Source organism: Carcharhinus amblyrhynchos, chromosome 1, assembly GCF_965287045.1.
Source record: "Carcharhinus amblyrhynchos chromosome 1, sCarAmb.v2.hapA, whole genome shotgun sequence".
Taxonomy (NCBI): domain Eukaryota; kingdom Metazoa; phylum Chordata; class Chondrichthyes; order Carcharhiniformes; family Carcharhinidae; genus Carcharhinus; species Carcharhinus amblyrhynchos.
Genome location: NC_137324.1, coordinates 71,073,621 through 71,145,709, shown reverse-complemented (window position 1 = coordinate 71,145,709; position 72,089 = coordinate 71,073,621). Strand labels below are relative to the sequence as shown.

At 43.2% G+C, this 72,089-nt stretch overlaps 1 protein-coding gene across 1 annotated transcript; it reads left to right on the top strand.

The window, feature by feature from the left end:
- Positions 1–12,174: 12,174 nt before the first annotated feature.
- Positions 12,175–70,493, top strand: mtnr1ab (melatonin receptor 1A b). The gene is made up of 2 exons (XM_080198141.1): positions 12,175–12,368; positions 69,625–70,493. Exons 1-2 carry the CDS (start codon positions 12,185–12,187, stop codon positions 70,491–70,493), a joined length of 1,053 nt encoding a protein of 350 aa, XP_080054267.1. The 5' UTR covers positions 12,175–12,184.
- Positions 70,494–72,089: the final 1,596 nt, after the last annotated feature.

Genomic DNA, 72,089 nt, shown 5'->3' with positions numbered 1-72,089 from the left:
AGTTGCGCTGCTGCTCCTCCAGTTTGCGTTGGGCTTCACTGGAACATTACAGCAGGCTAAGAACGGACATGTGGATATGAGAGCAAGGATGGTCCAAATAAAAGATGCGGCTGTGGATATCCATGTGAGTCCCAGTTATGCCTGTCTCTTTATGGGGTATATGGAGAGTCAGTGCAGACTTGATGAGCCGATTGACCTCCTTCTGCACTATAAGGATTCTATGGAATCTATGGTGCTTTGGATTACCATCTCATCTGAAAGACAGAATCCCTAGATTATGTATTCATGCCTCTCAAGTAGGAATTGAACCTAGAACCTTCTGACTCAGAGGAAAGAGTGAAGCATGCTTGACATTATAGCACAATTCTCTCTTCATTTCCTTGGGGAAATGTGTTCTCTACATGCAAAGTGTCCTTGGACATATATAGGATCAATTTCCTTGGGTGCATAAGCATAGGGAATGGTTAAAGACTGATTTATTCTTGAATGCTACTTTGCATATTTCCTAGGATGCTTTTCTTCATTCTTTGACCAAGTTTTTAATCACCATTCATCATCTCTCAGTCATCAGTTTGGGGTCAATTGTCATCTTATTCTGTTTTCTATGTTTCCTATGCTAAAGACACTTTTAGAAATGCAAAGTATTACTGCTGGGGTTTTTTTTTAGCAAACGTTCTCAGATGGGACAGCAGAGAATGGGTGAAGAGGCATAATTATTTGACCTGACACTCGCAGCCACAACTCAGACATTGTAGAGCAGAGAACAGCATTTGGTGAGTGACTCTGTATGAGTGGGTTGAAACTAAATTGAGGATGAGAGGATGGTTCATTTGCCAGCTTAAAAGAGGCAGAGAAGCAGTCAGGATCCATGTAGAGATCTCAGAGGAGAGCTCAGTGAGGCAGTATATAAGAGGGTGCTGATGGGCATGCACACCAAGATGCTGGGTGCAATATCTGATCTGCCCACTGCTTCCTGTCACTGTCAAGGAGCGTGGAGGAGTCTGGATCCAACCTAGCAGAGGGCATGACAATGAGAGCCTGACTTCTCTGCATCTCTGCTCCCTTTTCCTGTCGAGCTGCAGACCCAGAACCATTGGCACTATTGACGCCATATCTGTTGCAGCTTCGTGTGGACAACTCTTCTGCCATCCCTGTGAGGGTGAACCAACACTCTCAGACAATTGCCTCTCTATGCCGATCACAACAGTGTACTTTTAGATATTTTCAAGAGGAAAACAAAATCCAAAAATGTAACCTACCTGCATTCAGTGAGCCTGATTTTTACACAATATGACTACACAGTCCATCTTGCTGCTCCACACTTCCTTTATCAAGAGTGGACAAGTCAAACATTGTCAGGACAATATTGTCCAAATCTAGAATCCTGGTGTCACACTAGGAGGTTGGGCTGAGAGTTATCAGGATGACAGCAATGTAATATGTCTGGATGTAAAATAGGGGTGCAGCTGCCTGTGTCCATATCGATGGAGAATGCTGCATAGTGTTACAAAATGACAGGATGCTCTTAAAATGAATATATTTTTTGAACAAGTAAAATCAAACTGCCATGTATTTTGTAAACCATGTCTAGGCAGCAACTAAGAAAAAGAAAAGAATAAGGAACACAGTGTTCTTTGCAATTGGTATGATTAATAGTGAGACTGCTATGAGCCAGGAATCAGTTTTAGACACAGATGAGATGTTCAACAAACAGCAGCAAGAAAGAGCGAGAGATGGGGGATGGGGAGGGGGAGTAGACAGTGGGGGGGAGGGGGCAGGTGGTGGGGTGGGGTGCACAATGTGGCAGCCATCCCCAGGAAACAGTTCAATCAGAGATTAGGCGCTGAAGGCGCAGAAGAGTAGGGGAGAGAAATAACCCTCTTCAGGAAACAGCTCAGCTAGAAATGAAATGCTAAAGGCAAGCCAGTTTGTGCAAAAGAATCTTATTCTTCACTAAACAAAGAACATTCCCAAGTCCTAGCCACTTATGCTGTATGGTGGCTAGATTTGACCAGTAGGTTTATGGATGTTGTTTGGGAAACAGGAGTTTCAGCAGAGTTTAGGATTACGGGGGAAACAGATACTTTTGCATTTTCAGTCATTGAGGGACTAAGTGCTTACTGTTAATTTGCCGAAGTATAAACTTGCCCTTTGCAGTGTTTTATTATCTTTCTTCCACTTCAATAAACATTTTTGTTTGTTTGATAATCCAAAGAGAGATCGTAGTTCTCACTATTTCTGCAAACGTTTCTCGCTAATATCCAAAAAGAAATGCATCGTATGAAACCAGTGTTTCGGGTTGGAACGTTGTCAGGTTGCAACACATAACATCAGTGGGGTTTGCTAAGAATAGGTAGCAGCCAGCAGTACAGCCTGTCCCCGAGCAAGCTAGCTAGGCCTTTGTAGCACCACTAGAAGCAGTGCTACGTCATTTGATTTTCACACTCCTAATCTTTATATTTGGTCAATTGCTTTTCACTCTTTCTGTTATCCTTATTCAATGACAAACTGTAGTATTGCACAGGCTTCACACAATGCAGCCCCAAAAACATCTTCAAACTCCTGAGGTCAATGACCCCTTTTAAAAACATATGTGATGTGCATGATTGCATTTCACAGTCTGAGAGCTTGCTGCAGAGTGCGTGACCTGCCAGCTTTTTAACAACAGTATCTCATTTTTCACAAGCTTAATTAACTTGTTCTGCAGCCTCGTTATTTCGTGAGCATCCAAGACCTGTTGATCTAAAAGCAACAGAGAAGTTTAATTACACATTACTGTCAATAGTGTTGGGGCTGATGAATATAATGGGGAATTGATCCCAGTTTAATTCTGTAATAGCTGCTGATGGGATTTACCCTGAGAAAATGCAGAAGATGGGTCTGTGTTGGTGCAAAATCCTCCTGTTTAAAGGGAAGTGCTACTTGGTATCCATATCTGTGACAGTCAGGTAGATTATACTGACCAGTATCAGCTTTTGTTACATAATCGAAATGGAATGAATGATTGAGGAGATTGAACTAGCATGTATGATGATTGACTGAAATGTAGGGAGGTAATTCTCTGTGTATTTGCACCAGATACATTGAACTATGTAAAGGATGGAGGAAACCCAAATGCAAGCATGTTCAGAACATAATTATACCAAGCCCAAACATCTCTTCCTCGTATAAATATATAAAAAGGAAGAGGCTGGCTAGGGTGAACGTTGGACCCTCACAGGATGAGAAGGGGGACTTAGTGGTAGGGGATGGGGAAATGGCTGAGGTCTTGAATAACGTTTTTGTTTCAGTCTTCATGGAGGAAGACGTGAATAATTTGCCAGGTGTTAGCGATGGAAAGGTGGTAGGACTGGAGGGTCTCAATGACATTATTGTTACTAGAGAGGCGGTGCTCGACAGACTGATGGGACTGATTGTGGACAAGTCCCCAGGACCGGATGGAATGCATCCGAGGGTTCTGAAAGAAATGGCGGAGGTGATAGTGGATGCCTTTTTGGTTATTTTCCAAACATCGCTGGATTCCGGGGAAGTGCCGGAAGATTGGAAAGCGGCTAATGTTACGCCGTTGTTTAAGAAGGGTGGCAGGCAAAAGGCAGGGAATTATAGGCCAGTTAGTTTAACGTCTGTTGTAGGTAAAATGTTAGAATCCGTCATCAAGGAGGAAATAGCGAGGCATCTTGAGGGGAATTGCTTGATAGAGCAGATGCAGCACGGTTTCGTTAAGGGGAAGTCGTGTCTGACAAATTTATTGGAGTTCTATGAGGATGTGTCTAGGGCGGTGGATAGAGGAGAGCTGGTGGATATGGTCTTTCTTGATTTTCAGAAGGCGTTTGACAAGGTACCTCACAAGAGGTTATTGCAGAAGGTAAGGGGGCATGGAATTGGGGGTAGGGTGTTAGTGTGGATAGAGGACTGGTTGTCAAATAGGAGGCAGAGAGTGGGGGTTAATGGGTGCTATTCGGATTGGCGGTTGGTGACTAGTGGAGTGCCTCAGGGGTCGGTGCTGGGGCCTCAGCTATTTATCATTTATATAGATGATCTGGAGGAGGGAACCGAGTGCATGGTGTCGAAATTTGCTGATGACACCAAGATTGGTGGAACAGCAAATTGTGTGGAGGGTGTGGAGAGTCTGCAGAAGGATCTAGATAGGCTGGGCGAATGGGCCAGGAAATGGCAAATGGAATTTAATGTTGGCAAGTGCGAGGTGGCCCACTTTGGTAGGAATAATGGTAGGAAGGACTATTACTTACGTGGCGAAAAACTGCAGCAGGCAACGGTGCAGAGGGACCTCGGGGTCCTTGTGCATAAGTCGCAAAAACCCAGCCTGCAGGTGCAGCAGGTGGTCAGGAAGGTGAATGGGATGCTGGCCTTCATAGCGAGGGGGATTGAATATAAAAGTAGGAAGGTCTTGCTGCGGCTGTATAGGGCATTGGTGAGGCCGCAGCTGGAGTACTGTGTGCAGTTTTGGGCGCCGCACTTATGCAAGGATATTTTGGCATTGGAGGGAGTGCAGAGAAGGTTTACTAGGCTGATACCAGAGTTGAGGGGGTTGAGCTATGAGGAGAGGCTGAATAAACTAGGCTTGTACTTGTTAGAGTTTAGGAGAATGAGGGGAGATCTCATTGAGACGTACAAGATGATGAATGGGATGGATAGATAGAGGTGGAGAGACTCTTCCCGCTCAGAAAGGACAGTAGGACTAGGGGGCACAGCCTCAAGATAAAGGGGGGGTGGTTTAGAACGGAGTTGAGGAGGAACTTCTTCACTCAAAGGGTGGTGAATCTCTGGAATTCTCTGCCCGTTGAGGTGGTGGAGGCTGCCTCGCTAAATATTTTTAAGACGCGGGTTGATGGGTTTTTGATAAGAGAGGGGATTAAGGGTTATGGGGAGAGGGCGGGAATGTGGAACTGAGCCACGACAGATCAGCCATGATCTTATTGAATGGCGGGGCAGGCTCGAAGGGCTAGATGGCCTACTCCTGCTCCTATTTCTTATGTTCTTATGTTCTTATGTATGCCTATCTGCACTTAGATGCATCTCATAGCCAGAGTCATACAGTTATACAGTACAGAAAAGGCCCTTTGGCCCATCGAGCCTGCACTGGCAATAACAACCACTAAAGTTGCACTAATCCCATTTTCCAGCACTTGTCCCATATTGCTGAATGTTATGCTGTTTCAAGTGCTCACCCAAATATTTTTTAAAGGTTTCCGGCCTCCACTACCTTCCCAGTCAGTGCATTCCAAATTTCCACCAACCTCTGAGTGAAAAAATGTTTTCTCAAATCCCCTCTGAATCTTCTGCCCCTTACGCTAAAACTATCCCTCCTCACTATTGATTCTGCAACCAAGGGGAACAGCTGCTTCCTAGTCACCCTATCTGTAAATCTCATAATCTTTTACACCTCAACTTTCTCTGTACTAGTGAAAACAGTCCAAGCCTATCCAATCTCTCTCTTTATAGCTCAAATGCTCCATCCTAGGCAACATCCTGGCGAATCTCCTTTGTAACTTCCCTAATCAAATCACATCCTTCCTATAGTGAAGTGACCAGAACTGCACACGGTACTCTAGTTGTGGTCCAACTGTCACTCTGTACAATGCTAACATTATTTCTTTGCTCTTATACTCTATACCATGACTGATAGAAGCAATGGTCCCATATGCTTTCTTAACTATCCTATTCATGTGCTCTGCTTCAGTTCATTATAACAGCTGGAAAATACATATGACTTTTCTGCAATTACACAGGTTTAAAACCCAGGATTATTAGGGCAGGCGTTGTAATCTTTTTTGACTGATATTCTTTTTCTTTGTTTTCTGATACTTTCAATGCACACTTACAACATCAGAGCAAGTGGTATTAAAAATGGAAAAACTTTCACGAATGCATGTTCTTCAACATGTTGGCCTGGAAATATCTCTAAAAGCATAATTGGGAAACTGGACTTGCATAGAAGCCTTTTGGGATGAGGTGGAATTGGGTCAAAGTCTCCATGAAGACAAATTATCGATGATAATGTAAAATTACCCATGAATCAGCACGATCTACCAGCCTAATAGAGTTCACCTAACTTATAGCACCAACTGACCCATGTTCAACTGCTGTTTACATGGAATCCTTTGTACCTTGATCATGTGGAGAACAATCTTTGTTAGGATATTTCTTCTAATTAGTAAACAAATCTTGTTTTAAATTAATCAGCTTGATTATTTATAGATATTGGTTAATCTTTAAAAATGGAAACATTTTTGAAAATTGCAGCAAAGGTTTAAAATTTGTATATAAATATTCTATTTCTCATAGACAGTTGGAACTTAATTATTTTTATAATGAATTCTGTTCAGATTTGAACACATCAGGACCTGAATCTTTGATGTGAAGGGGAACTTGCAAGTGCAAGTGTTCCAATGAATATTTTGCTCTTGCCTTTTTGATGGTAGAGGTCACGGGTTTGGAAGATGCTGTCAATGGAGCCTTGGTGAGTTGCTGCAGTGCATCCTGTAGATGGTACACACTGCTGCCACCATGCATCGACGGTGAAGACTGCTTTGCCCTGGATGGTATATTCTCTCGCATTCCTCTTTGAACAAGGGTTTATTCCCTGGCTTGTTGGGAATAGTAGAGTCAGGGATATGTCAGGCAATGATAACTTTAGTTTATTATTAGTGTCACAAGTAGGCTTATATTACGAAATTACTGTGAAAAATCCCTAGTCACCGCACTCCGGGGCCTGTTTGGGTACACTGAGGGAGAATTTAGCATGGCCATTGAACCTAACCAGCACATCTTTCAGAGAGTGGGAGGAAATCCTATGCAGACACAGGAGAATGTGCAGATTCCGCACAGACAGTCACCCAAGATGGGAATCAAATCCGGGTCCCTGGTGCTATGAGGCAGCAGTTCTAACCAATGTGCCACCATGCTGCTCCGAGGTTACTGATTGTGGTTGTGTGGTCACTCTTATCAATGCAGTCACGGACAGGTGCATCTATGGCAAGTAAATAGGTAGATTGGTGATGATGAGGTCAAGTAGGTTTTTCCATTTTGTTAGTTTCCTCTCTACCTGCTGCAGATTCAGTCTAACAGCCCTGCCCTTCAAGACTTGGCCAGCTCAGTAACATCAAGCCACTCTTGATAGTGAAAACGGAAGTCTCCCACTCAGTGCTTCTTCCAGGTAGTTTTCAATATGGAGGAGTACTGAGTCATCAGCTGGTGGCGGGGGTTGGGGGGGTTGGTAGATAGTAATTAGCAGGATGTTTCTTGCTAACATGTGATCTGATGTCATGAGATTCCATGGATTCTGAAATCAATGTTGAGACTCCCTCAGTTGAGGGAAACTGAGGGAGTTTCCCTCAACTCCCTTCCAAGCGTAGACAACAGTGCTACCACTGGTGGTTTGAACTACGTGTAGGACAGGACAAACCCAGGTGATGGTGGTGTCTGGGACATTTTCAGTAAGGCATGATTTCATGAGTATAACTAGGTCAGGCTGAATCCTGACCGATCTGTCTGACAACTCTATGAATTTTGGCATAAGTCCTCAGATGTTGATAATTAAGATGTTACAGATTCAATAGTGTAGGGTGTGCTGCTGTTGTTTATGGTACCCTGGTGTTTGGTCCGTTTGGTTATATTCCAGTTGCCAAGTTGATGGATGGAGTTGTTGGTTTAACTATAGAGTTTGTGGTGGGGATCAAAGATAACAAGCACAATCTTGTGAATGTAGTACCTATGAAATAGTCGGATCATTTCCAGAAGGAGGGCTCAACTCCCTAATTTATATAAAAGAAAAATATGGCAGATGCTAGAAATCTGAAATAAAAACAGAAAGTGGTGGAAAAGCTCAGCAGGTCTGGCAGCAGCTGTGGAGAGAGAGAGAGAGTTTCTCGTTTCGAGTCCGTATCACTCTTCTTCAGAGCTAGTTTGTGAAAGGGAAATCAAACCTGTTGGAATTTTCAGAGGATATTACGAGTAGATAAGGGAGAACCATTAGATGTGGTGTATTTGGATTTTAAGAAGGCTTTTGAGATGGTCCCCCACAAGAGGTTAGCAAGCAAAATTGGAGCAAGTGGAATGGATTGAGGATCAGTTAACAAACGGAAAGCAGAGCTTAGGGATAAATGAATCATTCTCCCTGCTGGCAGGCTATGACTAGTGGAGTACTGCAAAGGTCAGTGCTTGGCCCTCTCAACTCACAATCTGTCAATGATCCAGATATGGAGACCAAATATAATATTTCCAAGTCTGCTGATTACACAAGGCTTGGTGGGAATGTGAGGAGGATGTAAAGAGACGTCAAGTGGATTTAGACAGAGTAAGTGAGTGGGCAAGAACATGGCAGATGGAATATAATTTGGAAAAATGTGAAGTTATCCACTTTGGTAGGAAAAGTATAAATGCAGAATATTTCTCAAATAGGGAGACACTGATGTCCAAAAGAACCTGTGTGTTCTTGTTCATAAGTCACTGAAAACTAACACATAAGTGCAGCAAGCAATTAGGAAAGTAAGTATTTTAGCCTTTATCACAAAGTGATTTGAATATAGGAGTAAGGAAGTCTTGCTGCAGTTGTATAGAATGTTGATGAGGCCACATCTGGAATATTGCATGTAGTTTTGGTCTCCTTATTGAAGAAAGGATATACTAGCCACAGAGACAATGCAATAAATGTTTACCAGAATAATCTCTGGAAGGGTGAGATTGTCCTATAAGGAAAGAGTGAGAAGGCTTGTCTCTAGAATTTAAAAGAACAACCTAATTGAAGTGTAAAAAATTATTTGAAAAGCTCGACAGGATAGATGCAGGAAAGATGTTGGGGGAGAAGTCTAGAACCAGGAGACATTGTCTCAGATTAAAGGGCAGGCCATTTAGAACCAAAATGAGCAGGAGGTTCTTTAGTCAAGGGGTGGTGAAATCTTGGAATTCTCTACCCCAGAATGCTGTCAAGACTCAGTCAGTGAGTATGTTCGAAGCAGAGGTCAATAGATTTCCAGATAACAATGACATCAAGGGATACGAGGATAGTGCAGGAAGATGGCACTGAGATAGAAAATCAGCCATGATCTAGTTATCTCATTATCAATCTCATTATCAATAGCTGCATTGTGAGCAGCATATACAATATAGTAGAAACAAGAGCATATTATGGTTTAAGTTAAAAGGACTTTCTGGGTCCTCAGAAGGTGGGAGGAGAATAAGTTTTAAAAAAAGCAGATGTTACATTTCTTGTGCTTGCAGGGAAGGTGGTGTGGGGAAGGAAGGGTGTATTGGGGCTGATTGAGGAATGGGTCCAGGAGGAACGGTCCCTTTGGAATGCTAACAGAGGACTGGAAGATGTGCTCCAAAATGGTGGCCTTGTGTCCAGGTGACAAAAATAGTGGAGGATGATTGGTTGAATGCCAAGGCAAGTAGGTGGAAGATGAGGACAAGGGGAACTCTATCTGGATTTTGGAAGTGAGAGAAAGATGTGAGAAAAGAAGTGTGTGAAAGTGAATTGACATGATTGAGGGCCCTATCAACCACAGTTGAGAGGAGTTCTTGGTTGGGAAAAAAAATAGGTAGGTCAAAAGCATTGCTGTGATATTGCAGAACAACTGCAAGGAGGCCAGAGAAATTTGGAGACCGAAATAGATTCCTCATAAAATGTCGGGTGGGTGGGCGTAATATGTGGAGCTGTAGGAGTCAATGGCCTTAGTGTGGATGTTTGCCAACAGCCTATTCCTAGGAATAGAGATGGAGAAGTCAAGGTGGAGAAGTTTCAGAGACAGATCATGTGTAGGTGAGAGAAGGGTGGGAATGGAAGCAAAGTTCATGAAATTTTCCAGTTTATGGCAAGAACGGGAAATGGCATCCATACAGTCATCAACGTACTGGGAAGAGAGGTGAGGGAGGGCATCTGAGTAGGACTCAGGACAAAGGACGTTCCACATATCCCAAGACAGGCGTAAGTTGGACCATTTGGAGTGGCACAATATCTTTTAGCTGGAGGAACTTGTTCAATGTAAGAACAGGAACAGCAAGGCAGAGGAGAGTGGCAGAGAATGGGAATCAGTTAGGCCTCTGAACAAGGAAAAAGCGGAGAGCTGTCAAGGCAAATTGTGCGGAGGGTGTGGAGAGTCTGCAGAAGGATCTAGATAGGCTGGGCGAATGGGCCAGGAAATGGCAAATGGAATTTAATGTTGGCAAGTGTGAGGTGGTCCACTTTGGTAGGAAGAATGGTAGGAAGGACTATTACTTACGTGGCGAAAAACTGCAGCAGGCGACGGTGCAGAGGGACCTCGGGGTCCTTGTGCATGAGTCGCAAAAACCCAGCTTGCAGGTGCAGCAGGTGGTCAGGAAGGCGAATGGGATGCTGGCCTTCATAGCGAGGGGGATTGAATATAAAAGTAGGGAGGTCTTGCTGCAGCTGTATAGGGCATTGGTGAGGCCGCAGCTGGAGTACTGTGTGCAGTTTTGGGCGCCGCACCTGCGCAAGGATATTTTGGCCCTGGAGGGAGTGCAGAGGAGGTTTACTAGGCTGATACCGGAGTTGAGGGGATTGAGCTATGAGGAGAGGCTGAATAAACTAGGCTTGTACTCGTTAGAGTTTAGAAGAATGAGGGGAGATCTCATTGAGACGTATAAGATGATGAATGGGATGGATAGGATAGAGGTGGAGAGACTCTTCCCGCTCAAAAAAGACACTAGGACTAGGGGGCACAGCCTCAAGATAAAGGGGAGGCGGTTTAGAACGGAGTTGAGGAGGAACTTCTTCACTCAAAGGGTGGTGAATCTCTGGAATTCTCTGCCCGTTGAAGTGGTGGAGGCTGCCTCGCTAAATATTTTTAAGAAGCGGGTTGATGGGTTCTTGATAAGAGAGGGGATTAAGGGTTATGGGGAGAGGGCGGGAAAGTGGAACTGAGCCACAACAGATCAGCCATGATCTTATTGAATGGCGGGGCAGGCTCGAAGGGCTAGATGGCCTACTCCTGCTCCTATTTCTTATGTTCTTATGTTCTTATGTAAGTCACTGTGGCAGGTGGCAGGGGATGGAGATGTTGAGAGCTTGGGTATAAGTGTGTGCTGTTTTGTTACCACCCACATTTCCCAAATTTTCTTTTGCGTTTATTGTGTATGGCATGGTGGCACAGTAGTTAGCACTGCTGTCTCACAGCGCCAGGATTCAATTCTGGCCTGTGTGGAATTTGCATGTTCTCCCCATGTCTGCATGGGTTTCCTCCAGGTGCTCCAGTTTCCTCCCATATTCCAATGATGTGCAGATTGGGTGGATTGGCCGTGCTAAATTGTCCCTTAGTGTTCCAATATGTGAGGGATTAGCAGGGTAAATCCATGAGGTTTTGAGGATAAAGCCTGGGTAACGTGCTCTGTCAGTGAATCCAGTACAGAGTCGACGGGCCGAATGGCCTCCTTCTGTACTGTAGTGATTCTATAGGTGAGGCGGAATTTTACCAGCAAGTCAACCAGAGGTTCCTACTGGAGAATGCTGTTCTCCAAGCCTCGCTTACCTCCGGAATTGGGGCGGACAAGCCAGTAAAATTCCGGCCATAGGCAGCGACCCCCAGATATAAAATCTTCACAAAAGATGTAAACCTTAAACGTGGCAAAAAGAACATCTGAATGAATAATCAAATAAAGTAATTAATTATTTAAAAAAAGACAGGGACTAATGGGCAGGGGCGGCTGTGGACTAACCGCGCACGTATGGGTGCGTGCAGATACTATCTGGATGAATGAATGAGTGAGTGAATGAACAGTCGAATGAATTGAAAGGGCGACAGACAGCAAAATCTGGCTGCCTTGGAATTAGGCAATGTGAGAATGAATCAAAGCTCACCACACAGGGGCGGTGTTCTTACACCGCTCAGTGCAAACTCCCGTCACATGATGAAAGAGAGGGCACTAAAAGCTGAATTGCCACAAAACTAGCAATGTGATGGAGAGACCGAGTGATATAAAAGTCCCGCGCCTGATAGATCAGCAGCTTCCGAAAAGTTAGATTGCAATCATTGAATATACATAAATATAGCGTTAACCACGATGGATCCAGGTGGAGATTGCATTGGTCAATTTCATCACTGGTGACCAATTATGAAATTTAGCCGGGCCGGCTTTGGATCGAATGGTTGATTATTTTCCTTCTTTGAATTTACATTTGCTAAACACCAAGTTAGAAGCAACTAAAATGAGTGCGAATATTAGCTGTTTAAACAGTTCTAGTCCGGTACCTCAGCAGTTCATTCTCGACCGCCCACCTTGGGTAGCAAACACCCTGGCGGGACTGCTGATATTTACCATTGTGATCGATATCTTGGGAAATCTACTCGTGATCTTATCAGTTTACAGGAACAAGAAATTGAGGAACGCCGGTAAGTCCAGTACATTGTCTGTGTGATAAGTTAGATCTTTGTGTTTCCTATTTGATGTGTTAGTTTCTGCATTGTGTTTAATCAGGACGATGCTGCTAATTAGTAAGTTTTTTTCTGAAAAAGTTAAGTAAGGTGTTTGCCAGATCCTCCGTGATGTGTATTTTTACATCCAGGCAGCACCGGTCACTGACACAGTGAAATCTTATCGGCGAAACAGATAAAAGATTGAAATCATCACCCTGATTGGCAGATCATCTGCTTAACTGGGGATCAGCTCGGACAGGATGTTGCTGATACAATCGTAGCAAGAGGCCATTCGGCCCATTGCGTCCGTGTCTGGTCTTTGAATGAACTGTCCAATAACTCCCCATTTTCCCCGCCTGCTCCCTGAAATCCTGCAAATTTTACCCTCTCATCAGTTTATGCAACTCCCTTTTGAAGTGACTGTTTAATCGTCTTCTAACTCTGTTCAGACAGCGCCTACCAGATGTTTGCCATTTTTAAAATGGACATTTCTAAACTTGGCACCAGGTGTGAGTTGCAGTATGTGGAGGAGTGACGGGGGTGGGGGGGGGGGGGTGAGTTGAGGTGAGTAGGGTGGTCGGAAAAGGTGAAAAATCACCTCGATTCTTTTTCCATTATTATAATGGTGACAACTACATTCTCTAGTGAAGAGATGATTTGAATAATTGGCCACTATAGACCTGACACCAGCCAGGGTGCAGCACCTCACTTTACGCCGGTGAAATATAAACATTGCATTCGTTTGGGGGGATCTATCTAGCTATCCTCTCTTTATTTACAGCACAGGGGGAGTGTGTGAGAAGCCGCGGTCCACTTGTGTCAGTGTTTTGTTTGGCGCCAATAGCAATGTGCCTGTTGATTTCATCTTGAACAGTGATATTATTCAATTACAGGAGCGAGTGGTCAAGATTACAGTGACTGTGGAAGGAGCAAATAAAATATTTGTTTATATATCAGGTTCAGCAGCGTTAGATTTGTCCCATACTCAACGCATTAATACGTTTTGTACGTGCTGTTGAGCGAGCAAAAAGGGTGTTAAAATGAGATGTTTTCAGTGATACTGAGATGTCTTCCTCCCACCCCCAACGCGATATTTTAAGTTTGGGGTTTAACGGGGCTAACTAATATCTATTGAATCCATCACAAAAGGTAAACTCCAAAGAGAAGTTTTGTTTAACCTCACGTAATAGAACACTTTCTAAAGAAAATTAACACACACACACACATTTAATTGAAATGGAAATATTGATTGTCTTCTATCCGAGTACATCATAGATCGAAATAATGCAGAAAGCGGCCATGCGGCCCATCGTACCTCTACTGAATCTTGGAAAGAGCTCTCCCATTCGTCCCACCCCTGCTCCTTCCCTATAGCCCTGAAATTAGCGCTACTTCCAGCATTTATCCAGATCCACTACCATCTTCAATCTTAATTCATAAATAAATGAATTTTGACTTGGTGCTATTTTTATTTTTACAACACAACAATAAGTATTTCTCTGATAAAATTCTTGCCCCTGGTGATGCTGATCTCTGTTGAAGTTTGTGAGGAATTCATTGTTGCAAAATTTGAACACAGCTTTCCAGCAACATTCCCTCTGGCAAATATTAGATAATACTGTATTGTCCTTTCCATTCCGTCTTAAGTTGAAATTTGTTACAGTTGGTATTTAAGCTTCTTCATTATATTTTGCCATGTACTACACGTAATATATCAATAGATTGACACGTATAATAATTCAGGATTATCTAACCTTTTCCCTTGAATTTCAAATTTTATTGAGTGTATTGAAATGATTTTCTTTGAATTCTCTGAAAATTGTCCCATAAAAAGTTATTACATGAAGGGTATCAAAGAAAATGAGAAAAAAAATCTCTTTTACAGTTACCAGGGATGAATTCAAAGTTGAGGCTGATAATTGTATGACTTTCTGTGGGATATTTCAACAGACATTCACCTCAATAAAACTGTTTTGTGCCCTCCCCCCAACCTCTCAAAGTAGATTTTAAGATAAGTATGAGGATAGAAAATCTACAGCTCAGAGTTTAATGTTTTATGTGATGTATTCAAAGTATGATAGATATCATTTCCTCTCTGCTTCCACATCATTTGCTTTTAAAAATCATTTTTCTGGCACTCAGTCCAACAACTTGCAAGTTTTCATTAAAATATAGGGTCAAAGTGCAAATTTTACAAGCAAGTTGGAAGTAACATAGCAACAAAAGAAGCAACAGAAAAAACAGAAGAAATGTAAGCGTGAGAAAAATCTTTTTCACACTGTGTATGGTTGAGATCAGGAGTGCATTGTTTGAGAGTAATGTGGAGGCCAGGTTTAATTAAGGCATTTACGAGGGAATTGGATTATTATCTGAAAAGGGAGAACGTTTGGATGGAGTCATGGGGAGAAGACCAGAGAGTGGCATTAGGTGAATTGCACCTTTAGACAGGCAATGCAGATGTGATAGGCCAAATGGCATCCTTCTACACTCTAATCATTCTGTGATGCCAAAGGAAGTGACTATGCATTATACGTAGAGCATGAGCAGGCATCTCAGTGAAGCAACACATACTGTCTTGCTTGGAAATGACAGGAACTTTTAATTAGTATTAATATTTAACTTTCTAACATCTCTCTTGATGTTATAACTTATTATTTTGTCACAAACATTCTAATTTGGAAGAACAAGTATTTACAATTTGTTTTAAGGATTCCTTTCCGCATTATTAGCTTTTACTGGCTATTTAAGATTTGCAAAAATATATGTCTCATATTAATGTGAAATGATGAAAATGATTCTCACTGTGTGGTTATTTTCATTTGTCTTCAGGACTGGTTTAAATTTGCTGCCTTGTGAGAGAGAGGGACTTTTATTATTTATTCAGAATATCACTTTTGACATTGGAGCTTAAGCTTCAATAAACATAGAATTATTTTGCTTTACTTGGCAATCAAATGAGTAGATATATTTTAAACAAGCAAGAGTAAAATGCCTCTGATAACTCTTTTCACAGAGCAGGTCCTTATTAAACTATCCTTTCCAAATAATTAAATTACTATAGAAATAAATGCAAACATTTTTGATAATAAAAAGTATTTTTACATTCAGAAGTATTCAAGGCACTCTTGAGAAAACATACCAAGTGCAGCAAGTTACTGCAAACCTGAATTGTGGCACTGTTCTGTGAATCATTAAAATTATAATATTTTCTCCTAAATTTTCTTCCAGTTTTGCTTTTTGGGTTTAGGTATGAAGTAAAGCTATTGCAGGTGTTCGTGCACTAACATTGAAATTATAACACACTGCTGCTGTGAATAGCTGTGGAACATAAAGCCCATCTGGCAAGATCACAGTCAATAATATTTCCAAGAATTGCAGTGCATGCTTGTAAGTAGTCAAAGGGCTCTGTTTTACAGGTGGCTATGTTTTAATGTTAGGAGATCACAGATGGCAGAGTTATTTTCTTCATAAGTTTAGGATACTTAGTAACACATTTAAAAAGTATCTTGGAGATCTAGTAGACCACATGAGCACTCTAAACCTGACATCACGGCATACTTGCATTGACGTGTAGCCAAAATCACTCTTCACCTTCAAGAAGAACTGAAATGTGACAACAACACACAGTGTCGTCTTTGGAGGAGTTCATGAATGAACAAAGAGGGTTATGTGGACATCCAGCTTGGAGAAAATAAAATGTGGTATGATCAAGCTCGTGATCATTTTGCATGAATTGCAGGCATTATTTAGAGAAGCAGTAAATTTTAGTCCAGGAAGTATCTATTCAATGCAAATCCATTTATTTAGTACACTTCCACATTCAGTGTATTTTCTAGTTACAATTATAGAATCCTATTGATGAAAACAAGTGTAATTTAATTTTCATTTCATACATTTATACTGCATTAGTAACCAGAATATTAATAATTATGAATCAGCATTTTGCGAAAGCAAGTTTAACTTGAATGCATCAGAATGCATATTTTCTAGTCTGTTAAACAACATCTAGTGCAAATGTGACAGGTCATATTTTTCCTTTCCACTCTCTTGGGCATATTGTGCTAAAAATAATTTTCACAGAGTATTTCACATGTTTAACTTGTATTTATTTCCACTCTAGTTAAACTGAAAAAAACAAATAATTATTGCCATCAATGTCATATATGGTATATTTTAACATTGGTTACTCTTCTGTCAGAGCTACTGCTTTTGGATAAGCTTCTCAAGTGAATGCAAGAAGATCCGTCTCACCATTTTGAAAAAGAGCAACTGAGTTTTCTCTCTGGTATCCTGACAATATTTATCACTCAAACAGGATTATTACAAATGAATAGAGCGTCTAGTAATTTTCTCCTTGTTACTTGTGGCAATTTGCTGTGTGCAACATTGATTGCCATATTTCCTACATTACAACAATGACTACAATAGTGCCGCTTTGACTGTAAAGCTCTATATGGGGGGGGGGGGGGGGGCAGAGGGGGAGGGGTTCCGGGGGTTAGATGAATTTTGAATATGCATGGTTCATGGAGGTAATGGCACACATTGAAAATTGGAGCTGCCTTCTCTCAGAAGCAATTGTCATCGCCGAAGGTTTTGAAACATGACACAATTTTTTCTGAATTAGAGGAAAAAGTTTAAATCTCCCAGAGGTCTTTGGAGAAATCAGATACTTTTGTATGTGGACATTAATGTTTGTAAAATATGGATATAGCCTTTGGTCAGCCTATAGAGCTGGCAAGTTTTGGAATCATTCAAATTCTTGCTTTTAAATTTTGAAATAAATAGCTTGTTGTGTCTCTCATTTAAAAAGAAATCTGTCTTTGCAATTTCAATTGCTGTTTGTTGATATAAGTCAGAGGATTACCATTATAGTTTAAGTATTCATTGATTGCTTCCACACATGTAACAATATTGCAGTGGGTTTGGGGGCCATAGATTCGCAGTTTGATTGACAGTTGCAAAAAGATATAAAGGGATTGTTATCTTTAATGTGGGGCAATGAATATAAATGTTTGTTCACATAAGGGGTTAAGTACTTGAATGTATTTAACTATATTAAGAACATAAGAAATAGGAGCAGGAGTAGGCCATCTAGCCCTTCGAGCCTGCCCCGCCATTCAAGAAGATCATAGCTGACCTGAAGTGGATCAGTTCCACTTTCCCGCTTTCTCCCCATCACCCTTAATTCCCTTGTCTGTCAGAAACCTAACTACCCGTGACTTAAATATATTCAGCGAGGTAGCCTCCACCACTTCAACGTGCAGAGAATTCCAGAGATTCACCACCCTTTGAGTGAAGAAGTTCCACCTCAACTCCGATCTAAACTGCTCCCCCCCCCTTATTTTGAGGCTGTGCCCTCTAGTCCTGCTATCCTTTCTAAGCGGGAAGAATCTCTCTACCCCTACCCTATCTATCCCCTTCATTATCTTATATGTCTCTATAAGATCCCCCCTCAGCTTTCTAAACTTCAACGAGTACAGACCCAGTCTATTCAATCTCTCCTCATAGGCTAACCCCTTCATCTCCGGTATCAGCCTAGTGAACCTTCTCTGCACTCCTTCCAAGGCCACTATATCCTTCCGCAAGTGCGGCGACCAAAACTGCACACAGTACTCCAGTTGCGGCCTCACCAGTACCCTGTACAGTTTCAGCAAGACTTCCTTGCTTTTATATTCTATCCCCCTCGCTATAAAGGCCAACATTCCATTCACCTTCTTGATCACCTGCTGCACCTGCAGACTGGGTTTTTGTGATTCGTGCACAAGGACCCCCAGGTCCCTCTGCACCGTAGCATGCTGCAGCTTTTCGCCTTTTAAATAATAATAATCCCTCCTACTGTTATTTCTACCAAAGTGGATAACCTCACACTTGCTAACATTATACTCCATCTGTCAGGTCCTTGCCCACTCACTCAGCCTGTTCAGAACTCTCTGCAGACTTTCCATACCATCCACGCAATTTGCTTTTCCACTCATCTTTGTGTCATCAGCAAATTTCGTCACCCTACACTCAGCCCCCTCCTCCAGATCATCTATATCAATGGTAAACAGTTGAGGCCCCAGCAACGATCCCTACGGCACTCCACTAGTCACCAACTGCCAACCAGAATAGCACCCATTGATTCCAACTCTCTGCTTCCTATTAGACAGCCAATCCTCTATCCATGCTAACACCTTACCCCCAACTCCGTGCACCCTAACCTTTTGCAGCAAACTTTTGTGAGGCACCTTATCAAACACCTTTTGGAAATCTAAAAACACCACATCCACCGGTTCCCCTCTGTCTACTGCACTAGTCACATCCTCATAGAAATCCAATAAATTCGTTAAACACGACTTCCTCTGAGTGAGTGGGCGAGGACCTGACAGATGGAGTATAATGTTAGCAAGTGTGAGGTTATCCACTTTGGTAGAAATAACAGTAGGAGGGATTATTATTATTTAAAAGGCGAAAAGCTGCAGTATGCCATGGTGCAGAGGGACCTGGGAGTCCTTGTGCACGAATCACAAAAACCCAGTCTGCAGGTGCAGCAGGTGATCAAGAAGGCGAATGGAATGTTGGCCTTTATAGCGAGGAGGATAGAATATAAAAGCAGGGAGGTCTTGCTGCAACTGTACAGGGTACTGGTGAGGCCGCAGCTGGAGTACTGTGTGCAGTTTTGGTCGCCGCACTTGCGGAAGGATATATTGGCCTTGGAGGGAGTGCAGAGAAGGTTCACTAGGCTGATACCGGAGATGAGGGGGTTAGCCTATGAGGAGAGATTGAATAGACTGGGTCTGTACTCATTGAAGTTTAGAAAGCTGAGGGGGGATCTTATAGAGACATATAAGATAATGAAGGGGATAGATAGGGTAGAGGTAGAGAGATTCTTCCTGCTTAGAAAGGATAGCAGGACTAGAGGGCACAGCCTCAAAATAAGGGAGGGGGGGCAGTTTAGATCGGAGTTGAGGAGGAACTTCTTCACTCAAAGGGTGGTGAATCTCTGGAATTCTCTGCACGTTGAAGTGGTGGAGGCTACCTCGCTGAATATATTTAAGTCACGGGTAGTTAGGTTTCTGACAGACAAGGGAATTAAGGGTGATGGGGAGAAAGCGGGAAGGTGGAACTGATCCACTTCAGGTCAGCTATGATCTTCTTGAATGGCGGGGCAGGCTCGAAGGGCTAGATGGCCTACTCCTGCTCCTATTTCTTATGTTCTTAATATAGTTAAATACATTCAAGTAGTTACCCCTTATGTGAACAAACATTTATATTCATTGCCCCACATTAAAGATAACAATCCCTTTATATCTTTATGCAACTGTCAATCAAACTGCGAATCTATGGCCCCCAAACCCACTGCAATATTGTTACATGTGTGGAAGCAATCAATGAATACTTAAACTTTAATGGTAATCCTCTGACTTATATCAAAAAACAGCAATTGAAATTGCAAAGACAGATTTCTTTTTAAATGAGAGACACAACAAGCTATTTATTTCAAAATTTAATCCATGCTGTGTCTGCTTGATCAAACCATTCTTTTCTAGGTGCCTCACTATTTCTTCTTTGATGACGGATTCTAGCATTTTTCCAACTACAGACGTTAAAATAACTGGCCTATAATTCCCTGCCTTTTGTCTGCTACCTTTTTTAAACAACGGCGTAACATTAGCCGTTTTCCAATCTTCCGGCACTTCCCTGGAGTCCAGCGAGTTTTGATAACTAATTACTAAGGCATCCGCTATCACCTCTGCCATTTCTTTCAGAACCCTGGGATGCATTCCATCCAGTCCCGGGGACTTGTCTGAGTGGACTTTCATCAATGAGAGTGCACTTTTAGTTCAGAAAGGATTAAAGGTAATTTATTATTTTGAATTGAGGATTAGCTAACCAAGAGAAAGCAGAGTCGGGATAAATGGGTCTTTTTCGGATTGCCACAGGATTTGGTCCTCAGGCCCCAATTATTTACAATTTATGTTAATGACTTGGATGCACAGCCAAATTTGCAGATGACACTAAAATAAATGGGATAGTAAGTTGCGAAAATTAAATTATAAAATTTACAAATGGATATGGGTAGTGTTAAGTGGTTGGGGCAAAATTTGGTAGATAGAATTTAACGTGCATAAGTTTGAGGCTTTCCATTTTGGTAGGAAAAATCCAAAGGCAAACTATTATCTAAATGGAGAGAAACTTTGGAGTTCTTTGGTGCAAAGAGATCTGGATATCCCTGTGCATGAATCAGAGGCAACTAGTGTGCAGGTGCAGCAGGTATTAAGGATGGCAAATGTAACCTTGGCATTTATTGCTCAAGGAATAAAATATAACAGTAGTGAAGTGTTGTTGCTATTGTACAAAGTATTATTGAGACCATACTTAGAATATTATGTTCAGTTTTGCTTCCTTTACTTGAGGAGGGATGTAATTGCATTAGATGGGGTGCACCAGATTGATTCCAAAGATTAAGGTTTTTTTTACAAAGAGAAGTTGGACAGTTTAGGCTTATACTCCCTGGAATTCAGAAGAATGAGAGAGGATCAAATTGAGGTGTACAAGATGCCAAAAGGGGACTGGCAAAGTGGATATGGAGAGGATGTTTCCTCTTGTAAGGCAATCTAGAGCAAGAGGATAGAGTTTTAGGATAAGGGGTAGCAGATTTAAAACAGAGATAAGGACCCTTTCCTTCAAAGGGTCATGAGTCTGTGGAATTCATACCAGAACGTGGTGGATGCCAAGACTTTCAGTAAATTCATGGATAAGAGAAGTGGACAGATTTTTAATTAATAAAAGTTTGAAGGGCAATGGTGAAAGGAAAGTTGAACTGAGGCGGAGATGAGATAAACCATGATTGCATTGAATGGCGGAGCAGGCTCAAGGAGCTAAATGCCTACTCCTGTTCTTAGTTCTTATGTTCTTATGATTCTTATGAAGTCTGTAATAAACACATCAAACTTTATTTTATTTCACTTTGGCCCCCTAAGGCCTGCCCATGGTGGACACTGGGATTAATTGACAAGGAGGGTACAAGAGCAAAGAATGTGATTTTTAAGGGGCATCTGGACTCATGACACTTTGAAAGAAAGGGTCCTTGGTTGGCACAAATTGGCACCAAGGTGGCATAGGAGCTATAGGGAGTGGATAAAGGGCAATAGATAGGCATGGAGGATAAGAGATGCATAAGTGTGTGTGGAGAGAGCACGAGGTGGCATGATTTGGGGCATAGGGAATGTGTGGGTTTGTGAGTAGTGAGGGCTAGAGAACCTTACTGTTTGTTAGAACAAAGAAAATTACAGCACAGGAACAGGCTCTTTGGCTCTCCAAGCCTTCACCAACCATGCTTCCTGGCTGAATTAAAACCCTGTACCCTTCTGGGGACCATATCTCTCTATTCCGATTCAGTTCATATATTTGTCCAGATGCCCCTTAAAAATCACAATCATATTTGCTTCCACTACCGCTCCTGGCAGTGAATTCCAGGCATCCACCACCCTCTGTGTAAAAAAACTTGCCTTGTACATCTCCTTTAAACCTTACCTGTCATACTTTAAACCTATGCCCCCTAGTAATTGACTCTTCCATCCTAGGAAAAAGCTTCTGACTATCCGTTCTATCCATGCCTGTCATAATCTTGTAGACTTCTATCAGGTCACCCCTCAACCTCCATTGTTCCAGTGAGAACAAACCTTCTGCACTAATCTGCCATGAGGGACCTTGTCAAAGACCTTACTGAAGTCCATGTAGACAACATCCACTGCCCTACCCTCATCAATCATCTTCGTCATTTCCTCGAAAAACTCGATCGAGTTAATGAGACATAACCTACCCTTCGCAAAACCTATGCCTTTCGCTAATGTGTCCACTTATTTCCAAGTGGGAATAAAGCCTGTTTCGAAGAATTCTCTCCAATAATTTCCCTACCACTGATGTAAGGCTCACCAGCCTACAATTACCTGGATTATCCTTGCGACCCTTCTTAAACAAAGGGAAAATATGGGCTACTCTACAATCCTCTAGGACCAGCCCTGTAGCCAGTGAGGATACAAAGATTTCTCTGAAGGCCCCAGCAATTTCCTCCCTTCCTCCCTAGATTGCAACATCTATTTCACACTCCCCATGACAATGTCTCTTGGCTAACACTCAACAATAAAGTCACCAACTAAAACCTTTGTAAAACTTTGTGTGTCTGGAACAAGCTGCCAGAGGCAGTAGTAGAGGTGGGTACAATTTTGTCTTTTAAAAAGCGTTTAGACAATTACATGAGTAAGATGGGTATACAGGGATATGGGCCAAATGCGGGCAATTGGGAATAGTTTAGGGGTTTAAAAAAAAGGGTGGCATGGACAAGTTGGGCCGAAGGACCCATTTTCATGCTGTAAACCTCTATGACTCTATGAAATGTTTTTAGACAGCAACATTTGCAATTATGCAAACAACAAGGAACCATTCACCCTTATGCATTCTCTTAGTGACTGACTTGCAGCTGCCCTACCTGGTGCTCCTATGCAGTGCTACCCGAATGGTTGCAGCATGACTAATGGAATGAGCCCCAGACATTCACTGGGGGAGACTGCAGATGACCTTGGAGGACATTCTGAAGCAGCTCTAGGTCTTGAGGAACAAGCTTTGGCAGCATTCAGTTGAAAGCCAAGTGCAAGAGCACTGTCAAAGTAGCAGCAGTGAAAGAACAAATATTGTCAACCTGAGGGAGAACTTAAGTTTGTCCTCCACAGAGCTACTGGCACTTCCCTATGGTGGCACCTCAAGCTTTCTAGTAATCTGCGGCAGACAGATTGTCGAACTGCTATAAGAGTCTGCATGCCCTTCGATTGCTGAAATCTGCAGCTATGGTGACTGCATGGCACCAAGCATCAATCTCATTACCTCAACTTCTTCAGGTCTGAGTTTCCACTGGACAACTGAGATGTTGGGAGAGTTATGCCAGTGGAAGCTGAGACAACAGCCACCATATGCTGATCACAAGTGGGCCGCAAGCACTGTCAACTAGATAACCATCACATCCATGCTAAACGGGATGGGCTCCAAGCTCTGCCTGGTTTCTTGTGCTGTGCCATGTATTCAAGACACAGATCATTTTTTAGATTTTTAGATAGGGGTATGGGGAGAAAGTGGGAATAAAATTTTGAGAACAGTTTCAAAGGACTGAATGGCCTACTCCTGCTCCTAGTTTCTATGTGAAGCTAGACTACTCCCTGACAGTAACAAGAGATTATCTGGCAGTGTTAATCTTAACTCTATACTAGTCTCCAAAGTTCACAGCATGCTGATGATACAGTCGGTCACTGGGATTGTAAAATCAAGTGACGATACTGCCTCATCATTGATGAAGGGTTGCTGCTGTCTTTCATTCTGGCTCTGCTAAAGCTGTCCAGGTGGTGGCTCTGGGGGATCTGGAAGTATGTAAGCAAAGGAGGGGTTTGAGGTATGGGATGTGTTGGTGAGAAAGAGTGTTCATTGTTGAACCATCAGCGGCTTCCATTTGATACCTTATTTCAGGGTGAGGAATGAGCTGAGAAGGGGCATAAGGCAGTCATTTACCATCACCTAGACAACCTGTGCTGTGTCAGAACCACAGGCTAATGACCCAGACTCCCACTGCCTTGAGGGAGTCTCAGGAGACGAATTCACACAGGCTGCCCTTTGGCTGCCTGATATGATGTGCAATCTGCTCCTGCAATAGAGAATGGCAGTGATTGTGTGCACTGGCTGGTTGATGTTCCTGCTATACCTGAATAGCCATAGGCTTTGGAAGATAGCAGAAGGTAGATGTGTCGCTGGCAGCTTTGGTAGATGTGGGCGAGGTGCAGTATGTGAATGCTAGTGAATCCTGAGTGAGAGAGTTTCTGGGTACGTGATGAAGGTGTAGTGTTGCTGGCTGGGCCAGCATTTATTGCCCATCCCTAATTTCCCTCCATTTCAGAGGGCATTTGAGTGTTAACCACATTGCTGTGCGTCTGGAGTCACATGTAGGTCAAACTGGGTAAGGATGAGAGCTTTCTTTCCCTAAAAGGCATTAGTGAATGAGATGGGTTTTTATGACAATCGACAGTGGTTTCACGGTCAGCTAATTCCAGCTATTTTACTGAATTCAAATTTCTGCCATTGTGGGATTTGAACCCAAGTCCCCAGATTTTGCTCTGGGTCTCTGGATTACTCGTCCAGTGACAATGCTACTACACCACAGCCTCCCCCACCTTCACTCACATTGACCACCTGTGTGAGATTATTGTATTTATTTCTTGCCACGTTCTTGGCCTCAAGAACCCGTGCAATAATCTCCTGGGCAATGTGCTCCCACTCCCACTGCACGTTGGTTTGTGAGGGCTTTCTGCCCACCCAGGGAAAACATAACCTTCGTCATGGATTCTCTGTCAGTCAGCAGAGTTTCCATGTCACTGTCGCTAAACCTGAGAGTACACCCCCTTGTGTTCTGAGCCATTCTGCTTCTTACGGTCTTGATGTGGATATGTAGGTGGTGTAGTTTCTTTGTCTCATCTGCAAATGCCACACCCTGGAAACTAAAATGGAATACATATTCTCAACTTGTGCTCAGGATGCAGACCAACTGCGAAACTCTGCCAAGCAGATGAGACAAAGAAGCTACACCTCTTCCAGTCTTCCCAGTTAATTGCCCAGCAGTCTTCGGTCAGCAGTGAAGTTTCCCTTTAAGATGGACCCTGCCTTTTAATGAGGGAAGGCTGGTTGGACCATGTGATTTGCTAATAAATCATGTTATTTGCCAGCAGAGCTTGTCTGACCCCTCTTGCAGAGCACAGAGGACCAGGCAACATTTCAGAGAGTAGGCAGCATGGGAGTTGTGTTGCCCAGCGCTATCATTCAGATAGGGCAGATACACTAAAATCGCACAGTGCCCACCTTGATATGAATGGGAGCAAGTAGATCATAACTCCCACATACAAAAAACAGAGTTTTCCAAGTTCTAACCTGCAAAATCTAAACTAGGAAATATAAATTTGAATATTTAATTCAATGTGAAATTTTGTATTGAATACAAAGTAAAAAGAAAGATAAGAATAAGAGGAGAGATAAGAGAAAGAAAAAGTAAAACAAAAGTATTTAAAAGAAATCTCCATCCATGATAAAAATTCTGAAGAAATGGGACTCCACACTTTAAATGTTACACTTTCAGTACCTGAGTCATTGTTTGAAAGTAATTAAGACTCTTCATGCCTTTAAATATTACTTACAGCTGAATGCCCCAGCCCTATCTTTTAGTGACATGACTAACAAGTGGGTAAGTGTACTAACTCATGGCTTTGCATGGTTTTCAAAACTGAGTCTGTTGGTGAGGTATTGTTATAGCGAAGCCTGTGAAAGAGCAGGGTAACTCCGACAGCAACTTCTGGATTCCCACGTTTAACTGCACATGTGCGGGCTCCAGAAGTTACTATCTGATTTACTTCACAATAACGGTGAGTGCAAAATCTGGGCATCTGTAATCCATGTGGTGTGGAGATAGATTGATTGTTTTAGTGACTAAGAGGTTTTTATTAAATGTTTTTCTTTCATTTTAAACACATAAGAAACTATACTTGCGGGAAGACAGTTGTCATTGTTTCCTTAATTATTTTTCTACAGTCAATAAAATCAGACTTTATTGATTTGTTATTGCACTGATAATTCATTTTCATAATTTATGTTGGTGTCCAAAGGTTTCAGGAATTTTTGTTGTTAATTTTTAGATTTGGTCAATTTGTGTTTTCTTTGCTTCTACCACTTAAAACACTTGAGATAAACTAGTGCCTTTGATTTGCTTGAGGTAGTAATTCCAATTTAAAATAAAACAAAACCAAATTTATCCAAAAACAGAATAATGTGGATTCTGGAAATTTGAAATAAAAACAGAAAATGTTGTAAAGAAAACTCAGCAGGTTATTTCTGTGTGGAAAGAGAATCAGAGTTAAAGTTTCAGACCTGTGTCCTTCTATCAGAAAGGTCAGCATGAAAGCAAGGTGGAGAATTAAAATGATAGGCTGTCCAAAGCTTGGGGTTGTGAATGCGGACTGAACAGAGGTACTCACAAAGTGAACACCCAGTCTGTATTTGGCCTCCCCAGTGTAGAGGATTCGGAGCAGTGTATACAATAGAAATTTCTGTTCTCAAACTACTGAGCTCTTCCACTGGGGCTCAATGTCCACAAAAGGAACCTCATCTGAGCTTTCAGTTACACCCTTTGCAATCCTATGGACTCAACACTGAATTTAACAATTTCACACATAAACTGTGCCCATTTTGTTTCCTTTACTTTGCTCGTGTTTTGTTTCAGTTACCAGCACACCTGCTCTATTTTCTTTTAGCCATTCAGCTGGGCCAGCATTTTTTGCCCAATCCTAATTACCCTGAGTGGCTTGCCACAACATTTCACAGGGCATTTAAGAGTCAACCACATTGCTTTGGTGCCTCCTGCAGGCTGGATGAGGTACGGATGGCAGATTTCCTTCCCTGCAGGACTTTAGTGAACCAGATAGTTTTTGGCCATGATCTAAAGATGACCATGAAACCACTGGCAATCGGCAATGATTTCATGGTCATCATTAAATTTCTAATTCCAGTTTTTTTCAAATTCAGATTTCACCATCTGTCATGATGGGATTTGAACCCGCATCCCAGATTACTCTGGGTATCTGGATTACTAGTCCAGCGACAATACATTACACCACAACCTCCCCTAGGCACAGCTTTTGTTTCTTCATATTTTCCTCTTGCCCCATCACCATTCCCTTTGGCCCCGGAAAATGAACTTTTCTGTCATTCAATCTCTCCTGTCTTTCTACCCATCGCAGGCCTTTCTTTTGTCCTTGACCTACCCACCGTTTTCTCAAAGCTTAGTTCATTTTGAACATTTGAGTTCTGATAAAGTTATCCTCTCTCCACACAGGTGCTCCTTAACCTGCTGAGCCTTTCTCTAGTATTTTCCAATTTGATTTCACTTCAACTTCGTGAGCCTAAATTTGATAGGCCCCTGTAAATGGGCATGTGTACCGCAGTGTACAATCAGCCAACACCCTTTTCACATAATGCGGCAGCATGCCAATATGTTGTTCACTTGTTCTCAATGTGTTCAGCACTGTTGATTGAATAGATGCTTGGGCAGGCTGAGCACAAATTAAAGATGTCCTTGCAATTCTTAAAAGAGAGGTGCATTGTGGCCAGAATGAGTGTTGGCAGTCAAGCAGGAAGTGTATTTGACGTGCAAAATTGAATAATAACAACGTGAGAGGGTGCAGTCTGCAAGCTGTCCAGATGCTGCACTGGAGGCATTAGTGGAAGAGTTTGAAAAAGGAGAGAATCTCCAGAAACCTGCTCAGAAGGCAATGGAAGCAAGATGACTATTGAAGTTAATGCGAGGAATGAAGCTCTGAGGACCTGGATGCAATGTTGTAAGAAAATCAGTGACCTTAAAAGTGACCAAAGTCCGTGGGTGCATCTTCAAAATCTATAGCCTACCAAGTAAACAGCCAGGCTCAGCCACTGCTCAATTCACTACAACATAGAAGCATAGATGAAGGGAGCAGGAGGAGGCCATTTGGCCCTTCAAACCTGGTCCACCGTTCATTAAGATGATGGCTGATCATGCAACGCCATAGCCTAATCCTGCTTTTTCCCCACAACCTTTGAACCCATTCACCCCAAGTGCTATATCCAGCTGCCTCTTCAAAGAATTCAATGTTTTGGAATCAACTACTTCCTGTGGTTTCTTTGTCAAACACTTTCTGAAAGTCCAATTATACCACATTGACTGGTTCCTCCTTGTCAACTCTACCAATTACATCGTCAAAGAATTCCAACAGATTTAGCAAGCATGATTTCCCTTTCATAAATCCATGCTAACTCTGTCTGGTCCTGTCACTGCTTTCTAAATGATCTGCTATCAAGTCCTTGATAATGGATTCGAGAACTTTTCCCACTACCGATGTTAGTCTAGTCCATAATTCCCTGTTTTCTCTTAACCTCCCTCTTTGAATATTGGAGTGACATTCGCTATCCTCCAATCTGCAGGGACTGTTCCAGAGTCTATAGAATCCTGGAAGATGATCACCAATGCATCCACTTCCTTAAGTATTCTGGGATGTAGATTATCAGTCCCTGGAGATTTATCTGCCTTCAATCCCATCAACTTTCCAGTACCATTTCTCTACTAATATTGATCTCCCTCAGTTCTTCCCTTTCACTAAATCTTGTATTCACCAACATGTCGTGGTAATGGAGCTTTTCTTTATGATGACTGCATTCAATGACATACTGTTTTCTGGATGAGGTGTGAATTTAGGGGGGGTGATCTGCTCAGGAAAGGTAGGGAAAGAGTTGAAGAGGTTTCCACAGGTGGAAGAGCAAAGCTCAGATGTACAGCACACAAGTCACTTTGGAATTTCTGTAATTCACTCACTTTATAAAGTATGTTAGCCTCCTGAGATTTCACTCCTCCTGAGATTTTGCAGGAATGTGACCCCTGCAAACAGCAGGAGTTATGCTGAATTTGGACAGAGTAGATAGGGAGAAAGAGTTCCCATTGATGGATGGATTGAGAACCAGAAAACAGCAATTTACAGGAACATAAACGAACAGTGCAATGAGAATAATTTTGTTTAGACAGTGGGTGATTAGGACCTGGAGTACACAACCTGAAGATGCAGTGGAAGTAGATTACTGACTGACGAGAGAGAATTTGCAGGATTGAAAAGGCGAAATGAAACTAGGTCAATTGCTGTTGCAGAGAACTGACACACAGGGCCAGATTTTACCATTCGGAGGCCAAGTGCCAGATCCGGACATAAAATGGATCTGAGCACGGAATCCTTGTTCCAGTGCGCCCGTACACTTTTTGCCGGCTCTGGTCCAGTCCGTGCTGTGGGCAGGGCTGAGCGCTGCCGGAACGGTCTGAGCTCTGAACTAGTTCGAAAAAAAACTGAAACAGTGCGCCCGGGCACGAAACAGAGAGAGCCGGGGCGGGTGGGGGGTGGGGAGGAATGGGGGGGAGGAATGGGGGGGAGGATGAGCCCTGATCAGACCCCCTCTTGAAGGCAGCACCCCCCCCACCGCACCCCCCCCCCAGTCAACACTCCTGGGAGACAGCCCCCCTGGTCGGATCCCCCGGGAGCAAGCAGCACCACCCCCCCCCACAATCAGACGCCCCCCCGTGAGGCAGGCCTCCCCTCAGCAGAGCACACCTCCAACCTACCTGGATTGCTGCTGTCCCTCCACCATCCTTCTGACCTGCACTCGTTGATGCGGAGATGTTGGCGTTGGAGTGGGGTGAACACAGTAAGAATTCTCACAACACCAGCTTAAAGTCCTCTTGGAAAGTCCTGTTGGAGTTTAATCTGGTGTTGTGAGACTTCTTACTACACTCGTTGGACATCCTGCAGCACCTTCTTGGTCTTCCGCTGGTGTCTGCTGGAGGAGGGGCGCAGGTTCAGATGGATCTCTAGTTGGTGACGGGGTGGTGGAGGATTCGGGGGGGGGTGAACTTGGGAGAATCTCCACCACCCCCGCCAACCAGAGATCCATCTGAGCCCACTCCCTCCTCCGGCAGGCGCCAGAGGAAGGCCAAGAAGGTGCTGCAGGCTGTCCAATGATTGCAGTAAGAAGTCTCACAACACCAGTCCAACAGGACTTTAAGCTGGTGGGGAGAGGTCTGATTGCGGAGAGGGGGCTGCCTCCCGGGGGGGGTGGGGGCCTGCCACCCGGGGGTGGGGGGGGGGGGGGGGGGGCGGGGGGGCGGGGGGGGGCGGTGGGAGGGGCTGCCTCCCAGAGGGGTGGATCGTGGGGGTGTTGTGCTCTGCCAAGAGGGGCCTGCCTCCCAGGGGGATCAGATCGCTGGGGGGAGGGGTCTGCTGGGCGAGGCCTGCCACCTGGGGGGGTGAATCGCGGGGGGGTGTGTCTGCCGGGAGTGGCCTGCCTCCCGGGGGGTGGGGGGGTCCAATCATGGAGGGGGGGAGGTGTCTGCTGGGGACAGGGTCTGCCTCCCAGGGGGTTTAGATCACGGGGAGGTGGGTCTCCCGGGGTGGTTAGCAGGGGGTCAGCGAAGGGTGTTCGAGGAGGATGGGCTTCGGAGATTCCCCTGCAGAATAGGAATCCGCTTTGGATTTTTATTCTGCAGGTTGGTAACAGCGCGGATCCAAAATGGATCCGAAGACGGTAAAATGGGTTTTGGCGGTAGAGTTGGGCCCGTGGTTTATTAAATTGATTTAAATGCATGCTAATGCACTTAAATCGTCAGGCCACCCGATTGGGGTGTGGGCCGGATCCACGCCTAAATCGGGTGTCGGTAAAGGCCCGATCTGCTCGGTTTCGGGTGCAGATCGCGTTACAGGCCCGACACCCAAACTTACCATGACGGATGGACTCTGCCATCAAGGGTATGTGAGAGTTAGCAGACTCTGGGAACATTGACAAATGTTCACACATTTCTTACTGTACTGCTGCTCTCACTCCTCCGATGGGGACAGACTGCAGCTGTTCCTGCGCTTGCATAACGCGCTTACCCGCTACTGCAAGCTTATATGTCAAGTTTCACTGAGATGAGAGTATCCGACTATTGGCTATGTATCCTCTGATGCTATCTCCTCCTCTGAGGCCTCTGCTGTCCTCTGCTGCAACATCTCCAACATTAGCATGTGAGAGAGACAACAACGCTGTTAACAATGTCCTTATAGAGACTCTTTGGCCTGGCTGTACCTGCTGCTGAGCTGCATGTGACCACCATGGACCAATGAAAACTGAGCATGTTGACTTCCCTTAATCTCTCTGGGCCCTGAGCCCTTTGTGATAGCCTGGCCTGGTCCCAGCTTGTTCCACTACCACCCATCCAATCTCCATCAAGGAGACAGTGCCATGGTGGTATTGTCACTGGACTAGTAATCCAGAGGCTCAGGGCAAGATACGAGAACCCGGATTCAAATCCCCCCAAGGCAGATCGTGAAATTCGAATTCAATAAAAACAAATCTGGAATTAAAAGTCTGACAATGACCATGAGACCATTGTTGATTATCATAAAAGCCCATCTGGTTTACTCTTGCCCTTTAGGGAAGGAAATCTGTCATCCTTATCCAGTCTGGCCTACCTGTAACTCCAGACCCACAGTAATGTGACTGACCCTTAAATGCCCCCTGAAATGGAGGGCAGTTAGAAATGAGCAATAAATGCTGGTCCAGCCAGCAAGTTCTTATCCCATAAATGAATTGATAAACACCCCCTCCCTCTGTGTTTTCACTGTGAGGAAGGGCACACCACTACCTGTCCATCTCTGCTTCCTTGCATTATGAGCTGTCTTCTGCAGTGGTCCAAAGAGAGAGTGTGATAATACTCATCTGCCTTTATGCTGTGCCACTTTCAGTGGCCACCACTGTGGCACTGGGAGGCCTACTGCATATGTTCATTCCTGTTAACATTGCACTGAGCACTAATAGTTGACCGTGGTGCTTTAGTGTGATGCATGTTAGTCCTTGTTGACACATTTTGATGGGCCATCTACATTGCTGCATAAGTAATAACTACATTATACATATGGACTTTCCACTTTTCCAGCTCATGTGTCACTGTCCTTGCCAGCCTGCATTTCACTCACCTTGCCTGTACTTGACTTATTAGGCACAGTTGCACTGTGGTTAGCATTGCTGCCTCTTAGTGCTAGATACCTCGGTTCAATTCCCAGCTTGGGTCACTGTCTCTACAGAGAGTACATGTTCTTCCTGTGTCTACATGGGTTTCCTCCTAGTGCTTCAGTTTCCTCACACAGTTCGAAAGATCACTGACTGGGTGCATTGGGACAAATACAGAGGCGATGTCAGGGGTAAGTTTTTCACTCAGAGGGTGGTGAGTGAGTGGAATTGGCTGCCGTTGGTGGTGGTAGAGGCGAACTTGCTGGGGTCTTTTAAGAAACTTCTGAATGAGTACATGGGATTGAGAGTTATAGATCGGCCTGGTAGGTATGGATATGATCGGCACAACATGTGGACCGAAGGGCCTGTTTGTGCTGAAGTGTTCTATGTTCTATGAAATGTGAAATTCTTTCTCATTGTACCCAAACAGGCATCGGAGTGTGGCAGGAAGGGGATCAGTTTTGGTCACCTTCTTTGAGGAAGGATATGGTGGCACTGGAGGGATTCAGAAGCGTTTCACTAGATTGATTCCAGGTTTGAAGGGGTGTCGTTTGAGGAGCAGTTGAGTAGCTTGTGCTTGTACTCGCTGGAGTACAGAAGGATGAGGGGCGATTTGATTGAGGTATATGAAATACTCAACAGGATTGATAAGGTAAATGTTAACCAAATGTCCTCCTTTCTAGAACTGTCTCTGGCAGTGCGAGGCAGCACTGCTAACCACTGTACCACTGTGTCACCCCTGTTCCTGTAACTATTTCAGAATAGCTGACATGATATTGGTCCATTAGAGGATGACTAGAAAATTAATCATGGAAAATATGGAAATAGCAGCATCTTTGAACAAATATTTTTCATCTGTCTTCACAGTTGAAGGCAAAAAAAATCCCAAGAATAATAGTAAATCAGGAGGAAAAAGTGAGGGAGAAAGTTAAAATAATAACTATCACAGGAGAAAAAGTAAAAGGATTAATAAAGGGACTTAAAGCTGACAAGTTCCCTGGATCTTAAAAGAAATGGCTACAGAGACAAGTGATGCATTAGCTGTAACCTTCCAAAATTCTCTAGATTCTGGAAAGTTCCAAGTGGATTGGAAAATCACAAAAGTAACACTTGGGCAGGAATTTTACTGCCCTGCCCGCCATGGGAATGGAGCATGCAAGAGTGGACAATGGAAAGGTCTCTTGACCTCGGGCCAGATTTTACAGTTTTTGGACAAATGAGGCCATAAAATCCCACCCTTCAATTCTGTTTAAGAAAGGTGGAAGTCGGAAAGCTGGAAATTATTGGCTATGCGGTCACTCGGTGGGAAAATGTTGGAATCCATTGTTAAAGAGGAAGGAACAGAAAGGGAAATTGTGTTTGACTAATTTTATTAGAGTTCTCGAAGATATAACAAGCAGGGAGGATAAAGAGAAATCAGTAGATGTTGAGTATTTTGGATTTCCAAAAGGCCACATAAAATTTGAACTACATAAGTCAACAGTTTATAGTGTTGGAGGTGATTAATGGAAAACGGACTCAATAATAGGAAACAGAGTTAGGATAAATGGGTCATTTTCAAGATGGCAAACTGTAACTAACGGAGTGCCACAGACATTATTCCTGGGGCTGCAACAATTTACGATCTATATTAATGATTTGGGTTAAGGGGCTAACTGTATTGTAGCCAAATTTGCTGATGAAACAAAAATAAAAAGGAAAGCAAGTTGTGGGGAGAATACAAAGAATCTGCAAAAGGATACATATAATTTAAATGAGAAGGCAACAATTTTAGCACATGAACTATAAAATAGAAATGCTAGGTTATCCACGTTGGCAGGAAGAATAGAAAAGCAGAATATTACTTTAATTGAAACTGCCAGTGTAGAGAGGGTTATGATTGTCCTTGTACATGAATCACAAAATGTCAGCATACACCTACAGCATGTGCTTAGAAACACAAACAAAATGTTGGCCTTCATTGCAAGGGGGATAGAGTATAAAGATAGGGATGTCTTGGTACAATTGTGCAGGGCACATAGATAGGACTGTGTACAATTTTAATCATTGAAGTAGTGCCTCAGCATTGAAGCTAAGAATAAAAAATGTTGTTCTACTTAATGTTTAAGTTGAATTAGCCAAAAATGAAGTAGAAAAGAGGGAAAGAAACTTGAGAGAGAATTGCAAAGATTTTAATTTAACAAAGAAGTGAAAAGATTTGAATGAGAAAGATTTGATTTATTATTGTCACATGTATTAGTAGACAATGAGAAGTGTTGTTTCTTGCATGCTACGCAGACAAAGCATACCGTACATAGAGAAAGAGAGAATGCAGAATATGTGCTGCAGCTGTTGCGAGAGTGTAAAGAAAGGTCAACTTAATGTGAGGTAGATCCATTCAAAATTCTGATGGCAGCAGAGGAAAAGCTGTTTTTGAGTTGGTTTGTATGTGTCCTCAGACTTTTGTTTCTTTTTCCTGACAGAAGAAGGTGGAAGAGAGTTTGTCCAGACTGCATGGAGTCCTTGATTATGCTGGCTGCTTTTCCAAGGAAGTTGGAAGTGTAGACAGTATCAGTGGATGGGAGGCTGGTTTAAGTGATGGACTGGGCTTCGTTCATGACTCTTTGTAGTTTCTTGTGGTCTTGGACAGAGCAAGAGCCATACCAAGCTGTGGTACACCCAGAAATAATGCTTCCTATAGTTCATCTGTAAAAGCTGGTGAGAATTGTAGCAAACATGCCAAATTTCCTGAGTCTTCTAAGTGGAGGCAGTGATGGGCTTTCTTAACTGTAGTGTCAGCGTGGAGGAACCAGGACAGGTTGTTGGTGATCTGAACACCTAAGCTCTCAACCATTTCTACTTTGACCCCATTGATGTAGACAAGGGTATGTCCTCCATTACGCTTCTTGAAGTCGATGACTATCTATTTCATTTTGATGATATTGAGGAAGAGATTATTATCATTCAGTTCACCAGATTCTCTATCTCCTTCCTGGACTCCGACTCATCATTGTTTGAGATCCAACGAGTTGGGGGGGAATTCGGCCACACAGTCATAGGTGTATAAGGAATCTAGGAATATAGTAAGACGCTGAGAACACAGTCTTTTGGGGTACCGGTGTTGAGGATGATCATGGATGAGGTGTTGTTGCCTATTCTTACTGATTGTGGTCTGTGGGTTAGGAAGTTCAGGATCCAGTCAAAGAGGGAGGAGCCAAGCCCCAGGCTACGGAGTTTGGAGATGAGTTTTGTAGGAATAATGGTGTTGAAGGCTGAGCTGTAGTTGATAAATAGGAGTCTGACACAGGTGTCTTTGTTATCTAGGCAAGGCCAGGGAGATGGCGTCTGCAATGGACCAGTTGCAGTGATAGGCAAACTGTAGTGGATCCAGGCAATCTGGGTGGCTGGAGTTGATTCGTGCTATGACTAACTTTTCGAAGCACTTCATAACAGACAATAGTAATTAAGGTTCGCTGTCTGGTACTTTCCTTTGGTACTGGGATGATGGTTGTCTTCTTGAAGCAGGTAGGGGCCTCAGATTCTTGTAAAGAGTGGTTGAAGATGTCTGCGAATAGACCCCCTAGCTGGTCTGCATGGGATCTGAGTGCTCATCCCGGTACCTCATTGGAACTAGTTGCTTTCCTTGGGTTGATCTTTGAGAAGGCTCATTTGATATCTGCAGGTTTGTCCGAGGCTTCCAGGGTGGAGGGTGTACTCTAGGAAAGAGAAAGAGAAATGTGAAACCTTACTTAGAATTAGAAAGAGGGGAAAGGAGTAATGAGGGAGGCAGAGAATTGAAAAGAGCTTAAAGTTTATGGTTTAGAAGAGAATGGTGAGGAAAGCTCAGAGCCAACACTTTGTACTTTTCATTTGAAAAGAAATATCTGCTTGAAACTTAAATAGAGTGGGGGAGGGATAGATATAGGGAGTATTTGTCTGGTCCCTTTAAAACTGGTGCCCGATCTCTGAGGAGCCAGATTTGCCAGTGTCTTTAGGCCTCGCCCCTCACAATGACAGCACAAAACATGCCCCCTGCAGAAAAATGACAAAATATTGGAAGATCATGATTGGGATCGTGCCGTCTGAGCCAGTGGGAATTGCGTGGGGTTTCCTGCCTAAGGTGACACTTTGTCATTTTTTTGGAAATTTCTGCCGATATGCATTGTGTTATTTGAGAAAGTTGCCGCAAAACTGAAATGGCCAAGGGAAGATTGGACTGTGCCCCTGTGGCCTGACTCGATCTCTCAATATGTGGAAATATCTTTGGAGGTAGTCTCATCTGATTCAGAAGAGCAAATCATATGACTGTAACAGAGTAAATGATGCTGCTCTCAGTTCTTATGAGTTGGTGTCAAAATCCTACAGACAGGAGCTTAGAAATTTGAAAAGAAAATTGCGTCAAATCACAGTAGATTTTGCTTAAGAGAAGGAAATGTTCTTTGATAGGTGGATTGAGCAAGTGTTTGACAACCTTAGGGGAGTGATTGAACAAAGAACAGTAGAGCACAGGAACAGGCCCTTCAGCCATCCAAACCTATGCTAACTAAACCAAAAAAACCTTCTGCCCTTACTCGGTCCGTATCCCTTTATTCCCTCCCTATTCATGTACCTATCCAGATGCCTCTTAAATGTTGCCAATGTGCCTGCTTCCATCACCACCTCTGCCAGTGTGTTCCGGGTACCCACCACTTTCTGTGTGAAAAACTTACCTCCACAGATCTATCTTAAACTTTCCCTGTCTCACATTGAATCTGTGCTCTAGTGGAATAATTTAAATATAATGTCCTGTGGGAGTAAGGGCCAGCTGGACAAGCATAAATAAAATCATAACAGGCCTCACTTTGGAAACTTCCAAAGAAACTGCAGAGAGAAGGAGTAAAAACAGAAAATGCTGGAAAGCCTCAGCAGGTTTGGCAGCATCAGTGAAGAGAGACAGCAACGATGCTTCCAGCCCACTACGTTGCGAAAGCCAGGAGACTGGAGCCAATGCCTGGAAACTCAAGCAGATGCCGGGTGACTCATGCAGAGGCTGGAAGATTCAAGCTGGAGGCCATTTGGTGTGCGCCCCTTTGGGTACCACAGCCTCCACGAGTCTCTGGCCTCCAGATTTCCAGTGCCGTCAGCTCTGTACAAGAAACCAGCGTGTATAATTTATTCTAATGGACATTTGAATATCATTAGCTGGCTCAGGACTGAAATCTGCAGGCCCGCTTGCCTTCCCCCCACCCCCCCCAACAACCCTCCTGCCAGGAGTGTTTCACTCCAGCAGGGTTTACAATACCTCTCCAGTACGGGGAGCTGGTGCCCCAGCCCCGCTGGAGTGAAGAGTTGGGGGATTGGGGGGTGGGGGGGGGGTTGCCCCCTGGGCATTGCCAGCCTGCCCCTGACACTGCCCAAGGGGCAAACTGGCACTATCCAGGGAGCACCTTAGGACTGCTCACCAGGCATCGCTGAAGGGGCCTAATGGGGGTGGGACTGAATATGGGGCAGGGCCTCTGGGGGTGCGCAATTGGTGGGGGTGGGAGGTTCTGCCGTCACTCTGTAATCGGCAGTGACAGGGTGGGAGGCAGTGATCATGGTTGGCCCCGGGGGTGGGGGTGGGGGGAGGGGGGGGTGGGGGCATGGGGAGGTGAAGTTTGGTTGGATTGCCATTGGGCATTGGGGCTGCAGGGGTGTGATCGGGATTGGGGTCGGGATGATCGGGACTGCCGCCGGTGGAAGAGGGAGAAATCGAGTTGGACCAGGAGGCGAGACTTGAGGCTGGCCTGAGGGGCCAGTGATCGGGTGATGTTACAAGGGGGTTGCATGGCCAGCGATGTGGGGTCACGGGACTGGCCAGGGATCTAGCTGGCCAGCGCTCAGGAGGCTGGCAGCGCGGGGCTACTGTGCACGTGCCGATCTCGGCACTGACAGATCAGCCTATGCGCAGTAGCCCACTCAGCGCAAGGCTGTTGGCCTCTCCGCATGTCTCCATGCAGGCACACAGAGAACATGCAGTTTTAGTCATAACATCAATTTTAACATCAGGTTTACATGAAGCAATTGTTTTTTCCAAATCATTCAGCTCCCTCCCTGTAAGTCTTGAGTTTCAGCAGGTTTGGCAGGCTCCCTCACAGCCATTGCAGTCAACAATATCGCAACCCCAGTCAAAACTGCTCCTATTCAGAAATCCACTCTTTCCATTGTACAGTAGGAACAGCTCCGACAGTAACAAGACTATTGAAGAAATCACATTTTTAAATTAATCTTATACAAAAGAAGAGGTCGACAGCTCCCAACAATACATTTGTCCATACTTCCTTATTCAGTGAACTTCTTGGAGAGAGCCTCATATGATCTGTCATCATCAATGGCTGTGTTGCCCCAGTATTTCCATTTGTCTGCGTGGCTTTCCTCCGGATGCTCTGGTTTCTTCCCACTGTCCAAAGATGTGCGGGTTAAATTGATTGGCCGTGCCAAATTTTCCCTTAGTGTCTCAAAATGTGTAGGTTAGAGGGATTAGCGGGGTAAATGCATGGGGTTAAGGGAATGGATAGGGTTAGATATTCTGCTGGAGAATTGGTGCAGACCCAGTGGGCCAAATGGACTCCTTCTGCAAATAGCAATTCTCCCATCCCGACACGCTAATTTTTTAGCCAATCAGGCTGGGAGAATTGCGTGTGGCCCGATTCCCAGGATTCGTGCATGCATACTGCATCTCCGAGCGCCAGATATCCAGTGCAGTCAGGACCACACAGGGAACAGTGGGAACAGCAGCTAAGTCATTTTAATCTTATTTTAATGTTAGTTGAATGTGATTATCGGGCCTGAGACAGAATTCTCCAGTCTCAATAGTATCTCCCACCCGGCCAGTACAATTTCACTCCAGGTGGGGTTTAGAGTAGCTCCCCAGCTCGGGGAATTAGCGGGAGACCCTGCTGGAGTGAAGTAAGGAGACAATCGGGGCTTCTCAGGGAGTCTGGTGGTGGGGATGTGTTGCCCCCTGGGCATAGGCACTTGGGCAGTGCCAGCCTATGCCCCCTGCCCATGCCTTGGCACTGATCACAGGGCACCGGGCAGTGCCAAGGTGGTGGGGTCTATGGGGTGGGGCTGAGGGAACAGTGCTAATGGGTGATCAGAGGGTGTCCCACTTCCACTCTGCCATTGGGATCATTCCGGGGAGGAGGGAGGCCAGCGATTAGGGGGGTGGTCAGCCGAAGGGTGGCCTGCCTCCCGTGGGGGGATCTGCTTCCCTTGGAGGGGGGTGGGGGGGGTGGGGGTTGTCTGCTGGGTTGGGACAGGAAGTGGGGGGACCGTCACTGCTGGGGTGTGGCGTGCTGTATATTGGGGCACTCCGGAATGGGGTGGAGGTCGGGGCTGGCTCAGGTATGTTCCTGGGGGCTACAATTGGGCCATGGGGGTGATTTGGGGAGGGCAACACTGTGGGGATCACGGGCTGGCCAGCGATTTGAGCTAGCCAGCAAACTGCAGGCTGACAGTTCATGGCCACTGCACATGCACAGAGGCCCAGAACTGTCAGACTCTGGTGTGAATAAGTCCTGCCCCCTCAAGCTTTTAATGATATTCACAGTTGTGACCTCTGCATTGCAGAGTGTGGGAGATTCGAATCTCAATTCCCACTGATAAAACAATTGTGAATTTTTTTTCCCACAGTTTTCCCACAGATTCAACAATTAGAACTTTTTGGGGAGAATCGCCCCCTATGATCCTCTAAAGAAACATCGTCTGGTAGTTTCAAAAGGAGATTGGCGCATTAGGCTAAGGAGGAAAAGTTAATGACGGTTAGAGAAGTTATAAAACTGCCTAAATCAAAAGTATAGTACCCACTCTATGTGCTGAATGTCAAAATAATCCCAATGAAGTTTTAAAGTGGCGAATGAGGACTTTACTTGACAGAAAAATGCACTTGCATTTGAATAGGACGGGGTGAATTCCTTCAACACAATTCGGATTTTTGTTGACTGTCACTTTTTTCAGGGATTTGGACATTTGCAAGTTGTTGCAAAGCCGAGGGAAGTAGTATTCATGGCTAATGATGAGAGAAAGGAAAGGCACACTCTGATTTCTAAAAAAATGAAAAAGTTGAGTTCAATGTTAATGTTATAAAATTGTCGGAACAAATACCTACTCATGGACTTAAATTAGACTATCAGAAAGAGGAGATAACAACTTTTACCAAAATGGAATTAGGCAAAGCAGGGGTTCTGTGGATTATGGAGAAACGGGATGAGATTAGGGGAATAAAAAAGGATTATAAAATTCTATGAGCTGAATGTGTAAATAATCGTAATGGAGTTTTTAAAGCGGCTAATGAGGACTTTAGTTGACAGTAGTGGGGGTGGTCTGCCGAAGGGTTATCTGTCTCCCGTGGGGGGATCTGCCAAGGTGGGGGGGGAATCTGCTTCCCCCGTGGCCATGCCAAATTTTCCCTTAGTGTCTCAAAATGTATAAGTTAGGGGGGTTACTGGGGTAAATACATGGGGTTAAGGGAATGGATAGGGTTAGATATTCTGCTGGAATTGGTGCAATTTCATGCTCTGATTTAAAAGAAAAAGTTGAGTCCAATGTTAATGTTACAGAATTGTCGGAACAAATACCTATGCATGGACTTAAATTAGAGTATCAGAAAGAGGAGATAACAACTTCTACCAAAATGGAATTGGACAAAGCTTGGGTTCTGTGGATTATGGAGAAACGGGAGAGATTAGGGGAATAAAAAAAGATTGTAAAATTCTATGAGCTGAATGTCTAAATAATCATCATGAAGTTTTTAAAGGGGTTAATGAGGACTTTAGTTGACAGTAGGGGGGTGGTCTGCCGAAGCGTGGTCTGCCTCCCGTGGGGGGATCTGCCAAGGTGGGGGCAGTCTGCTTCCCTTGGGGTGGGGGGGTTTGTCTGCTGGGTTGGGACAGGAAGATGGGGGATGGTCACTGCTGGGGTGGGGGGGTGCTGTATATCGGGGGCACTCAGGAATGAGTTGGAGGTCAGGGCTGGCCCAGGAATGCTTCTGGGGGCTACGATTGGGCCATGGGTGTGCTTTGGGGAGGGCAACACTGTGGGGATCAGAGGACCAGAAGATCCCACTAGCGGGAAGGGTCGGAAAATCCCGGCCCATGTGTTATAACTTGAGCAGAGTGTTTCAGAGTTTGTTTTAAGATGTGAATGCATGTGAAGCAGAGGCTTACAAAGTTGCAATAAGCAGTAGCAAGTCTGAAGATTGGGAGTGTTTGAGAAATCAGTAAAAAGGCCCCCAAAAGATTAATGAGAAGGGAAAAATAGGATGGGAGTAAACTAACCAGAAATATAAAAACAGATTGTAAGAGCTTTTACAGCCATATGAAAATGAGAGGAGCAGCTGAAGTTAATGTTGATCCCTTAGAGAGTCAGGAGAAATTATCGGAGGGAATGAGGAAATGGCAAAAGCTATGAACAAATATTTTAGAAAACAGAACATAGAAAAACTTCAGCATAAACAGGCCCTTTGGCCCAAAAGTTGCGCTGATCATATCGCTACCTACTAGGCTTACCTATAACCCTCAATCTTATTAAGTCCCATGTACTCATCCAGAAGTGTACCCTTTCAATAGCTTCCACATCCCTCCTGTAATGAGGCGACCAGAACCGCGCACAGCACTCCAATTCGGGTCTGACTAGGGTCTTATAAAGCTGCAGCATTATCTCCCGACTCCTAAACTCAATCCCTCGATTGATGAAGGCCAGTATACCATACGCCTTCTTAATCACATCCTCTACCTGCAAGGCCGATTTAAGAGTCCTATGGACCCAGACTCCAAGATCCTTCTGATCCTCTACACTGCTAAGAGTCTTACCCTTGATATTATACTCCTTCATCCCATTTGACTTGCCAAAATGGACCACTACACATTTATCTGGGTTGAAATCCATCTGTCGCTTCTCCGCCCAGCCATGTATCCTATCTATGTCACGCTGCAACTTCTGACTTTCCTCCAAACTATCCACAACACCACCAACCTTCGTGTCATCAGAAAACTTACTAACCCATCCCTCTACTTCCTCATCCAGGTCATTTATGAAAATTACAGACAGCAAGGGTCCCAGAACAGATCCCTGGGGCATTCCACTGGTGACTGACCTCCATGCAGAAAAAGACCCACCTACAACCACTTTCTGCCTTCTGTGGGCAAGCCAGTTCTGGATCCACAAGGCAACAGCCCCTTGGATCCCATGCCCTCTCCCTTTCTCAAGAAGTCTTGCATTTTCTATCTGTCTTTACAGAACACAAGTTTAAAACCAAAAATAGACAGTAACTTAGAGGCTAAAAAGAGTAAAGACATTAAGGAAATTAGTAATGGCAGAGAATAAACATTGAAGAAACTTAACATTCTACGATTTGAAACATCCCTGGGGCCTGATGACCTACACTCAGGTTGTAAGAGAGCTGCAGAAGGGACGTGCTAGCTATGATTTTCCAAAGTTCCTTAGGCTCAGGAATAGTTCAATCAGATTGGAGGTTAGCAAATGTTACACCACTTTTCAAGAAAGGAGAAGGGTCACGTGATTTGAGCACTGGGATATCGGTTTGGTATCCATAAAGAGATTGGAAAAATTTGCAGTACAAGAGGATATTCCTTGCTTTTGGTCTGGCAATGGATCTCCTTCAGTTTAGAATTGGCATTAAATTGTCATGAAGTGTATTCCATTGGATCTCTTGATATGTTCCAGGTTATATCAGATATACTCTGGTAAGCATGGGGCCCCTATATCAAATATTTGCCTTCTGCTTTATTTGAATTACTCCTGCAAAGTTTTCCTCTCAGTGAAAGTGTGCACTGTTACACCTGGTCAAGTGCCTATATAGCCTTAATCTGGTATCCTTGCCCTGAGATATCCTTTTACTCTCTGGATGTTTCAGAGCATTGACCCAGACTCCGCATCGTTGGATTCACTCCTACAAAGTTTTCCATTAGTTTTGTAGCTCTGTCTCTGTCATTTATAAGCAAGGATGTGCACTGCTATGTACATTTTTATGACTTTATCCTCTTATCCCCTCAATCTGAAACAGACAAACAGAGAATGACCTTGCTGCTAAGATGTTTATTCACTTATTCACCTTGCTGCAAGGGACCCGGGTTCAATTATAACTTCGGGTCACTGTGTGGAGTTTGCATGTATTTTCCCAGTGTATGCATGGGTTTCCTCTGAGTGTTCCAGTTTCTGCCCACACTCTGAAGAGGTGAGGCTTAAGTGGATTGGCCATGTTAAATTATCCCTTAGTGTCAAGGGGATTGACAGGGTAAATACTTGGGATTACATAGAACATAGAACACTATAGCACAAACAGGCCCTTCGGCCCACAAGTTGTGCTGATCATATCCATATCTACGAGGCCTATCTGTAACTCTCAATCCCATTAAATCCTGAGGATACGGGGATAGGGCCTGGGTGGGATTGGTTCAATGTAGGTTCAGTGGGCCAAATGGTCTCCTTCTGCACTGTAGAGATTCTATGAATTGCTTTTCCTGACTGTTTTACAAAAGTTGGTCATTTGCTTCTTTTATTGTCTCAGTTCATTGAAATCTCAGATCTGCAATGCCTTTTCGGTCATCAAAGGGTTGTGGATCTTTGGAACTTGCAACTCCAGAGGGTTGTGGATGGTACATCATTGAATATATTTAGATTTTTGGTTTCTCAGGGAATTAAGGTATATGGGAAGTGAACAGGAAAATAGAGTTGAAGCCCAAAATCAGCCATGGTTGTATTGAATGGTTAAGTGGGCTGAACAAGCCAAGTAGTCTATTCCATCACCTATTCCTTGTGTTCCTGAGTTCTTGTGAAGTATCATCAAACAAAGTCCTGAGAGTAATCTGGTATCTAGCTTTCATGAACAGATATATCACACTCTCCTGAGAGATATGCAGAAGCTGCTTTTATATCACAAATGTTTACAAACTGAAGATATCAGTAGCCAGTTCAAAAAAAACTATAGATTTTATTATACCATTGTTAAACAGTTATCACCTAAGTTTCGGTAACTTAAGAAACAAATATTACTTTTGAACCATGGAAAAAAAGCTACCATTAGACTAATAGCATGAAATATTGCTGAATTCAGAGGGCAACTCACTCGGTGGCACAGTGGTTAGCACTGCTGCCTCATGGGGCCAGGTACTCAGGTTCGATTTCTGACTTGGGTCACTGCCTGTGCAGAGTCTGCACGTTCTCCCCATGTCTGCATGGGTTTCCTCCCCCATCCTGAAAGATGTGCTTGTTAGGTGCATTGACCCGAATAGGCACTGGAGTGTGGTGACTGAGAGAATTTCACAGTAATTCCATTGCAGTGTTAAAGTAAGCCTTACTTGTGACACTAATAAATAAACTTTTACTTTACTTGCAAGAAGCAGTATAGTGGCAAATTTCATCTTAACTTCCAATTCATCATAGCCAGTGCCCAAAAGCCAGATGGATTGGCAGCAGTCAGCAATGTTAGTCAAGACAAAGTTAACTAAACCAAATGCATTGTCAAGTCGTTGAAACCTTTGTGTAGAATGTGGACTCTATACAATCCTGCATAAATTTTTAAAAACATGCAACGGTAACATACAATCTTTAAACCAAAGACACGAGAAACTAGAAAGGCTATATGGAATTGTGAAGATTGAAAGGAAGTCAATTAATCAGTTGTAAAGCAAATTCTTGTTTGCAAATGCATTGGGAGCCTAGAAACTCAAGTAGGTTGAACTTTAAAACCTTGCTGTCACAACTGGCTAAACCTGAGAGTGTTGCCAATGCAATATGTTTAATAGTAAAATGGATAAAGAAATCACACTCTCTGTATATTGTGCAATAAGGTAGTTATTAAAGTGGTTATCATGTTAAAATGCATTGTATTTTGAAAGTGTGATAAATTTACTGCAGTAAGATATTTTCCTTCTGGGGTGAGCCATACGGTATTTACTGTATTTAATTATTGTAGCTAGAACTTTTATTTGAAACATGAAACTTTCTGGAGCAAGGAGTTAGTAACAGGTGCGCCACCCAACAGTCCGTTCATTTCTAAGTTCATTCAGAATCTTCTTGCTCAGTTCCCTCTTGTTCTGAATGAAAGTTTCAGTGATGGGATTCATCACAGTGTTATTTGACTCAAGGAGTATTTCTTCAATCTTGCTTCATATTGTTGAGAGTGTAGTATTATAGATGGTATTTTAAAGCATGTTATTTCACTTTTGTTTTGGAATGCTAGAGAGTACTTGTTGAGCTGATTTGAGGAACCGTTGTACTTTGGGTATGCAGCATGACTGATGTTGATACCTTTCTGCTTTGAATAGAAAAGCTTGAAGAGTTGCATCCTTTGTCCAGTACAGACAGGGGAATGATCTGTATTCCAGTCAGTGTTGTGGCAACTGCATATGTAGAGAATGTTGTTCAGTGAATCATATCTGGTGGTGATCAGATCCAGCTGGTGACAATGACCTGATCTTGGATGTCATCAGGACACTTTGTGGCATGGCTTGTTCTGAAAGAAGGTGTTAGTTATGCAAATCTCATAGAATAGGATAAAACTGAATCTTGGATAGAATCCCTATAGTGCAGAAAAAGGCTATTTGGTCTATCCAGCCTGCAACGACAACAATCCCACCTAGGCCCTATCCCCATTACCTCTCATATTTACCCTGACTAAGGGGCAATCGAGCATGGTCAATCAACCTAACCGGCACATCCTTGGACTATGGGAGGAAACTGGAGCACCCAGAGAAAACCCATGTAGACATGGGGAGAACAGGCAAACTCCCACGGCTGGAATTGAACGTGGATCCCTGGTACCGTCAGACAGCAATGCTAACCACTGTGCCACTGTGCCACCCACATGATAGCAACAAAGCTCAAGTAGCCTCTGACTGTTCTCATTTATCTTTTCCAGGCCATGATGGCCGAGGCTGGACTGCCATACCCCATGACTCACACTCTCTTCTGCATTGAAATTCCTGGGTAGGTAAAGATTTTGGGATTCTGCTGATGGGTGCATCATGCTTTTCATAGAACTGGTCTTTCACCTGTGTAGTGCAGCACAGTGTTGGAGCGTGGACACACATAATATTACCCTTTGGAGTTGAAAGGAGAATAGCAAGGACAAATTCTGAACTATTTATGGGTGGGCTCCATCATTCAAAGTAGTCAGTTCCTTACAGCAAAGCAAACACCTTGCTCATGCATTTCCTCTGTACTCTCCCCCCGCCAAGTGAAAGCAAGTAACTTACTACTGACGGCTGTTTCTCTTACAGTAATCCACTCTCAGCAAGCCTTGTATTTTGTCAATGTTCAGCCTATCCTATTTCCTGTTTATTGGAAGGAAGGAGATGTTGTAAGGACCTGATTTACAATTTCAAAGTGAGGCCTGTGTCTTCCTTTTCTGCTGAATCTACTGAGAGCTTGATTCCAGGCTAGAAGAAGCATAACGAGCTCCTCTGAGTATTAGAGAGAAACCATGGCTGTCTGTTGTACTGGAGTACCCCTGCCCTGATTCTTTGACAGATTCTTCCTTTCCATGGTAGCCAGAGGCACCCCTCTCTGACCCTAGTCAGCTGTTTTCAGCTCTAACTTCATTCCTTCTTTGAGACAGCCAAACCATGCCACATGTCAACCACACAACTCTCAGGGACACTTCACACAGGTCCCTGACTGTGACGTCCTACAGCTGGATGTATGCTCCCTCCCACTGACCATTCAATCTGACTGACTATTGGTTAGCTCTCCATGTAGATTATTTTAAATTCCTGGGTGTGCTGGTTTCTTTGCCCAGTGCTGTGCTCCTTGAATGCCAACCCACCCCTCCCACCATCCTCCTCACCTGAGCTCCACCTACCCTAACCATGGAAATGGAGGCCAGTGATGTTCAGTGACACCTACACAGCTGGATTCCTTCACAGCTCAACACTGCCAGCGTTATTTTATTTATTAGTATCACAAGTAGACTTATGTTAACACGGGAATGAGGTTACTGTGAAAATCCCACAGTTGCCACACCTGTTTGGGTACATCGAGAGAGAATTTAGCATGGCCAATGCACCTAACCAGCACAACTTTTGGACTGTGGGAGCAAAGTGGGGAAAACCCACGTAGATATGGGGAGAACATGCAGACTCCGCACAGACAGTGAACCAAGCCAGGAATCAAACCCTGCTCCTAGGCGCCGTGAGGCAGCAATGCTAACCACTGTGCCACTGTGCTACCCGCCAGTCAGATTGAATGTGTCAATCATATCTAAATAGAATCAATTTGATTTGGTTCCAAGTTGACTCTAGTATTTGTTTTCCTTGAGTTTTTTTATAGCCGACGTTTGTGCTTAAAGGCTTTGGCTTAAAGGGAATTTGTTGTCACTTTCCTTTAATGACTACTTAATTTGGTGACTGCTTCTTCAAGAAACATAATCATTCTGCCTCAAATACTGTAAAACTTCATGGTGACTTACCACTTTTATATGAAAGTGTTAAAATATCTTGTACCAAGTTAATAGAGAGATGTGAATTGAAAAATATCGACAGGATGTGGTGCCTGTTTGATCTGGATCAGGAACTGCCTTAGAGCTGCTTTCACTCCACCAACAAAACTTCAGTGCAGCATTTAAAGGGTGACCAAGAGACAAAGAGGAATTGGAAATTTCAGTGCCAAACCAGGAGGTACCAAAAAAAGAGTGAAGAGATCGTTCCCACCCCTCCTCCTCCCCATTAAAAAGGGGCCGAGTTTTGAGGAAAAACTATGGTAATTTAGACTTTTTAAGCCTTAAAGTAAGAGCGTAGAGGTGAGCCTTTAGAGGGATTTAATCGTGTGAACAGCAACATTAGATGTGGAACACTACTTCACAAATGAACCATGGTAATGGGTTTAAATGAATAAATGCCATTTTAGAAGCAATGTCAAGATGTTCTGCTTCAACTTCAGAATGGAAGCGGAAAGCCAGAAATAATTTACAAGCAGCTAATTGAGCCAGGGGAATTGTTTTACTGATAAATTAATTCAAATGGTCAGAATGATCTCCTCTAATGTGTCTACCATATGATTGAAAACACTGGCTGTAATTTTGTTGTGTGCTGAGTGTCCTATAGGTGAGACTAGAAGTATGCAGGAACGGCACGGATTGATGGAACAGCTTGCCACGTACAATCATGTGGCAGCCAGCCAATTAAATATTTACGGACAAAATACTCAGTCTGTTGTGCAGTGGCGATGGGGCAGAGAATCAAGATCTTGCCCTTACCTCCTGGGGTTGAGTGTTGAGGCATCATATTTAAAGTGCACTGAGGCAAGCATTCATTCCCTATAAATCAGAAGCATCAGTTTGGCAATTTGAGTAGATTCCTTGAGACTACGGTTGCTGCTAGAACCTTCTGGTCTCCCTCCACCCTCCAGTCATCTATTGTTTGCTAACCTGCAGCCACATAACTAGTTTTAAATAAATACCCAAGCTCTTCCTTGTTAGAATCAACAACAAAGGTCATTTCAGACAGTGGGACATTGCATTCAGCAGGTCGCCTCCAACTTAGCTATGGATGTCAGGATTATACCAAAGCATAGTGTTAGGAAAAGGAAGCAGAAAAGATTCTGCTTAAGATAATAGCACAAGGTGGCTCATTCATTCTATGGATACTATAAGTCATGTGTAAAAATGTTGTTTGAATCACTTTATTCATGTGAGTTGAACATTCATTATGTTGGGAGTTGCTCAAACTGATGATTGCATTTAAGGCCGTGGCACTTCATTGACTATCGGTGATGGGTGATGTGAGCCTCGGGAAACATCACTAGTTGTGTAGCCTCAGAAGTGAAGGCATCTCTGAGCATCTTGACACATGCAGTCCAGTTACTAATGGGAGTCCAGTTGCTGATGGGAAACCCCATTGACAATGGCAAGACCAGTAGATCCCACAGCCAACAAATGGCAGGCCATCTCCGCAGGATCCTGCCTGAGGTTTCTGGGTTAGAATAATTGAGCAAAAAGAAAGAAGTGTTAATTACACACAACAGTGTTTAAAATTAAAAACTACAACCAGCAAATTTAAAACCAGCAGCTGGAAGACGGCTTGATAGTTCAGATATTTGCCCTTGAGTGCACCTCAGTGAATTTATCAGCCTCAGAAAGACCATCAAGGGAAAGAAGGAAAATTGTCTGAAAAGTGAACACACTGCTTGGCAGTTTACCAAATCTTCTCGGCATTAATGACCATACATTTGTCTATCTTCCTCACCTGAGGACAATGGACAGGATTAACCTGAGCAGAAATAAGGGTCACAACTCCCATTAAACTTATTGCATTCTTGACAGCCTTCTTTTAGGTAGTGGTTTGACAAGAGTTCAGAGATCAAACAAACCCATTAAAAACAAAAAGTCTATCCTGGAACCTGGGTGGTGCAGTGAAATAAAACACTGCCCTCTCACCTACAGAATGGAGTTTGAATTCTTGTGAATACTTTGTTTCAAAATTATATGTGATTTTGTGTTTAACCTGTACTGACTCAAAATTATTCAGCTTTATGCACTGCAAGGTTTGATACTAATATGGGCTGATTTTACAAAGAAGATTTAAACTATTTTGCACTAAGTTAATACAACAGTGGCAGGCTGCAAAATGACTGTGGAGGATTGTGTCTGTCTGATTTAGTGTCATCCTAGTTAGTTCAAAGTTTACTTCCATCTGCAGCTTGCAAACTTTCCTCAAAATGTCAAAATCTTTGTAACTTTTGCTCACGGATAAACCTGGATTTTCCTCCTGCTATCAGGAGTCTAACATTTTCCTACGTGGTAATAGACCACTAACCCAGAAACTCTGGGGAGCTGTCACAGCAGATGGTGGAATTTGAATTCAATAAAAAATATCTGGAATTAAGAATCTACTGATGACCATGAAATCATTGTTGATTGTTGGAAAAACCCATCTGGTTCACTAATATCCTTTAGGGAAGGAAGTCTGCCATCCTTATCTGGTCTGGCCTACATGTGACTCCAGACCCACAGCAATGTGGTTAACTCTCAACTGTCCTCTGAACAAGGGCAACTAGGAATGGGCAATAAATGCTGGCCAGCCAGTGATGTCCATGTCTCACAAATGAACAAAAAAAACTGGCCACTCTTCATCAACAGCAACATATATTTATGAAGTGCCTTGAAAATGGAGTATTCCAGTATGACACCATATTAGGTAAGGTGACCAAAAGCTTGGGCAAAGAGGTTAGTTCAAAAGAGCATATTAAAGTTCAGAGGTGAGGTCGTAAGATGGAGAGTTGTAAGAAGTGTATTCCAGAGCTGGGGGTTAAAGCAACTGAAAGGCATGGCCACTGATACTGGAGCAAGCATTGGAGGTGCACAAGAGGTTAAAATTAGCAGAGCGCAGAGGTCTTGGAGAGTCATGGGACTGGAGGAGAAGGCAGAGATAGGGATGTTGATTGACTTCATGTGAGTTAAGAAACAGACAGCATAATTTTAGATAACCTCAAGTTTATGGAAGGTGGAATGTGAGAGAAAGGCCAGGAGTGTGGTGGACTAGTCAGATCTACATGGACTTTAGCAAGGCCTTTGACAAGGTACCGCATTGTAGGTTGTTGCATAAGGTTAAATCTCATGAGATCCAGGGTGAAATAGCCAATTGGATACAAAATTAGCTTGATGACAGAAAGCAGCTGGTGGTTGTGAAGGGTTGTTTTTCAAACTGGAGGCCTGTGATCAGCGGTATGCCTCGGGGATAGGTGCTGGGTCCATTACTACTTGTTATGTTAATACTTTGGATGAGAATTTAGAAGGCATGATTAGTAAATTTGCAGATGACACCAAGATTGGTGGCACAGTGGACAGTGAAGAAGGTTATCCAGGATTGCATCAGGATCTTGATCAATTGGCCCAGTGGGCTGATGAATGGCAGATGAAGTTTAATTTGGGTAAATGTGAGATGTGGTGTTTTGGTAGATCAAATCAGGGCAGGACCTACTCGGTTAATGGTAGGACATTGGGGAGAGTTATAGAACAAAGAGATCTAGGGGTACAGGTTCATAACTCCTAGAAAATAGAGTCACAGGTGGACAGGATGGTGAAGAAGGCAAATGGAATGCTTGGTCTCATTGGTCAGAACATTAAATACAGAAGTTGGGAGTCTTACTGAAGCTGTACAAGATATTCATAAGGCCACGCTTGGAGTACTGTGTACAATTCTGGTCACCCTATTATAGAAAGGATATTATTAAACTAGAAAGAGGGCAGAGAGGTTTACTAGGATGCTACCGGGATTTGATGGATTAAGTTATAAGGAGAGGCTGGATAGACTGGAACTTTTTTCCATGGAGCATAGGAGGTTTAGGGCTGATCTTATAGACTTCTATAAATCAATGAGGGGCATAGATAAGGTCAACATCTTTTCCCAAAGGTAGGGGAGTCTAAAACTGGAGGGCACTGGTTTAAAGTGAAAGGAGAGAGATACAAAAAGGTCCAGAGGGGCAATTTTTTCACACAGATGGTGAGGTTCTGGAATGAACTGCAGTAGTAGAGGCAGGAAAAAAAATTGTCTTTTAAAAAGTATTTAGATAGTTACATGGGCAAGATGGGTTTAGAGGGATATGGGCCTAATGCTGGCAGTTGGGACTAGCTTACTGGTTAAAAACTGGGTGGTATGGACGAGTTGGGCCGAAGGGCCTGTTTCCATGCTGTAAACCTCTATGACTCTAAGATCGAGTAGTGAAGGTTTGGATGAGGCTTTTAGCTGCAGATGATCTGAGATGGGGTGAAATTGGGTGATGTTATGGAGGTGAAAATTGACAGTCTTAGTGATTGCATGGATATGAGGTTGGAAACTCATTCCTGAATCAAATATGATGCCAACGTTACATAGAACATAGAACACTACTGCACAAACAGGCCCTTCAGCCCACAAGTTGCGCCGATCATATCCATACCTACTAGGCCTATCTATAACTGTCAATCCCATTAAATCCCATGCACTCATCCAGAAGTTTCTTAAAAGACCCCAACGAATTTGCCTGTACCACCACCAACAGCAGCCAATTCCAGCAATTCGATGTTGTGAACAGATTGCCTGAGTTGGGAAAGAAGCTGGATGATCAGCATTTAGAGAAAAGAGGATTAAGGAAAAAGGAGGTGGGTCCCATGTACAGGTTGAGTTCAAGGAGGGCATGAGTAGAGATCAGAGAAACTAGAGAAAGAGATGAGCTCAGGGCTAAGAGTGGGAAAACCTTAGAGGAAGTGTGGTCCAGTGAACAAGAAGGGACATAGCAGAGGCAGCTGATCGCCTATCTTGATCTTGGTGACAAAAATGTTCAAGAGCTCCTCACACCACCACTGTGTGCGGTGGCGCAGTGTTTAGCACTGCTACCTCACAGCGTCAGGGACCTGGGTTCGATTCTCAGCTTGGGTTATCGTCGGTGGAGAGTTTACACGTTCTCTCTGTGTCTGCATGGCTTCTCTCCGGGTGCTCTGGGTTCATCCCACAGTACAAAGATGTGCGAGTTAGGTAGATTGGCCGTGCTAAAAAAATGATAGGATTCTATGATTCTATGATTTTTTGGGGGTGAGAGTGTTGCAGAGCCCTGAAAATTTCACAGAATCAGGGTCATAGAATCCCTATAGAGCAGAAGGAGGCCATTCAGTCCATTGTATCTGCATCGACTGCAATTCCACCCAAGCCCTATTACCGTAACCCCACATATTTACCCTGCTAATCCCCCTGACACTGGGGTCAATTTTGGCATAGACAATCCACCCAGCCTGCACATCTTTGGACATCATCATGCCTTGGTGAATGTTCTTCTGGCAGAAATTAGACTGGCAGGGATGAACAGAGAAGCCCCTGAAGAAGGGTGGGTGTGTCTTCCAGATGTCATGCTGCCACCTTCACCAGTTATCCACAAAACAATGCAATGCTGAAAGAGATTAAATTACCTCACCAGTCTGGCCAAATGATAACATTTACGTCCTTACACATTCTGAAACAATAATGTTACAGGTATGGTTTAACCCAATGCCCTCACTGTAAATTATGAAACAAAAGTGATGGTTAATATTCACAATACACCACATAACTCCCCACACATTGACACAAGCACACAATTCAAAATACATCATAAGCAGAATTAATTCCCTTTTCAGGAGTGGATGTGAAGTGGCGAAAAGCAAGAATCAGAAGGAAAGAAAGAAACAGTTGCCTTCCTAGCCATCCACCCCTTCCCCCCCCCACCCCACCCCCTTACCCCATTTAAATCAGAGCTGGGAAAGGTGGAGGTGTTCATATCCGGGCCTCCAGTTGTCATCACTGGCATTCTACCAGTGGCATTCTTGAGGTGGTTAGGCAGAGGAGAGGAGCGCAGATCACATGGGGAGATCACCCTTCTAAAGCTTTTGAGGGGTAATCTCAAAAGGTTGTAAGGGCAGGGGGTTTGCCCTCACAACCAACATGGGCAAAGTCATGAGCAAGACTATTCCTCCCGGGAGGAATAGTGGGAACTTTGACTGCAGCTGGAATCTTATCATCGCTTGCGCCGATGGGATTTTCCCATCTTGCTGCAGTGAACGGAGATTTGGTTGACCGCCAAATTCTCCAACATAGCTGCAGCAGAAGTGTGGCGTCAATGGCTATAAGGTTTTGCCCCTTGTCTTCTCAATTTTCAGGCAGAGATCAATTAATTCAGCACCTATCAGGAATGAAATCCAGGCGCTTCCTGAGCTGTGTAGCTGCATCCCACAATTCCCTTCCCATTGGCGTGGATGGTTTCTCAGTGGTTACTTTGTTACCTATTTCTATTTGGGAAACCTTGCTATTTGACCATGCGACAGGACTCCTTCACAATAATGGGAAGTAATTAATATCACTCACCCAATGATGGAGCAGTGCTTCGAAAGCTCGAGATACCAAATAAATCTGTTGGATTTTAACCTGGTGTTGTGAGACTTCTTACAATAATGGGGTATTGTCATGGGTACCTGCACCAGTTTGGTCTGTTCTGAAAACTGTCAAGTGCTTTATATAACCGCATTATAATTGTAATATGCAGAGTAGTATTGCACTCTGAGGCCAATGATCACAGCAATGTTTTTTGGACTATGGCAATAAAACTTCCACAAGTTATTCGGAACCTTGTTTCTGTCAACTGTGAATTAATTTTTCTCGATTGATAACTCCTGAATCCTTGAGTATTCTGCTTGAATTCTTACTCCTGGATTGGAGCCGAGGCATTATTCTTATAGGTGGATAAACGTTTAATCCTTTAAACAACATTGCACTGTTCATTATTTCAACGGAGCATTAACCCATTTCAAATAGCTTCCAGGCACTGTCACACAAACAACTGTCCATTAATATCACTGAGCCTCTTTAAGCCATAAATTACAACAATAATATCCTTCCCTCAATCTTGCTTGCTGAAGTACTTTGAGCAGTTTGGATTCCCAGGCGTGTTGTTGCTTAATGTTTTCGTCCTCCCCCTCTAGGACACTAAAAATGATTTATTGTCAGGCTGATTTACTGTACAAGCTATAACTGCTCAGCTTACACCGCCCCCACCCTCCCCCACTCCCATCTTATTTAATGTCCAACAGTTACATTTCTGGCAGGGGTTGGAGAGGTTCCACAGCCCAATGTTAATTGATTTAGAGTGAAGCCATTACGATCACGTCCCCAGCTGCTACTCTCTGCCCAGAAAAGCAACCAGACAATATTAAAATGAAGCCTGGCAATTAAAATCTGCCAGGCCTTTGATGAAGACTATCTTTTCACCATAGTCATAAGAACTCTATAAAGATATTGCTGCCTGTGATTAGATTGCATAGAAAAATCATCTAGGTAGACACTTCTTGCCACTGCTGGAAGATTTATGTGTATGAGTATTAAGGGAGACAAAGTTAGAGCTCCACATATCTTCCCTTGCAGTTCGCCGGTGTTAATATTGGTTTCAGCAGAAGCATTTTGTTTCAAAGCAGTGCTTTCCTATGTCTCATCATTAACTTTGAGTGCTGTTCCATCTGCTTTGTCACCGTTGTTTTATTCATTCGTGGGACATGGGCACCATTAGCTGGTCATTAGATGACCTTGAAACTGAGGCCATTTGAGGGCAATTAAGAGTCAACCACATTGCTGTGGCTCTGGAGTCACATGTAGGCCAGACCAGGTAAGGATGGCAGATTTCCTTCCCTAAAGGACATGAGTGAACCAGAAGAGTTTTTACAACAATTGACAATGGTTTCATGGTCATCAGCAATTCTTAATTCCAGATATTCCATACATGCAGGCAGAACCTCTTATTCAGGTTCTGCGTGCATGTTTAATTCAGACATTGTCAGTGAAGTGTGCCAATGTCCTTTAACATCTGACTGTTTGGACATAGATTTAGTTGAAACAGTAATTTCCACAGCAGGATTACTGACAATCATAGAATGTATATGTCACTCCGTTCCTCTTGTACATTTTCATGTTTAATCAGGCTTCGCTGAACCAATTAGAGACAGCAGTGTCTTATTCCTAACCAGGTCACTTCCAAATATAAAATAAAAACAGTTCATAGATAACAGGTACACTCCCCATGATTACAAGACTGGAAATTAAGCAACATTTTACATTAACCCTCTGCAACAAAGCAGATGAACAATTTCCATCAAATATTTTTATTTAACAAATTTTCTGGAGGGAAGTTCCCATCACTTGTCAGTGATTGAGCTGGCCCTGTAACTGGAAGAACAACCAACTTGCCTGTTTTACCTGCTAACCATGGGGTCACTTCACCTTAAACACGAAGGTTTTATATTTGTCGATGCACTGCTCCAATAGTAAATACATTCTAAAATTATTGGTTCTATCTGCTCATACAGCATTTTCTAAAGGGTTATTCTGCAATCCTACAAATGTTACCATATTTTTTTTTAATTTTCAACACTTAACTTTTACAAACTCTCACTTATGACAATGGGAGGTACAGTGGCACAATGGTTAACGCTGCCACCTCACAGCACTGCTTCACAGGGTCACTGCACATTCTCCCAACGTAGAAAAGACAAGTCTGGCGGTCCTCAGCCTGTCGTATTCTGATTGAAAAGCACCCTGGCTGGAGTTAACACACCTCCCACTGGTTTGAAGGCTTTGATCTGTCCACCTCTGCTCCCATTGTAACTTACTGCAGTAGGGTTGGCATTGGACAGCCTGCTATCCAGGCCATGGTGATAGACAAGGAAACTCTGCCACTTGAACGGATCAAAATTGATAAGGAGTAAATGTTGAATAAACTGTCAGTTCTTAAAGTTGACAAGGCACCAGGATAGGATGAGATGCACCCAAGGATTTTGAAGGAAGTGAAAATGGAAATTGCAGGGGTGCTGGCCATAATCTTCCAATCTTCTTTCGTGGGAGTCATGACGATGGCATTTCTGCAACTGACTCAGTACTCAACGCCGACAATTGCCAGTTTCCAGATACGATTTTACAACTCATCTGCTTTATCCTGGACCACAATGTCTTCACCTTCAACAACCAGTTCTTCATCCAGACACATGGAACAGCCATGGAGACCAAATTCACACCTCAATATGCCAACATCTTCATGTACAAGTTTGAACAAGACTTCTTCACCACACAGGACCTTCAACCGATGCTATACAGCAGATATATCGATGACATTTTCTTCCTTTGGACTCAGGGTGAACAATCACTGAAACAACTATATGATGACATCAACATGTTCCATCCCACCATCAGACTCACCATGGACTATTCTCCGGAATCGGTGGCATTCTTGGACACACACATTTCCATCAAGGATGGTCACCTCAGCACTTTACTGTACCGCAGGCCCAAAGATAACCTCACACTGCTCCACTTCTCCAGTTTCCAATGTAAACACGTTAAAGAAGCCATCCCCTACGGACAAGCCCTCCGTATACACAGGATCTGCTCAGATGAGGAGTGCAATAGACACCTCCAGATGCAAGAAAGATGCCATCATAAGAACAGATCGACTCATCGATCGACAGTTCTGACGCGCCACAGTGAAAATCCCCAGCGACCTCTTCAGAAGACAAACATGGAACACAGTGGACAGAGTACCCTTTGTTGTCCAGTACTTCCCCAGAGCGGAGAAGCTATGACATCTTCTCCGGAGTCTTCAACATGTCATTGATGAAGACGAACATCTCGCCAAGGCCATCCCCACGCCTGCACTTCTTGCCTTCAAACAACCACACAACCTCAAACAGACCATTGTTCGCAGCAAACTACCCAGCCTTCAGGAGAACAGTGACCACGACACCACACAAGCCTGCCACAGCAACCTCTGCAAGACATGCCGGATCATCGACATGGGTGACATCATCTAACATAAGAGCACCATCCACCAGATACACAGCACATACTCTTGCAATTCGGCCAACATTGTCTTCCTGATATGCTGCAGGAAAGGGTGTTCTGAGACATGGTACATTGGGGAGACCATGCAGACGCTACGACAACGGATAAATGAACACCGCTCAACAATCACCAGGCAAGAATGTTCCCTTCCTGTTGGCGGACACGTTAACGGTCACGGGCATTCGGCCTCTGATCTTCGGGTAAACATTCTCCGAGGCAGTCTTCACAACACACGACAGCACAAACTCGGTGAGCAGAAATTGATAGCCAAGTTCCGCACACATGAGGACGGCCTCAACCGGGAACTTGGGTTCATGTCACACTACCTGTAACCCCATGACTTGCCTGGGCTTGCTACATCTCACTTACTGTCCTGTCTGGAGACAATGCACATCTCTTTAATCCATGCTTAATGTTATCTCCACTCACATTGTCTGCATCTTTAAGATTTGATTAGCTGACTAGCTGTAAAGACTCGCATTCTAATCAGTATGCTGTAAACTGTGTGTGCCTTTATATGATCAGAACTCTGTTTGTGATCAGAACTCCCCACTCACCTGATGAAGGGGCAGAGTCCTGAAAGCTAGTGGCATTTACTACCAAATAAACCTGTCGGACTTTAACCAGGTGTTGTGAAACTTCTTACTGTGTTTACCCCAGTCCAACACCAGCATCTCCACATCAGGCTTCCCAAACCCCAGTCCCATACCCTCTGCATCCCTTGTAAGTGGCCTGTCGGCTTGGCACCTGATGAGACAACAAAACACTTAGCCCAACTCTAATCTGGCCTCTGAATGGCCAGTAACTGTCTAAGGCAGGATTTCCTGTTTCTGAAGAGCAGAAATTCCACCTATAATCTTTTAAGTGGCAATTTAAAAACAGAAGGGAATTCAGTGCTGTGTATAATTTCAAACCCATCTCAGCTGATGCTGTAACAGACGTGCTTTATATTCTCATTCTAAGACCTGCAAGTATGGGAAATTCTGGAGCTACTCCACCACTGGCTCTCATTTTAATATGTTTAAATCAACATCATAGGGACTTAACTAATGGAGCATGAGAATGGTGAAATGATATTTGAAAACTTGGGCCCTTGGTTTTTGGGGTTAGAGAAGCAGGGTTCCACCGTACTCTGTTGGAGTTAAGTGACTTGCCAAAATTTTAAGCCCTGGAAAATGGAAAAATGTTGTAAAGTTAAAGTTTATTTATTAGTCATAAGTAAGGCTTACATTAACACTGCAATGAAATTACTGTGAAATTCCCCTAGTCACCATACCAGTGCCTGTTCGGGTCAATTCATCTAACCAGCACATCTTTCAGATTGTGGGAGGGAACTGGAGCACCCGGAGAAAACCATGCAGACACGGGGAGAACGTGCAAACTCCACACAGACAGTGATCTAAGCTGGGAATTGAACCTGGTTCCTGGTGCTGTGAGGCAGTGCTAACTATCAGATATCAGATTCATGATTTCTATGTAAGTAAATGACTGTTCTATTTGTTGATGGTTTCCAAAGCAGGTATATTACCTAAGAAGGTAATAAAAGAAGTGAAGGAATTTCAGGAGCATTATTAATAATCGTTCCAATTTTCTGGATTTGGAAATTTTGTCAATCAACTGTAGAATTTCACATGTCACTCCATTATTTAACAAGAGTGGGAAACAGAGAAACCTGGAAATGACTGGCCTGTCAATCGAACACCAGTCATGGAGAAGCGACCAGAATTTAACATTATTGATAGAGCAACTGAGTACACAGTATGATTTTTATTTGATTTATTATTGTCACGTGTATTAACATACAGTGAAAAGTATTGTTTCTTGTGTGCTATACAGACAAACATACTGTTCATAGAGAAGGAAAGAAGAGAGTGCGGAATGTAGTGTTACAGTCATAGCTAGGATGTAGAGAATGATCAACTTAATCCATTCAAAAGTCTGACAGCAGCAGGGAAGAAGCTGTTCTTGAGTTGGTTGGTATGTTACCTCAGACTTTTGTACCTTTTTTCCAAGGGAAGAAGGTGAAAGAGGGAATGTCCAGGGTGTGTGGGGTCCTTAATTATGCAGGGTGCTTTGCCAGGACAGCAGGAAGTGTAGACAGTCAATGGATGGAGGCTGGTTTGCGTAGTGGATTGGACTACATTCACTACTTTTTGTAGTTCCTTGTGGTCTTGGGCAGAGCAAGAGCCATACCAAACTGTGATACAACCAGAAAGAATTCTTTCTATGGTGCATCTGTAAGCGAGGGTCATAGCTCAAACACCAAATTTCCTTAATCTTCTGAGACAGTAGAGGCATTGGTGGGCTTTCTTAACTATAGTGTCAGTGTGGGGGTACCAGGACAGGTCGTTGGTGATCTGGACACCTAAAAACTTGAAGCTTTCATCCCTTTCTACTTAGACAGGGGCATGTTCTCCTTTACACTTCCTGAATGACAATCTCCTTAGGTTTGTTGACACTGAGGGAGAGATTATTGTTGCCATATCAGTTCACCAGATTCTATATCTGATTCCTGTACTCTGTCTTATCATTGTTTGAGATCCAACTCACTAGGTGGTGTTGTCAAAAAACTTGAAAATCAAATTGGAGCCTAAGGGGCAATTGGTGAGGGTGGGGGGATCCCACCACCACTCTGCATAGGGATTAGTCAGGGTTGGAGGGAGGCCAATGATTGGGCAGGCTGCAGGAAGTGTCTGCCTCCTGGAGAGAGTGTCTGCCAGCAGTTGAGTTGTCTGCCGGGGAGGGTCTGCTTCACATGGAGGTGGTGTTCTGCGAGTGGGGAGAGTATCTGTGGGGGATTATCACTGCTGGAGGGGAGAGGAGGGTGCTGTAGATCAGGGCATTCTGGGGCGGGGGGGTTGGGGGCTGGCCCAGGAATGTTCATGGGGGCCACGATTGGGCCGTGGGGGGAGCTGGTAGGGCAGCACTGCAGAGATCCTGGGCTGTCTAGTGATCGAGCTGGCCAATAGGAGGCTGACAGGTTAGGGCCATTGCGCATGTGCAGAGTAGCAGAACTGTCAAACTCTGGTGTGAATAGGCTCCACCACCACTCCCCACCACCCCCCCTGCCCCCCGCCGCCCCCCGAGTTTTTAATGATATTTATGACTGGGGCTTCTGCATTGCACAGAATGTGGGAGGTTCGAGTCTGAATTTCCACTGAAAAAACAACTGTGATTTACACCATTTTCCCTGTGAATTCAGCACTTAGAATTTTTTTGGGAGAATCGCCCTCTTGGTATTTAAAGTATCAGTGTAGATGAAGAGAAACATTCCTCTTATGGGATAAATCAAGAAGAAAGGCCATAATGAACTTAAGTTTTAAGGTTATTTGTTAGTGTCACAAATAGGCTTACATTAACACTGCAATAAAGTTACTGTGAAAATCCCCTAGTCGCCACACTCCGGCACCTGTTCGGGTACACTGAGGGAGAATTTAGCATAGCCAATGCACCTAATCAGCATGTCTTTCAGACTGTGGAAGGAAATCAAAGCATCTGGTTTTTGTAGGATTTTGCAGTCAGCATGAAAGCAAGGACAATCTGTGATGATCACAAAGAATGCTGTCCACAAAGATCTAGCGATCGCTGTGTTGTGGTTTTCTCCTGTTCCAATGATCATTTAAACCTGATGCCAAGTGGATGTATTGTTATGTAGTGACAGTGATATCACGCAACATATAAGTAGCCAATTACATTAAATAATTTACACACAACAATCAGAAGTAAAAATGAGTTTTAAGATTTCAATGATTATGATTAGATTAAGATAGAAGCCAAACTAAAGAGAAAAGAGGAAAAAAACTTAATTTCTTGAACATATTGAGAATTTTGACATAGTATAAATATAAAATTAGCTTTTCAGGGTTGGTGAGGGGTTTAGCAACAATTATAAAGTTCAGTGTTTAAAACCCCAATTATACTTATTCAACAAGATGTAATTTCATAAAGGGTTTTTACAGCAAGAATAACAGTGTAAATTCCCATCAATTAATTTGATTTCCATTGATTCTGCCTGGAGGTGCTTCAATAGCACTCCACTGGAGATTTATAGAATCACTGGAAGCAACTTCTGTATCTCCACATTAATCTGTACATATGCAAATTCCAGAAGCTAGATTTTTATCTCTTCATAGCAATAGGGATTACAATATATAGGTCCAGATTTTTGCCACATTGGAGAGGCTTATTGAGTGCAAGACCATTGGGTGCAAAATTCATGCGCAAATCCTCCATGGGGGGTCCCCAATATGAAGACCACAGAAAAATTGGATTTCTACATGCATACTATTTTTGTGTGATGGTGCAGCTTTTGAAAACCCGAAAATATGATGTGCCTCATTAGAGAATTTGTACACACGGGAGAGAGCCTGCAGAGGAGTCAGGAATAACCTGAAAGGTAACTGTTAAATATTTTCTCATGATCAAATGTCACCACTAAATATTGTATTGTAATGTAAGTGTATTTTAATATCCTGCAAAGGTAAGCTGACCATTACATTGACAACCAATATGAAAACATTTCCATGTGTGACAATATTTTTTCCACTAGGAAAAAGTGCCATTATGCATTCAAAATGCATCAATATGTATTGGCAAAGCCTCTGTCATATTTGTTACTGATAATTAAATATACAGAAAGCTCTGAATCTGTACAAAACTCTTTTAAAAGTTAAAAAAATCTAAGCACCTGTCCTCTTGATTTATTGACAGGCAATTTGTCTTGAAATTGAAAAAAAAACACCCTAGGCAGGATTTTCCAGCCACTGCTGCTGGCATCATCAGATCTTGCTAAAAAGCCAATGAACACCTGACCGGGTCACAAAATTTCCCAGCTGGTCCCGTCATGATGGGGCCTGACAATCACAACCATCTGTTCTTTCAATTTCAGGCTCTTGGAGATGCAAGTCAATATTTTAGCTGTAGTTGTTAGGACTGTTTGACAAGTTCCAAAGGTGGTAGTTTGTTGATATAGCTGCCCAAGGCAAGGACTGACAATTTTAAGAGGTTATAAACTTATAATCTGGGTGGGATTTTCTAGGCCTGCCTTTGAATTACAGTTTTCTTTAGTATCAATGACAGATCTTTGAAGGAGAGATTTTGAAATTGTTACAGGTTTAATTTGTTTACATCTATTCTTAAAACTATTCCCAATGCCAATGTGTGTCTCTTGAGGACTAAACACTGTGGATACTGGGTGAATGGCTATGGAAGGTAAATGAGTGCATGGGAGAGGCATGAGGAATCTGAGGGGGTATGGAGGGGGCAGGCATATCTGAAGGGGAATTGATATTTGCAGGGGTGAGTGAGGGGTGAGGTTTGGGGGACCTTTAAATAATGTTGGGAACAAGGATGCTGTCTCCGAGAAGCAAAGTGGCCCTTCTGATCTGCTCACTGCCACACGTTCACACACCTCCTGGATTCCATTGTGGTTTGCAAATTGCACTGTGAATCCAAACTCTTCAAAAAAAAGTCCCTGTTGAGAACTTGCAAAAGCACTTGGCTTAAATTTTCCTTGCATGAAAATCTGGGCCGAGAAGTTATCACCAGGTTCAGTGGCATAAAGAATTTTGCTGTCATTATCATGGGAAGTGACAGGAAATCAGTTGGCACCTCTTCACATGAAGGACACCAATCTGGAATGCATTCCCCTAACAGGCTGTGAATCGGGGAGAATTGCAGCTTTCAGTACTGAAATTGACAAATTTTTTGGGGTAAATGAATTTTGGAGCAGGCTTGAGGGGCTAAATGGCCTACTCTGTTCCAATGTTCTTGTCATCAGTTTGCCTTGACTGAAAGCTGAAATCCAAAATAAAGCCAAGTAAGTGAGTCTCTCAGTGTAAACTACGTCATCTGTATTTTTAAAGCACTTAGAATTTTTAGAAGATTGTAAAAAGGCTATCAGTAGACCAAAGCACTTTCCCTAATGGCACTGAAAGAGCTGTTTCTTGATGCAGAGTAAAGACTGTGCTCCTTGTCAGCTGTGGCTTAGTTATAGTACTTTCACCTCACACACCAGAGATTTTAACACAATAATCTATACTGACACTCCAGTGCAGTACTGAGGGAGACGATTGGCGATGCTGACTTTAGGATGAGCCATTAAACTGAGTTGTTGTCTGCCTCCTCATGTGGATGTAAAAGATCCCATGTTCTATTTTGAAGAGCAGGAGACATATATACAGTGTCCTGGCCAATATTTATCCCTTGTGATGAAACTTAAACTCATCTTCTTTATTTATTTTTATTTGATTTGATTTATTATAGTTACATGTCTTGGAAAACAGTGTTTGTTTCCTGTGTGCTATTGTTTCTTGTGTACTATACAGATACATAGGGGAGAGGGAAAGGAGAGGGTGCAGAATGTAGTGTTACAGACATAGTTAGGGTGCAGAGAAAGATCAAGTTAATATAACATTGTTAGAGAGTTTAAAAGAGAATAAAGTTTTGGAAGCAAAGAATTATAATAAAAAATAGAATTAGAAGGTATGCTGGGCACGGTTTACAATAAGTCGCCTCGTTCCGGCGCCATCCTGAGACACCTTTAGTTCAGAGTTGAGAAACTCTAGGGCCGGAATGTTACTACCATTCACACTGATGGGGTTTCCCCATCCAGCTGAAATGAACTGAGGTTTGGCTGGGCATCAAATTCTCCAATCTGACTGCAGCAGGAGTGTGGCATGAACAGCCACTAATAACCCGCCCTTGTTTCCAACGAACTTCAGGTCTCTTGCTCATGATTGGCTGGGACTACCTTCTAATGTTCGGGCTGAGGACCAGTCCTGAGTGTCTGCGCTGAAACCAGAGAAAGAAGGGTGTGAAATTGAAGGTCGGATGACCTGTTACATTGTGCCATTGCTAAGTAGGTGTCCCAGTGAGAGGGACATGACAGGAAGATAAGGAGATGGTCCCAGACCAGCCAGGGAGTCAGGGAAGGTCCCAAAAAGAAGACCCAGGAAATGAATAAAATACAGGGGTCAAAAATAGGTCCTGTTAAGTCAAGTTAAAAGAAAGGAGTAGACAAATTGGCTCCAAAATAAAAAAAGGAACTGCACGGAGCAGTTCAACTAATGAATTGAGGAAGGGGGACGTTCTGAAGATCTGAAAAGGCAGCTGAAAGTTAATGACTCATGCTGTGGGCCATTGAGGTAAAGATATTCCTTTGGAGCAATGGTGTTCTGCTTAGCACAGCTATAGATCTGAAATTGAACATTTAAGATCAATTATGACTCGGAGATCCAGGGCAAAAGAATCTTGGAAAGCAAGATTGAGGTGTGAAGCCTGACTGGGAGTGACTTATGGACAGAATTCCAAGGTGAGATGGTCAAAGGCAGAGAAAAGTTTGGTGAGAATGGTTGGCTCACAATATATCAAAAATCTGGATGGATTGTTAGGCAATCCATGCAGTCAGGTTTGGTCACATCTGTCATTGATTCTGTGGTGTGTTCAACCGCAATGTGCCTGCTAATTCACGTGTACCTCATAGTGACCTTGAATGTTAGAGTATAAGATAGATATTGTAAATTGGTTTACCATTCTGAACTTGTAAAGTTTATTTCTGTTTGTTCCAAACACATGGATTCTTGCGGTTTTATTCATTTAGTAAGCATTTTGAAGCTCAAACTTTATCCACTTTAAAGAAGCCATTATTGGTCCCTAACTGGAACTCCCCCAATTACCTAGCCTCTGGTTAAGGATCATTACAGTCCAAAGATGTGTAGGTTTCGGTTGATTAGCTGTGCTATGTTGCCCTCTAGTGTCCAAGAGATTAGCAGGGTAAATACGTGGGGTTGTAGAGATAGCGCCTGGGTGGGATTGTTGTTGGCACAGGCTTGATGGGCTGAATGGCCTCCTTCTGCACTGTAGGGTTTTTATGATCACCCTCAATCAACATCATGGAACAGAATATCAGGTCATTATCACTTTGCTATTTGTGAGAACTTGTACACAAATCAGCTTACATATTTCCTACTTTACAGCGGTGGGGCGGCACGGTAGCACAGTGGTTAGCACTGCTGCTTCACAGCTCCTGGGATCTGGGTTCGATTCCCGGCTTGGCTCACTGCCTGTGTGGAGTTTGCACATTCTCCTCGTGTCTGCATGGGTTTCCTCTGGGTGCTCCGGTTTCCCCCCACAGTCCAAAGATGTGCAGGTTAGGTTGATTGGCCATGCTAAAAATTGCCCTTAGTGCCCTGAGACGCGTAGGTTAGAGGGATTAATGGGTAAATATGTAAGGCCTGGGTGGGATTGTGGTCGGTGCAGACTCAATGGGCCGAAAATCCTCTTTCTGTACTGTGGGATTTCTATAATTTCTGTGAAATTTCTGAAAGTACTTCATTGGCTGTAATGCATTAGGATAGAATCATAGAGATTTACAGCAGGTAAACAGGCCCTTCAGCCCAACTTGTCATGCCACCTAGTTTGTACCAATAAACTAGCCTTATTTGACCCATATACCCATCTTACCCATGAAACTGTCTAAATGCTTTTTAAAAGACAAAATTGTACCTGCCTCTACCACTACCTGTGGCAACTCATTCCAAACAATCACAACCCTGTGTGAAAAACAATTGCCCCTCTGGACCGTTTTGTATCTCTCCCCTTTCACATTAAAGTTATGCGCTGTTGTTTTAAACTCCCCTAACTTTGGGAAAAGATATTGATCACCCAGCTGATCTGTGCCCCTCATTATTTTAAAGACGTCTATAGGATCATCCCGAAGCCTCCTACGCTCCAGAGAAGAAAGACCCAGTCTATCCAGCCTCTCCTTACAACTCAAACAGCCAAGTTCCGGTAGCATCCTACTAAACTGTGTTTGCGTTCTTTCTAGTTTAATAATATCCTTTCTATGATAGGGTGATCAGAACTGTATACAGTATTCTAAATATGGCCTTACCAATGTCTTGTACAACTTCAACAAGACATCCCAACTCCTGAATTCACTGTTCTGACCAATGAAATCAAAGCATCCTGAATGCCATCTTCACCACTCTGTCCACCTGCCTCTACTTTCAGTGAGGTATGAACCTGTACCCCTAGGTCTCTTTGTTCTATAACTCTCCCCAACGCCCCATCATCAACTGAGTAAGTCCGGCCTCAATTCAATCTATCAAAATGCATCACCTCAATTTATCTAAATTAAACTCTCTCTGCCAATCATCTACCCACTGGCTTCATTGATTAAAATCTCGTTGCAATCCTTGATAACATTCTTCACTGCCCACTAGGTCACCAATCTTGGTGACGCGTGCAAACTCACTAACCATGCCTCCTAAATTTTCATCCAAATCGTTAATATAAATGACAAACAATAGAGAACCCAGTACCGATCCCTGAGGCACACCACTGGTCACAGGCGTCCAGTTTGAAAAACAACTCTCTACAACCACCCTCTGTCTTCTGTCATCAAGCCAATTTTGTATCCAGTTGGCTACCTCACCCTGGATCCCATGAGATTTAACCCTGTACAACAACGTGCCATGCAGTACTTTATCAAAAGCCTTGGTAAAGTCCATGTAGACAATGTCAATTGCACCGTCCTCAATTACCTTCTTGGTTACCCCTTCAGAAAACTCAAGTTTGTGAGACATGATTTTCTACTCACAAAGCCATGCTGACAGTCCCTAAAAAGTCCTTGCCTCTCTAAATACCTGTTGACCCTGTCTCTCAGGATACCTTCTAAGAACTTACCCACTGCAGATGTTAAGTTCACCGGCCTGTAGCTCCCAGGCTTTTCTCTGCAGCCCTTCTTAAAGAAAGGCATGCTGTGGCATCACTGCCACATTCGTTTTCACTTTTGCCACTTGAATGGCTTCCTTCACCATGGTGTCATGGTCAGGTGCACATCCACCCTACAGTCCTTGTTATCACCCACTAAGTATTTCCCAGCTGAAGTAAAAACAGAAAGGATGTCCTGAGGTTACAAAATCTGTTGTAAAAATTCTAGTATTCTGTGCTTTTCCCTTTCACAATGGAATAGTAAAATAGTCTCCAAAACGAGATCAAACTGAATTCTCCTGATACAAAGAGAAGACCTTCCTTTCACTGTGTCAGATTTGATTAGACCTCTTTAATTTATTTCTTTAGATATTTCATAAGAATGTGAACGCATATGAAACAGGAGCAGGAGTGAGCTATTCAACGCAATTAATCTGCTTCACCATTCAATAAGATTTTGGCAGAGTACCTCAACACCATCTCCTTATACTATCTCCATATCCCTTGATTCTCTTAGTATCAAGAAAGCTATTGAATTGAAAACTTATTCAACACTTGAACATCCACAGCTCTCTGGAGTAGAGAATTCTGGAGTTTTGCAACTGCTTGAGTAGAGAAATTTCTAATCTCTGTCCAAAATCATCTGTCCCTTGTTCTGAGAATATGACCCCTAGCTCTAGACCACCCCCACCAGTCAGGGAAAACAACTCCTGAGTATCTATCCTGTCAATCCCCTAAAGAATGTTTTGTTTCAGTAACATCCCTATTCATGCTAATTCATTACCTCAATCCCATGAACTCTACTTCTGTGTAATAACCCTGAAGTTCCCAAATTGTGAAAAAAGTTTCAGCCAAAATTCTTCAGGGTGCATTGTGGAAGAAACCATACAGGTCCTGTTCTTTTTTATACATTCATAGGACATGGGCATCGCTGGGTGGCCAGTATTTATTGCCCATTCCTAGTTGAGAGTCAACCACATTGCTGTGGCTCTGGAGTCACATGTAGGCCAGACCAGGTAAGGACGGAAGATTTTCTTCCCTAAAGGACATTAGTGAATCAGATGGGTTTTTCCAACAATCAACAATGGTTTTATGGTCATCAGTAGATTCTTAATTCCAGATATATTTTTAGTTGAATTCAAGTTCCACCATCTGCCATGGCAGGATTCAAACCCAGGTCCCCAGAATGTTAGCTGAGTTTCTGGATTAATGGTCTAGCGATAATATCATTAGGCCATCACCTCCCCTTTTGCTTGGGGTTTTGTGCCAGCAGTTATTATTTGAAATGTTTCAAAAACTAGAAGGTTGCCTGTGATCTGGTGGTGAGAATCAAACTGATGACAGCAGGGAGTCAGTAGGTGGGGAAGAGGGGAACCCAAAGGTAGTAAATCTAAGCCAGGGAACTAGAGAGCAGCAAAGTGGTGAAACTGGGTGTAGGGAAAATGAGGATGGGCAATCAGGGCTGGGAGGAAACAGAAAGGAGAACTGGAATCAGAGGGCAGAGAAGAGTAAAAACTGAAGATGGGGAAATACAGGACAGGGAAGAATGGATAAACTAAGGGTGGGAAAGCAGATGATGGGAATGAGAGGACACTAAAGGTGGATAAATTGAGTACAACTCCACATTGTAAAAGTAAAAATGTGAAAACCCCTGTTTAAGATCCCCAAGTGACACCAGGTGGGTATCAGGGTATCACAGACAGATATATTAGGAGATCACATCAGGAGATCATAGAATCCCTTCAATGCAGAAGGAGGCCATTTGGCTCATTGAGCCTGCACTGACAATGATCCCACCCAGGCCCCGTCCCTGCAACCCCACATATTTACCCTTCCAATCGTCCTGACACCAATGGATAATTTATCATAGCCAATCCATCTAACTCGCACATCTTTGGATTCTGGGAGGAAACCAGAGCACCTGAAAGAAACTCACGCAGATACGGGGAGAATGTGCAAACTCCGCACACACAGTAACCCAAGCTGGAAATCAAACATGGGTCCCTGGCACTGTGAGGCAGCAGTACTAACTAGTGACCACTGTCCCACCTGTTATCTGACTTACATTTTATACACTTCCAAACAGTGCTCAGAAAATACAAAATGTTCAGTCCCAAAGTTGACAGCTGGACCAGGTTGGAGGGTTCAGAGAACCAAGGCTAATGTCTAAATTTCAGTAGTTTACTGCACTGATGGCAGTATCCCCTTGCTTTTTCCTCTGCTTATCACTGGTTTATAATCAATTTTATTGAAATGCATCAAATTCTTGGCGGCCTCAGATGAGTAGATGCTGAGAGGCTGCTTTCCAAGGCAGCATTGTCTCAGGACAAGGGATAAGCCATTCAGGAATGAGGTGAAGAGAAATTCCTCTCCTCAGAGGGTTATAACATAATTTACAATTAATGTTTTAAATGAATATTCATCAAGTAGTACACAATTTGTGCAATTATAAATATGTAATTGTCATACAAGTAAATATGGCATTTTATCGATCTATATATATATTTATATTGTATATAATTCTCTCTTTTCCTCTTTCTTTGCTTAAACAGGAAATATATTTGTTGTCAGCCTGGCCATTGCTGATTTAATAGTGGCAATCTATCCATATCCAATGGTCTTGACATCTATATTTCACAACGGCTGGAATCTGGGCTACATGCATTGTCAAGTCAGTGGTTTCCTGATGGGTCTGAGTGTGATCGGATCAATTTTCAATATCACTGGCATTGCCGTCAATCGCTATTGCTACATCTGCCACAGTCTGAAGTACGACAAGCTCTACAGTGACAAGAACTCCCTGTGTTTTGTAATCCTCATCTGGACCCTGACATTTATAGCCATCATTCCCAATTTGTTTGTGGGATCTTTGCAATATGACCCAAGAGTCTACTCTTGTACTTTTGTGCAATCCGTGAGCTCTGCCTACACCATCTCGGTGGTGTTTTTTCATTTTATCCTCCCCATTGCCATTGTCACCTTTTGCTACTTGAGAATATGGGCCCTTGTCATCCAGGTCAGAAGACGTGTGAAGCCAGACATGAAACTCAAGCTGAAGCCCCACGACTTGCGGAACTTTGTGACGATGTTTGTGGTCTTTGTGCTTTTTGCAGTTTGTTGGGCGCCCCTTAATTTTATTGGTCTTGCCGTGGCTGTCAACCCAGATGCAATTGCCCCAAGGATCCCGGAGTGGCTATTTGTAGCTAGCTACTTCATGGCATATTTCAACAGCTGCCTTAATGCTATTATCTATGGACTGTTGAACCAGAATTTCAGGAGAGAGTACAAAAGAATTATAATCTCTCTGTGCACTGCAAGGATTTTCTTTCCAGAGAGCTCTAATGATGTGCCTGACAGAAATAAGAGTAAACCTTCTCCTTTAATGACTAACAATAATCAAGTGAAGGTAGATTCTGTCTAAATGGTTTATGCATTCACTCCATGTGCCAGCCAATGAAGCTTAAAAGAAAAGCACATTATATAGAATCGATGGAAAGTATAACATATAGTCAAAGATTGTCAAACCTATCTTTGTGTTTATTACAAATGTTATTTTACAGAGAACAGAGAAGAATACTACAATTCAATTATACATCAGTGATTGATGCTGAAGGGTGCAGTGGATTTCATACCCATGATCATACTCATATCCATACTGAAATATACATGGAAAAAGAATGTTTATTTTTAAATAATTGATAAATCCTTGTGTAATTGAAATGGGCAGAGGAAACTTCATGACTAAAAATAAATATTTGAGCCTAACTATGCTAAATTTAGTTTTGAAGCATCTGTGAGTTGAAGCTGCCTTACAGGGTATGTAGCTTTGGAAACAATCGTAGTGAGCTGAAATCATATTTTGACTACCATATATTCCATAGTTTTATAAAAAATAATATTTACAAAGTAGGCTTAGAGGGTATTTGAAAATAAGGATGCCAAAACTGTTGTAGAAAGTGCAGAGTCTGAAATGCACAATCAAATTTAAACCTATATTTTTAAATGAAACCACACTAGAGAGTGTTGGAAGAAAACATTTGAGCATTGGATTGAAAAATGATCAATGACAATTTGCAAAATACACAATATTTTTGCAGAATCATTAAAACGTGAACTGCCAATAATATAGTGAGAATTCTACATTAACATGGAGAGGGTGCATGATGTCCTTATATACAAGAATGAATATTTTTTACCAACAGTGCTTTTACAGTATTTGATATAATAGTTTTGGCTTCAGTGTAATGGTCAAGCTATATGAAATGTTTATGTAATGTCACTGATTTTGAAAGTCAAGAATGCATGAATGTGAATGGCTAATAGGACCAACATATCCATGTCGAGTAATTGTGGTAAATGTATTCAATTATGAGGTTAATTATACTGCTGCTTGATCAATTGGCAGGTTTGTGACTATGCTGTGCCAGATTGGCACATTACCCTTTGGAATCTAAATTGGCTCAGGGATTGCAATGTGTGAATAATTCGTGCCAGCAGACCAACTCAATGCTGCCTGTTCATTTGAATGACCTCTGTATCCAGCCAACACTAACCACATTGCTGACAGGCTGGGCTCATAAACAGGGTGCCATTATCATGAGTAGCTAGCTTGACTTAAAGGTAGTGTGTTATAGTGCTTAAAACTAGGTAGTAACTCTTGAAGTGGGGGTGCATTGTGCTGGAACAGAAGTTAATGGTCATATTGAATATGGGAAAGAATGAGGAATGGTACAACAGAGAGTGGGCTCTGAGGTTTTCAAACGCCATTATGGAGATCTTGATGGAGGAAGTAGAGAGGAGAAGAGATGTCTTATGTGTATACTGGAAAGGAGACTGTCAAGATACATGGTCAAAATGCAGCAGGTAGCTGAGGAGGTGAATGCTAGCAATCAAGGCCTAAGGACACAGAATGTTTGAGGACCTTATTGATGTGATCAAGATCAGTGAATGTGACTTCAAATCCCATATTCTACCAACTTCAACTATAGCCTCAACCACTGCTCAAATCATCACACCT

Bases quoted from the DNA above. Each gene is read 5' to 3' on its own strand.
- mtnr1ab (XM_080198141.1), top strand. From the start codon at position 12,185: ATGAGTGCGAATATTAGCTGTTTAAACAGTTCTAGTCCGGTACCTCAG. The intron at 12,369-69,624 runs GTAAGTCCAGTA...TTGCTTAAACAG, and splicing joins CAAGAAATTGAGGAACGCCG to GAAATATATTTGTTGTCAGC.